The sequence below is a fragment of the Phragmites australis genome, chromosome 6, assembly GCF_958298935.1.
Source record: "Phragmites australis chromosome 6, lpPhrAust1.1, whole genome shotgun sequence".
Taxonomy (NCBI): Eukaryota; Viridiplantae; Streptophyta; class Magnoliopsida; order Poales; family Poaceae; genus Phragmites; species Phragmites australis.
The window spans coordinates 10,023,323-10,091,364 of NC_084926.1; the positions used below are offsets into that span (position 1 = coordinate 10,023,323).

At 41.7% G+C, this 68,042-nt stretch overlaps 2 protein-coding genes across 4 annotated transcripts in view; one reads left to right on the forward strand and one right to left on the reverse strand.

The window, feature by feature from the left end:
* The window catches only part of LOC133921601 (BEACH domain-containing protein C2-like), a 26,839-nt gene extending 18,954 nt beyond the window's left edge, over positions 1-7,885 (forward strand). For 2 of the 3 annotated variants that reach the window (XM_062366542.1, XM_062366543.1), the window contains 19 exons: positions 1-503; positions 587-730; positions 937-1,431; positions 1,861-2,009; positions 2,163-2,232; positions 2,328-2,411; positions 2,492-2,548; positions 2,633-2,701; positions 2,777-2,863; positions 2,970-3,086; positions 3,265-3,414; positions 3,517-3,577; positions 3,650-3,770; positions 4,356-4,452; positions 4,529-4,642; positions 5,132-5,498; positions 5,735-6,540; positions 6,637-6,858; positions 6,941-7,885. The exon at positions 1-503 is cut by the window's left edge and continues 52 nt beyond it. In XM_062366542.1, the coding sequence (XP_062222526.1) occupies positions 1-503; positions 587-730; positions 937-1,431; positions 1,861-2,009; positions 2,163-2,232; positions 2,328-2,411; positions 2,492-2,548; positions 2,633-2,701; positions 2,777-2,863; positions 2,970-3,086; positions 3,265-3,414; positions 3,517-3,577; positions 3,650-3,770; positions 4,356-4,452; positions 4,529-4,642; positions 5,132-5,498; positions 5,735-6,540; positions 6,637-6,783 (3,638 nt within the window). In that variant the 3' untranslated portion in view covers positions 6,784-6,858; positions 6,941-7,885. The remainder of the gene's footprint in view (positions 504-586; positions 731-936; positions 1,432-1,860; positions 2,010-2,162; positions 2,233-2,327; positions 2,412-2,491; positions 2,549-2,632; positions 2,702-2,776; positions 2,864-2,969; positions 3,087-3,264; positions 3,415-3,516; positions 3,578-3,649; positions 3,771-4,355; positions 4,453-4,528; positions 4,643-5,131; positions 5,499-5,734; positions 6,541-6,636; positions 6,859-6,940) is intronic. The other variant, XM_062366544.1, reaches the window with a different exon arrangement.
* Positions 7,886-52,955: 45,070 nt separating this feature from the next.
* Positions 52,956-55,671, reverse strand: LOC133921605 (scarecrow-like protein 27). The gene has a single exon (XM_062366549.1). The coding sequence runs from the start codon at positions 55,450-55,452 to the stop codon at positions 53,320-53,322; it is 2,133 nt and encodes a 710-aa protein (XP_062222533.1). The 5' UTR covers positions 55,453-55,671; the 3' UTR covers positions 52,956-53,319.
* Between the last annotated feature and the right edge of the window lie 12,371 nt (positions 55,672-68,042).

A 68,042-nucleotide genomic window follows, 5' to 3' on the forward strand; every position in this document is an offset into this window, starting at 1 on the left:
CAGTTGCAATGGCATTGGCCATGATTGCTGCTGGTGCCTCTGGGACAGAAACGATAGCACCGCCAACTAATAAGTTGCGCAGGCGCGACACCTCATTGCTTGAGCGTAGATCAGCTAAATTGCACACATTCTCAAGTTTTCAGAAGCCTACTGCTACTGGTACGACACCAAGCCTGCCAACATCTGCATCTCAGGACAAAGCAGCTGCAAAAGCTGCAGCCTTGGCTGCTGCTCGTGACCTTGAGCGCAGTGCTAAGATTGGTTCGAGAAGGGGTCTTAGTGCTGTAGCAATGGCAACTTCAGGACAAAGGAGGGCTGCCGGTGATATTGAACGAGCCCAGAGGTGGAATACATCCGAAGCTATGGGTGCTGCATGGATGGAGTGTCTGCAGTCTGCTGATTCAAAGTCAGTATCAGGAAGAGATTTTTCTGCACTTTCATACAAATATGTTGCGCTTCTTGTTTCCAGTTTTGCCTTGGCACGGAACTTGCAGCGAGTTGAGGTACGTTGTCATGGAATGGAACGCTTCCACTCCAGATATTTGGGAATTGCTATATATCATTGAGTCAACTTTTGGACATGCAGATGGAAAGGCGAACACATATTGAAATATTGAACCGTCGGTGCATGTCTATTGGAGTTCGGGCATGGCGGCATCTTCTTCATTGCTTGATAGAGACAAGTAGACTCTATGGACCTTTTGGAGAACTTCTGTGTACTCCTGATAGTGTACGGTCACAGTTCTGTCTTTTCTTTACACTTCCTGTAATATTGCATTATTATGAAAAACAACTCTCTTTGCTGACCACTTTATGATGGCATGACTAAATTGATCTATTCATTCAGAAAAAAATATTGCATCTTAATGCTAAACGACATATATGATTTTTTTCTTATAGATGTCTTTTTGTGCCTTTCCATTTTTTGTTACACAGATTTTATGGAAGTTAGATTTGACTGAAAGTTCATTAAGAATGAGAAGATTTATGAAAAGGAGCTACAATTGGTTGGATCACTTGGGAGCAGCTGCTAGTCATGAGGAGCAGAAGTTTTTTTGTGATGGTGCAGAATCCAACACATGCCGCACAGAAGATGGAGATTATTCACTTACAAATGTTCTTTCAACAAGTTCTTTGATTGCAGTTGCTGAGGCAATGTCAGTGGATGGAGGACATGGACATACTGTGCAGAAAGAAACTGAGAATATTTGCAGCAGTGCGGATGATCTACTAACAAATTCATTGCCACCTGATCCATCTTTTACAGGATCAGTAGATTCAAGAAGCTCTGACTTTTCTGGTGTTTGCAACTTGGTCCGATCCACAGTAGTTGCACCTGGTTACAAGCCTAGTAAAGATGATGAGAGAATTATTGTTGAACTTCCTTCGTTGATGATTCGGCCATTGAAGGTTGTACGAGGAACCTTCCAAGTAAGTGTGTTCTAATGTACGTACTTTCACTTATATAGTTGTACCTCTTGTATGAGGCTATAAGCTGCTTTCAAATGTCGCCAAAACGAACTTCTGATTGGTGTCATTCCTCCTCGTTCATGATAATGGCATTTAGTATAAACTGAAGTTAAAAGAAACACGAGTAAATGACTACCATGCTTCTCTTCTGCATCACAGTACGGAATTTTTGTCAGTTATCTTTGCCTTGACCGCACTATAATCAATCTCAGTTTCCTGATGGGCTTAACTAGTTAATTTTATCAAATTAGCTAGTTGTGTACTTGTGTTTTTGGTATTACAAGTTCCTTCTCTTGTGTTTTCTGTCCTTTCATGCTACTATTCTGCTTCGTCGCCTAATCCAATATGCTAATGGGCATCTCAAATCCTAGTGTGTAATATTTTTTGCAGGTCACCTCAAAGAGGATTAACTTTATAGTCGATGAGCATATGAGCAACAATTACATGGATGATGTTGCATCTACTAGTGGCCAATATGATCAGCAAGATAAAGATCGTAGCTGGTTCATATCTTTACTACATAAGATTTATAGTAGAAGGTAAATGATTCTTGTATGGTAAAGATTCTGTTAACTGAGGTGTTTTCAGTTTTTCGATCATCTGCGGCCTGATCATATATATATTTGCATGGTAGAGTAACAGTAACCAGCTATCACTTTATGTGTCTCACTGATTTAAATGAACTGCTGCAGATATTTGCTACGTCAAAGTGCTTTGGAATTATTTATGGTAGATAGGTCAAACTTCTTATTTGATTTTGAGGTACATCCTTGATGAGACTCTACTCTGTATTGTTTGAACCTCATGCATTTTACAGCTGAATAACCTTTTTGGAGTTGTATTTGAACTTTATCTAGGATATAGAAGCACGTACACATGCTTATCGGGCCATTGTTCATACCAAGCCTCCTTATTTGAATGACATTTTTCTAGCTACCCAAGTAAGTGTTCAGTGCAGTTCTGCAAACCAGGATGTTTTTATTTCTTTCAGAGCCACTAACTTAATATATTTTTGTTTTAGAGGCCTGAGCAAATCCTTAAGCAGACACAGTTGATGGAGCGCTGGGCTAAATGGGAGGTACATGAATATAATAACTCATTTCTTCAGCAACATAGCTCTATGCGTTAAGGATCAAGATCTGAGTACATATGGCTTGTGCAGATTAGCAATTTCGAGTACTTGATGGAACTGAACACTCTTGCTGGCCGCAGTTACAACGACATTACTCAGGCATTTTTGCTACAGGATTCTCATTTCTGAATGTAATAAGTTCACTCATCTTATGTTCTCTATCTGTTTCTGCAGTATCCTGTTTTTCCATGGGTAATAGCAGATTACCAGTCCAAAACCTTGGATCTGGAAGGTCCTTTGACATACCGAGATCTTTCAAAGGTAAATCCTTTACCCCTTTCCTCACTAATCGGGGCCCCTTTTGTATTAAGTGCCTGTGTTTTTAATTCATTTCACTGGTGATGATAGTTGGTAATTTCGAATGCAGCCAATCGGTGCCCTGAATCCTGCACGGCTGAAGAAATTCGACGAACATTACTCCAGTTTCGAGGATCCAATCATCCCGAAATTTCACTACAGTTCACATTATTCCAGTCCTGGCACGGTATATCTTATTTATATTTGTATGCTTTTGATTTTTGGGACTAAGATATATCTGCATTCACCGCTCTTCAATGATGAGTCCTCCTTTAGTTGATTAGCGTGACCTATATATTTGATTTGCTTTAAGTGTTCCTTAATAGTGGTGATTGTGTTGGACATTAATGTTATATCTATTGCAGGTATTGTATTATCTTGCCAGGATAGAGCCTTTTACTACCCTCTCTGCTCAGCTGCAAGGTGCCAAGTTTGATCATGATGATTGCATGTTCTCTGATGTCACCAGAACATGGAATAGTGTCCTTGAAGGCATGAAGGATGTAAAAGAGCTAGTAAGTTTGGGTGAACATTTTTCCAATGGATACTGTGCATTGGTCGGTGCAGAAGTCTAATCAGAATCTTTGCTGGAATCTAATTATGTAATATTTCTCTAGGTTCCAGAGATGTTTTACCTTCCTGAGGTATTTACTAATGTAAACTCTTGCGGAAGACTAGGTGAGTTTTGTTTCAGTCTATGTGCACAAGGCAGTGAAACCAAAACCCTTAATGTTGGATATTTTTTTGCAGGCTCTGTAGTATTGCCTCCTTGGGCTCAGAGCCCTGTTGATTTTATACATAAACATCGGAAAGCTCTTGAGAGTGATCATGTCTCTGCTCATTTGCATGAATGGATTGATTTGATATTTGGGTATGCTACTCATATGTTATTCTTTTGCCACTTGTAACTGCATTTGTCTTCTTTACTTAATCATTGATCCTATATATGTTTGCAATACCATCAGTAATTCATTATCCTCTCCCTTCTTTAAAGCACTAATTCAATCATCTTGTCTAATGTTTTTACCAGAACTGATCTAGATAATTGTATACTATTTTGTAAGTCTAGCAGCTTTCCAATTAGATATTAAAGTAAGTTCTTGGATGTCAAGGAAATGACCTGTTGGGCATGCCTCATTTGAATGGATGAAATGACTTAAATGAGAGAAGTCTAGTTTTTATTCCTTCAACATAGGACGTGCTCCATCTTTGATGTCTCTCTGTTTACTTTTATGGTAAAAAGATCCTTGGAATATAGTTGCTACATTTAGCAGATGGTATATGTAAAATTTCTTACTGTGGTAATCCATAGATGACAGGAAATATATTCACAGATTTTTTTACATAAATAGGGAAAAAAAATTCATTGACAGTCCTAAGTTGCTGTTAAGAGGATTTTATTGATCTTTTTCTGCATTTCTATGATACACCCTTTGGTCATTGAATACTTTCTCAGATATAAACAAAGAGGTAAAGAGGCAGAGGTAGCCAATAATGTCTTTCCTCATTTTGCATACGAAGGGATGGTGGATATTGATAAAATCACTGATCCAGTAAGTACTGCACATAATTTTTTTAGATTTTGTTGGTAACTATCTACATGTTCATGTTTTACTGAAAATGCTGTAGGTGCAACGGCGAGCTACCCAAAATCAAATATCTTATTTTGGACAGACACCATCTCAATTTCTGACAGTTCCACACATAAGGAGAAGGCCATTGGCAGATATCTTACAGTTGCAGGTATACTTTACATGTACCAGGTCCATGTTTTACAAAAAAGTTCGTCATTAATTGATACACATACGTGTGTGTATTTTTGCTACTATACCAAGTAGATATGAAAAAACTGGATAGTTTAGAATAATCATAGTAAATTGCATACTTGCTGCTTAGTAATATAATAGCTTATTCAAGGGATAGAATAGCACATTATTCAAGAGTTGACTCTCATAGTAGGGTACAGCCATCTCCATGATTGCCTCTAGGACATATCACCAATATGTAATACATGTTCTTTATACTAATTAATTAAACTCGACAAGTTGGCGTTGGCATTACTCCTTGGTCCATGCAATTCCGATATGAATGATGGTTGAACGACAAGGGTGATAACTTAGCCACCACGCACCATTGTGCTTTTGCAATAAATGCAATCAATTGTTTTTTTCGGTAGCATTACGCTATTTCATGACGTGCTAAACATTGTATCTTTCTGTTTTTCCTGTGTAGACAATATTCCGGAACCCAAGTGAAGTTAGATCTTATGCACTTCCAAGTCCAGCTCACTGCAATATTCCTGCTAGTGCGATGCTTGTATCTAATGACTGTATTGTAGTCATAGATGCTAATGTCCCTGCAGTACTTGTGGCGATGCACCATTGGCAACCAAACACTCCAGACGGCCTAGGGGCACCATTCCTCTTTCACTGTGGAAGAAATGCCATAAATTCTAGTGGTGGTGCAATATTTCGCATTTTTAAAGGATCTACGGGTTCTGCAGAAGACAATAATTTCCCAAGGGCTATAGCTTTTGCTGCTTCTGCAATCCAAAATTCATCAGCTGTTGTTGTTACATGTGACAAAGAAGTTATAACTGGTAATTGTTTCATTCCACTTCAATGATACTTGTTGAAAAACTGGTGTTCTTCATTATCTTCTATTCATTTTTTTACCTTTTCTTTTTCTACTGAGCCCTCTTAGTTCTTGTCTAGCGGTAACCAAAAAGTGATGTTGTTAAACAACTAGTTTCCTTATTAGTTCTTGAATAAAATGCTATGATGCTATATAGCTGTTTTAATGCTGTTTCTGATATCCTTTTTTTTTCTACTATAGGCAGGCATGCAGATAACTCCGTGAAGTTGATCTCCCCGGATGGAGCAAGGACCATTGAAACTGCATATGGGCATCTTGCTCCTGTAACCTGCCTTGGACTATCTGCAGATAGCAATTATCTTGTTACAGGGTCTCGTGACACAACAGCTATACTTTGGAGGATACGTCAGGTATGCTCTTCACAACAGAAAAATGCTCCAGAACCTCCACCATCTACGCCGACAACACCAAATAGTCCTCTAGCCACTGGTAGTAGCAGCTGTAATAGTCCAAGCAAAATTCTAGAACCCTCCAGGAGGCGAAAAATTGAAGGTCCTATGCATGTACTAAGAGGTCATCTTGGTGAACTAACTTGCTGTTCTGTTAGTTCTGACTTGGGACTTGTTGCTTCATCTTCGAGTATGTCTGGTGTCCTTCTACATTCCTTGCGGACAGGTCGGCTCATAAGGAAGCTGGATGTGCAGGAGGCACATTCCATATGCTTATCTGCTCAAGGAATTGTATTGATTTGGAATGAATCCGAGAAAAGACTATCCACCTTCACTGTTAACGGAATCCCTGTTGCTACCTCGGTTCTGTCACTTCTCTCTGGACGAGTTGGTTGCATTGAGATTTCTACAGACGGACAGTTTGCCGTGATTGGAACTTGTTCGTCTAGCAATTGTAATCATGATGGCTGTACTTCTACAGATGAAGATTATGAGCTTTACAAGCCCGATGTTGATGAGGATGTACAAGAATCAAATGAGACCAGGCTATCTGTTCACGTGCCCTCTATCTGCATCCTTGATCTATACAAACTTGAGGTGAGCACTGAAAGCGAACTTTTGAACTTTTGTTATGTGTTGTTCCGCTCGATTTCATGTGAGCAGAACTCTCACCAATTAGTTTTATAATGCCAGGTAATCCATACGCTGAAGCTGGGGGAAGGACAGGACGTCACAGCACTTGCTCTAAACAAAGAAAACACTAGTCTTCTGGTTTCAACAGCTGATAAGCAGCTAATAGTCTTCACGAATCCTGCTGGAAGTACCCCAAGTGTGCTATAGATTAACACTAGCTCATCAGGGCCTGATTGGCAAATGTACTAGAGATCACCACTATCTTCACGGCCCGATTGACAGGTTTGCCTCTGCCACGCAGAGTGATCGTGTCTGCTACTAATCTCCAATGTATCTTACCTGATTAGTGTCCTTAATGATGCAGTTGAGCTCGAAGATGGGAGATCAGATATTGCACGAAGCCGATGGGCTTCTCGAGCCGTGAGCATAGGGCCGCTTACTTGCATTACTTAGGAGCTCCAGTGGATTTTGCTGTAAGATAGATGGGGCCTGGGATCAGGGTTCACAAATTCGTCAAAAGCCACTCAAAATTCACGGTTTTCGACGAATTCAGTCTGCACCGCATTCTGCAATCGCATTTCAATTCAAATTCAAATTTAAAAATCGAAAATTTGACACAATTTGTTCAGTTTTTACCGATTTTCACCGAATTCATACCGATATTTGCGAATTTTGGCCAATGCACTGTTCGGTGTCCGCACGAATTCGTGAACCCTTCTTGGAATCGGCCATGAGTGCACAAAAAGGAGAGGAGCTGCAACATAACCCTGTTCTGCGTTCTCGTGCTGGTATAGAAGAAATTCACTTTGGTTATATGGATCTTGCTATCCTCACTGTCGTGAAACCTACCACACTGCAAACAGGATACGACCCGTCTGTGTTGCGGCCAAGAGATTTAGAAGCAACATCCAAATGTAATCCGTAACTGCTGTCTCTGACACGTTTTGTCAGCTGTGTGAATATCGAGCTGGCATGCACTCGTGTCCCTGCATCTGTGTAGAATCTCGTCCAAGAAATCGATCATGCCCCCAATCCTCTGTTCACATGTATATAGCTATGCAGTCATCATCCAGAAAGGGCGATAACATGCTAATGATTGCCCCTGTCGCAACATATAGTATCAGTGGTCACTACGATGTTAACAAAAACGGCTACTTCCATTTGTAAACTGTAAGCCCCCCTTTGGAACAAAGAAAAAACATAGATTTTTTTTTGTAGATTTCCAATTCTATAGGAAAATTTGCTACATGTATTATTTGGAACAAAGGAATGCATCCTATGGCATGCATGAATGAAATCTAAGATGAAGTTGGACCTCATGGAAACTTTATTTTGTGTTTATCTCTCTTTTCGAGTTGCTATGTTTTCTCCATTGAAACTTTTCTACGTTCTGAATTCAGTAGGATTAGTGTCAGACAATATCCTGCATTTTAAGAATCTTGTGTTCCAAAGAGGTCCTACTATATGGTTTTCAGATGAAAACCTGAGGCGGTTACTCATTAGTCATGACACGGAGCAAGTATTCCCAAAAGGTGACAAGGTTCTTTTTCACCCCAAGTTTATACTCTGAGTTATGATGCAGCAGCGAATGTCTTAGTTTTACAAACTTTACATCATCGGTGATACAATACATTCCCAGCATAGCAAAAGTATGTTATTTGTGAATCCTGTCACACCATAGCTGTCTCGACCAGATCTTACTCTGTGTGTTTTAGTGAAATTGTCATTGTTTTAGGATAACAGAAATCAACACGTGTGATGTTGTGTCCATCTGCTAGAACGAATTGTTTCCCTCTAGAAAGGCGATGGTAATTAGTAGGGCTAATTATTTTTTTGCAAGTATGTCGAATGGCAACTTCTCAAATGTATACGGTGCTCTATGGTGGTTGGGCACCTTTTGATTCTAGAGATAGCACTGCATTGCTTGGGATATGGGCTCGTTTGGTTTGGTGCCGACGTTCGCCCCGCCGATCATTGGCGTGCCAAGCAGCATAGGTCATCGTTTGCTTCAGCGCCTAGGATTTGGCTCGCCAACAGCTCCATAGTTCATTTTTCGCCTATGCGTGGGCGCGACGCGGGCGGCGGATTCCTTCACCAATTATTTGGGACGCCTGCGTGTTGGTCAGACCATGCTGGGCACGAACCAAACGGCATGTTCTTCGTTGGCCATATCGGTGATAGAGTGGACCTGAGAATCCTTCTGACTATCGGAATGATAGGAACTGGTTTGTTCATAGTGGCTTTTGGAGCTTGATATTGGCGCTAGCTTCTACTACTTCATGGGCATTCAGTTGATCTCGGGTCTCTTTTAGTCAACCGAGTGGCCATCTGTGGTGGCAATTGTTGGTAATTGGTTTGGGACAAGAAAGAGGGGGGCTAATCATGGGGATTTGGAATGTTCATACGTCTGTAAGGAATATCTCGGGTTCTCTGATAGCAGCTGGGCTGCTGAAATATGGGTGGGGCTGGTCATTTGTTGTTCCTGGTGTTATGATTGCATTGGTTGGGCTTATGGTGTTTCTGTTATTGCCTGCTGGTCCTGATGCTATTGGAACTAAGGATGAACATGTAAAGGAGTCCTGTAAGAATGAAATGGTTACCCCTTTGTTGGAAGGACAGACAGTTGTAGCAGAAAAGGCAGTTGGATTCATTGAGTTGTTGAGAATTCCTGGAGCAGTGCCATTTGCTCTATGCCTGTTTTTTTCTGCAAACTCGTTTATACATTCCTTTATTGGCTTTTCATCTATATTAGCCACATGGATGTAGCGAACATGATTTTATTAGATTATAATTGTGATTTTAATGATTAATGATAATATAGTCATTGAGATTAACACATTTGTCAAGAGTATATGTTAGTATGTCTTATGGATGGAATACATAAAGAAGCTCTGTAATTGGGACAAAGTTTGATTGTATTAGAGAAGTATCAAAGAAATTGTTCTCACCGGATAGTCCGTTGCAGATGAGTTTGCACTCACCAGAGTATTTTGTCTAGAGCCTGTTGAACTCACTAGACGGTCTGGTGATAAAAGTTTTAACAATGCCAGAGTATTATATCAATGGAGTTCAGTGAAGTTGCACTCACCGAAAGGTCCGATGGTACCCTGATGAACACACCGGAGTATTTCTAACAGAGGGTGAGAATCACCTCCTGGATGGTCCGGTGTTACAAGAGTAAGAACACCAAAGCATTTAACAGAACATTGACTTTTTCAAGGGAGTTGAAGATCAACAGACCGGGAGGTTTGACGCTTTGAGTTGAACACACCCGAGTATCTCCTGCAGAGAAAAAAAGAAGTGGCTTGGTTGGCTTAAGACAACTCATTGGGTAGTTCGATGATGGAGTTACAGTTATACTGGAATATCCGGTGTTCATAGTGGTTCTGAGTGAGGTTCTAACAGCTAGTTTTTGAGGGTATACACACCGGATGTTCTGGTGCTTGTACAAACTGTCCACACCGGATCATCCGGTGTTCACAGTAAAGTTGAAACGTTAGAGCAACAACTAGTTGGCAAGTTTGAGACTATAAATATCCACCTACTCAATCATTTGAATGTGCTGGAGTCCAGAGAACCTCAGATACACTTGAGAAAACATCAAAGCTATAAAAGTGCTTAAAGTGTTAATCCAAGGCAATTAAGCACACTATTACAGAGTGATTAGTGCTTATAGGCCTAGAGAGAAGTGTTGCTAGGTACTGCAACATAGAGAGTGTATTAAAAAGTGATCCAACTATATACCAAAAGGTACGCTGATGCCTTGGAGTCTTGTTGACTCATCAGTAACTTGTTGACCCTCCGACTTGGTGTAAAACGATAACAAGAAGACTGTACGGGGATGCGAAGGCATTTGTCTTTGTGACTAAAGCTTCGAAGTGAAGATAACGCACAAGTGATTGAAATAGAGGTTAGTAGTAAGACCCTGCCTTGGTGGTTTGGTGGCTCATCATGCATGAGGTCTTATCTTGGTGACTTGGTAGCTCAAGAGCTGTGACCGGAAGAGACTTGATAACTGAGAGTATATCTTTTGTGGAGCTCTAACGTGGACTAGAGGTGACTTATATGCCACCGATACCACATGATAAAAATCCCTTATGCTGAGTTTGTCTCCCTACCTTATTTACTTTTTCACATTTATATACTTGCAATTTACCTTGCTAGAGTAGGTTGCAATTATCTTAAGCGGTAGAGTAGATACACTAGATAAACCTATAATATATTTAGATAAAAATTAAGATAGATTTATCTTGTGAATGTTTTGGAGCCATTAGTTTTTAAGTGTCATAATCAATCTCCCTCTTAGGACATCACCGTTCCTCACAATTGGTATCAGAGCCTCTCGCTCTTGATAGGTTTAACATCCTAGAGTTATGACATCTGAGGTCGGGATAGATATCCATAGCGTTGCACATTTTGATGGTACTAATTTCTCCCGATGAAAAATTCTAATGACTTTTTATTTGCAAACTAAAGATTTAAATATTTGGAGAGTCATCAAAGAAGGGATAAGACCACGTATCACCAATAAGGAGAGGCAATTAGAGGTATTGACAAAGAGTACCCTTTTATTATCTTTATGTGTTGATGTATTTAATCATGTTTATTCTCTCACCAATGCACATGATATTTAGACTAATGTAATTGAAATACATGAAGTCACAAAGGATATATGTAGTGAGAAATATTATGTGCTAGTCTCCAAGTTTAACTAGATATCAAAATTAAATGAACCTCAACAATTTAAACAGGAATTCATATCAAAATATATTTTTACTAGATAGCACTAATTAAAACATGAATTCTCCAAGTAGTTTCATAATTTTAGGACATGGTATTAATTAACTGTGATTTAATTAACCTGAAATATAATTAATTAATTAATTAACTATAAAAAGTATTTTCTTGATTTCTAAATTTTTATCATGTATTTCATGCTCATACAAAGTTAACACAATTGGTTTCATTATTTTTGGAGTTCATATGAATTAATTATGAAATTTACAAGCTATCAGCAAAGTAAAAAGAAAAATCTAATGAATAGTACAATCCGGATACTCTGGGTTGAACTCGTACCCTCTGGATTCCAGAGTCACCGGGTGATCCTCCAGGTAAGGGTCCTCGGGTATTTTTGGTTAGGATCACCCGGAACCTCCAGATTGAACTCGGACCCTCTAGGTTCTGGAGTCTCCGGGTGAACCTTCGGGTAGGGGTTCTCGGGTATTTTTTGTTAGGATCACCTGGAACCTCTGAGTTGTGACATAGAATCTCTGGGTTCCTACAGAAAATATGTTTTGCGAGGTTTTTTGACAGATTCAACTTGCATGTCAAAAATCTAAGCCACCTAAACATGTAAAGGCACTAAAGCACTAGTTATAAACCTAATTTACTCACTCCAAAAGCATGAACACTAGCTATTGCTCATCCAAACTCTTCTTCTATCAATCTTGCCTCAAGAACGAACATGCATTGCCACTTTCGATTGCAACCCACAAAACTCGAAATCGACCATTCCAAAACATGTATTTCCACCACGGGAACACTAGAGACTTACCCAAGGGTCTTTGCCATGATTAGGGACCGTCGGTGAAGGGAGAAAATCGGAGGGGAAAAGCTTGAGAAGATGAAGAAGGCCTACTGAATTTTCAGAAAAATAAGGTGTGATGAAATTGATTTGCAACTCTCTCAAATCTTCATGCATGTGAGAACGAATTGGATGAAAGGGAAGCTAGAGAGCTAGGGATCGCAGCAGTGTGACATGCATACCACACTTCTTCTTCTTGAGGGAAGATTTGAGGAAGAGAAGAGAGAGCTTGAGAGGTAGAGAGTGAGATCATGTTGTTTTGCTCAGTTGGAGAGAGGGAGAGAGTGAGCGTGAGTGAGAGAGGGAGGGGAGTGAGCTGCTGATCTGTCAAGAGAGAAGGAGGTGAGGTGGTGGAGACAGCCAGCTCAAAAGGACCCATGTGCTAGAGAAACAAGATTTTTAGCTGCAAAAATATTTCCTTCTCCCCTCATTTTCATTCGCTCGTTTATTAACCCAAACGTGGTGCTCTAGTGCTCGAAAAATTCTACAAACTTAGGTGCAAGGATTACAATGCGAGATGAACCCATAATGTATGAATTCACCCGCAACGTCCATACGAGACTTAACTAAAAGAAAACTATAGCGTCAGGTATTATCTTAACACTTCGCAAAAGTTAAGCCACTAAAGGAAATAACTAGCACTCAACAAATGATTCAAAATAAAAAAGATGCTTATGATGCTCTAGATGCATGATCTGATTGCGGATGTGACATATATGGTGCTAGAGAGACTTCAGATCACATTTTCTTTAGATGTTCGATTGCTCACTTTATATGGAGTACTTTGCATAGATTTTGGCTGGGAAGGCCAACCTACATCTGTTTTTTTTATCTTTGTTCAGATTGGCTTCCAAAAAGATTTTGTGTGCATTACCAGCTAGGTCTTTATCTTTTTGCAGGACTTGCAAGGGAAATTTGGAACATGAGGAACAAGATGACTATTTAGAGAGAGTTTCCTAACAATCCCATTGATGTGTTTTTTGTCGGTATTTCACACTTACAGAAATGACGAATCCTTCTAAAGTCGGTCGACAAGATGAAGGTGGAACGAATCTTGATGAGGGTGTTACAGTGGATGAAGACTTTCAAACTCTCTGAAGCGTGCTTATCAGATGTGGTCTTACTCTAAGTTGGCTTTTGCTAGTTAATCCGTTGCTTTTGTGTCCTTTTAATCTAATTTAGCATATGGTGCTAAGACCAACACAACAAGATAATGATGTAGTAAATCTGGGCAAGGGTGCTGAGAGCTTGTGTTCAATATTGGAGACTTCGTCTATCTCAAGATCTCTCCCCTCAGAGGAACGTGACATTTTCAAATAAAAGAAAAGTTGGCACTGTGTTATGTTGGCCCTTTTCCTAATTATTGCCTGATGGGGTGAGGTGGCTTATCAACTAGAGCTACCTCCATCTCTCTTTGCCGTGCACAATGTCTTTCATGTCTCACAATTGAAGAAGTGTCTCCAAGTTTCAACCGAAGTTGTGATGATGGACGACCACGACCTTCAACCCGATCTCTCTTATTGCGAGCATCCAATTCGCATTCTTGATGAAGCCGAACGGAAAAAACGATGCAACACCTTCAAATTTCTCAAAGTGCAATGGAGTAATCACTCCGAAGATGAAGTGACATGGGAACGTGAAGACCGGCTTCATGCTGATTATCCTGAATTTTTCTTCAACATGCGAGTGTTGTTTTAGTTTCCATTTCTCACGGTGCGATATCATGATGTTATCCATGTCATTTCTTTTACCGCTCAATTCATGAAGCTTCTAGATTCACCATACTCTCCCCTAAGCTCACCTGAATTTCGGGACAAGATTCTTTTAAGGAGGGGAGGTTTGCCACATCCTAATTCCGTAATCATATCATTAAGCATGATCATGTATAATGAGCATCATAAGTACCTTGTTTATTTTGAAGCATTTGTTGAGTGCTCATTATTTCCTTTAGTGGCTTAACTTTTGCGAAGTGTTAAGATAATACTCGACGCTAGAGTTTTCTTTTAGTTAAGTCTCGTATGGACGTTGCGGGTGAATTCATTTATTATGGGTTCATCTCACATTGTAATCCTCGCACCTATATTTTTAGAATTTTTTGAGCACTAGAGCACTACGTTTGGGTTAATAAAAGAGTGGATGAAAATGAGGAGAGAAGGAAATGTTTTTGCAACTAAAAATCTTGTTTCGTTTCTCTAGCACGTGGGTCCTTTTGAGCTGGCTGGCCCCATCACCGCTGCACCAGCATATTAAAAATATCCCTAGCCATGAAATAATTAATTAACTTTCTGAGATAAAATAACTAGGTTAAGGCTTCATTAATTCACCGTTAATTCTTTACAAATCCACCCTAGTAGTGTTCTTATGACTGGTTCTAACTTAGAAAAATGTTTTCATGCATTATAAAGCATATTTTATGGTATTTATCATGTGCTTTTCACGATGCATTCTTTTCTTTAGTGATCGTCGAACCGAAGTGTAATAGGTTTTTGTGAAGGGGTTTTACGTTTGATCCTGAATTGAAGAAAAGCAGCAAGGTAATAATCTAAGCATGTTGTACCTTACACTTTGGATCATGTGATGGCTAAATTGATAAATTATGCTCTATGTATGTTATGCATGTTTAATTAGTCAGTGTCGGGAAATCGGGTAGCACCTATTTGTTGCATTTATCCCTATCTTGTATTGATGATCTCAATCCTTGTAGCTGGGGTATAATCATTATAATGTATAACTTAAAAGTTATATAAGATGCTTAGCAATGCATAGGTCCTCAATAGAAGTCGAGTGGTGGAATGTCCCATCGTTCGCGAGTATAGGACTTAATTACTTTCACCATGAAAACAATGATGGGTTGATGAGTGGTGAGAATGATACGAGATGTGGGCGGTGCTAGGGGTAAGTCGGGAGAGGAACTCGGATGCCATAGACCACGTGCATCATTTAAGCACCATCCGTTGGTGTAGTTGGCTTTGGCACTTTTCCATAGTAACCACATATTCGTATATGGGATGGGTGAGCCTAGTAACGTAAGTCACCGTGTTCATTTGACTCATGCGCCAAGATGTGAGTGAGAAGGCTTGTAGAGGCACCTGAGGTTGGGCCGGTAAGTCGTTGTACGCACGGGATCTAGGTGGCCTCCACATGGCTCGGCATAGGAACAAAGGTTCAGGGTGAGTATGTGAACGGTTGTCACGTGAATCATCACTTGCAACAGACAGGTTGTATGGAGGGTGGTCTCGTGTCGTGTGGGTAAAGATATACCCTCCTACATGGTGTAAAAAATTAATTTGAATTATCGCACTCTCGGTCATGAGCATGCTTCTGTCCATTTGCATCAATCGTAGAGTTCCAAATGTGGTTGTGAGGGTATGATGGGAAGTGGATGGAGATGGTGGTTGATGAGTTGAGATGTTCCAAGTTACAGACATGTTATGTTGATGATCTCAGTATAGGAAGGTACAATTGCTAGGTTGTAGTTGTTCACACTTGAGTTGAAATCGCTTTTGCATTACAAATCCATTTAACCTTTATGGCCGATTCCTTGCTACGCATTCACAAATGTATTCTCCTTGGAGTTAGGTTATTATATGTATCTATTATGGATTAAGTCTTGCGAGTATCTTCACACTCATGCTATTTTTTTTCTTTCCAGGTGAAGATGGGTGTCGGCTACTTGAATCCCATCAAGAGCGGTGTGGTGTAAAGTAGTCGCTATACTACTACTAACCCCGGTTGGTTGCTTTGTGGGCAAATGGCGCCACTGACCTTCATTTTATTTCTAGATGTTTTTCTTCCACTGTGATTTATGTATATATGTTTACACTAGAAAACACTTGTCCTTGTTATTTCGTTTAGCTTGTAATCACTTGTAATTTTGTTTAACTTGATGTTGTGATATTCATGTTGTAAATGTATGCTGGATAATAGCTCTCTTGGAAGTTACCAGAGCACCATACCGGGGCTGCCAGAGTTAGATTTGCTTTAATCATTCATAGCTACGATCATTATGGTGAGATATGGGTTAGCACGTGGCGCGTTGAGAGACGGACGCAAGCTAGCTCTCATCTTATTAAAATTATCATCCTAATAATTAACACGAATTTAATTTAGACGGGTCCCCACACAATGATGGCTGGGATATGGACGATTACACTATTTTTTCTTGGATCTATGGATCCATCTTGGACGAAGTGCTTGGCATCATTTTGAAGCCTAGCACTGTGACACCACTATCTGGATATCCATCTAGGACCTCTACCGTGACAACACGTCCTGTCATGCCCTGCAGATGGAGTCTGAACTTCGGAGCCTCGTCCAAGGTGATCTTTTGGTCATGTCTTACTGCCAAAAGATCAAAGCACTTGCCTATGGTCTCGCCGACATTAGGCGGCCGATGAACGATGTGACTCTCATCCGCACTCATCTTCATAGCCTCAGCTCACGTTTTGGTGTCATCCAAACGTACATCTCTAACCAAGTGCCCCTCCCATCCTTCTTGGACGTGCTTTTGGAGGAATCCAACCTCGCTGATACTGGCCAGCAGGCTGCCACCATGGTGCTCCTCTCCACTAAGCCATCATACAACTCGCCCAGTGGTGGTTGTGTCTCCAACGGCAGTAAGGGTGGTAAAACTGGTGGCAAGAATGGCCGCAAGGGCGGACGTGGCCACAACTGGGGCTCTGCATCTCTGGACTGGCAATTTTCAAGTGTGGCCCAAGCAGCCTCCTTTTGTGTCGTGCCATCCGCCAGCTCCCTTGAAGGTTCATCTAGCCCCTATGTGTGGTTTTGGTAATTAATGGCAATACCTATTGACTAACAACTATATTGAGAATTATTAGTAGGTTGTTCCATAGGTGATGCATGAAGGATTAAGTATGGATTTATTAAGGAATGTCATGTGATAAAAAATACATCGAGCTATAGGTGATGCTCATGTAATGAAGAAGAAGCTAGAGTAGAAGAGATCTCGGAGGTTGAGGATGGTCTCAATAAGATTGACAATAAGTGTGAAGACTAAGTTACTTGTGGTGATCAAGTAACTAAAGGTATAAGATTGTCAATTGAGTTTTATGGACTAAGCCATGTGCTATGTGCTTAAGAGTGAGTGGGGTTATGTTCCATATGAAGATTGATAATAAGAGTGAAGGGGCATAAAGTTGTCAATTTGGTTTTACGGACTAACCATGTACTTGTGCTTGAGAGTGAGTTGAGTTAGGTTCCATAAGAATGCATGAGTTGAATTGAAATATGTCAAATTAGAAGAGTAAGATCAAGACAAGCTTAGTGGACAACTTGTGTATTTGATGCTTGCGGTTCATGCTTTAGCAATGAACCAAATGAGGATAATACGAAGAGTGAAGTCTCCTATGCTTGATGCATAGGAAGCCATCAAGAGAACTTCATTAAGCTTCTGGAGATCGATTGAAGATCAATATGAAAGCGAGGATGATCATCATTATCAAGAGAAGAAGAGTTGATGACAAGCCTTGAAGAGTTATGAGAAGCGTCGGGGCTTGGATAATGTGTTCGTTAAGTCTGATGGGATTTCTCAAGGCAAAGTTATAACTAGAATATGTTTTCTTGTTTTGACGGTCTCAAAGAGTTTGGTGGGAGACCAGTCTCAAAGCATTACATGATTGTTATGTTGAGTGTTCAATCCATATGCTTAGTGCAGGATTGGTTTGTGTTGAAAGTTCGTGGTATCTAAAAGGTGTTTTAGATTTAACCCTTTGTGTTGTCAGCTTTAGTGGCAAAAAGTGGTTATAGCCAAGCCTTAGTGGTGTTTGACATATTCCATGTGGTACATCGTTTAATCTTGAGAGAAAGCTTTGTAAAAAGGGTGGAAGTGTCCAAATCATCTTTTAGAGTGTTCCTAGTTTTTATCCAACGTGTTTGAGATTATGAATTCAGTAGGGATGTGTAGCCCTTTGAATAAGCTTTCCATAGAGTCTAAATCATTGAAATCGGACATCGGGATCAAACGTATCGCCGTTTTTTAGAGTGTGAGCTGTGCTAAAATCGGAAGTCCCGATGACTGGAAGTTCTGATGTGCAGATCAGAAGTTCCTATATGTTGGAACATCTGATGTTCAGAAGAAGTCGGGGTTCTCAATTTGGAGTTTTTTTTTTAATCGAAAGCTCCAATCTTGGGATCGAAAGTTCTGATGTCAGTCAGAAAGTCCAATTTTTAGAAATCTGGTGATCTCAGGTTCGGAAGGTTTTTACGAAAGTTCCAATCTAGGGATTGAAAGTTTTGATGTGTGGTTTTTAGTAGATCTGGGAGTGAGCTTCGCCCAAATTCGACCATTGGGATACTTGGGATCAGAAGTCTCGATCTGTGTAATCCGAGTCCCCTTTGCCTTCTTGCGTGGGGCCAAGCTTTTGAGGTTGTTTGGCTGCCTTTGTGGTGCTTGTGAGAGGTGTTAGAACTTTGTGTTACACCTTTGAGTGCTATACTCCTCTCTCTATCAAGAATTTGTGAAAATCAAGTATTTGTGGCTTAGTGAGGATAGAGTGAGGTGTGTGGAGCTTGGGTTGCTCACACGTGTCGCATTAGTTATGTGTGTTTGAGCACTCGGTGTTTATCGTGCGCGAGTTTGAGAGTTTGTTACACTTGGAGATCATCATCTGCTAGACGACTCGATGGTGGATTGCCGATAATCTCCTCAAATGAAGATTGTGAGGAGGCTCGAAAGTGGTTGCAGAACTCACCATGTCCGGAGTAGAGTAAGAGTTGGCCATAGTGGAAGTGAGGAGTGCATATGTGCAACCTTGTGAGGAAAATGGTTGAAAAAGATCGAGTTCAAGTGTGATCGAGCTTACTCAATGGAGACATATGATATCGATGAATATCCGAACTTCGGCAACAAATCGTTTATCTCTATATTTCCTTACTCTTATACATTACCTTAATATCCATACTTGTATGCTTATTTGTATGTGCATTGAGTTAGTTTCGTGGTATTTAAATCTGATATTTTTGCACTGATCGGTAGTTCTGATGAATAGTACCAAAACAGATGATGAACAGTAAAATCAGAACATCTGATGGACAGTAGTAGAACATCTGATGAACAGTAATTTCAGAACATCCAATTAGAATTTCTTGCATATCTTACTAGATTTAGATAATTTTTATCACACCCTAGGATTGTAACACTCATGTTTGTTTATGGTGATTATGCACTACTTGAGCCTAACATATTTATGTTTGTCACTTGTGAAAAATCATTTAGTTTATTCCACTGCAAGTTTAGATCAAATATAAAAAAAATTATAATCTTATATTGAAATACCTATTGATCTCCTCTAAACGACGTCATTATCCCTTTATCCCCAAGCTAGTTCTAGTCGTCTTGCCGCTCGACCAACTTGTGTTGGTTATGACAAACACAACTTACAATCCACATTGGTGGAAACTGCTACTCTATGTAGTTAACAGTCAATAGCTGTCCTACAGGTACTGATGGCTAGCTTTTGGCATGCATCTTATACAACATTTTCTGAGCTATCTGACACTCCTTTGGTCATTCTTCAAATTCTTTGGCCTCCATTAGTTTATGTTCTAGAACATATTGATATAGCTAGGAAAAAATTCTTCTGATAGGGAGAAGACAGTAAGAAAAAATATCATCTTGTTCTTGGGATAAAATCTGTAAACCCAAGAAAAAAGATGGCCTGAGTAAATACCATCTTTTTTATAGATCTTGTTGCTAGGAGGAAATTCTTCTGGTAGGGAGGAGGTACTAAGAAAAAAAATAACATCTTGTTGCTTGGGATAAAATATGTAAACTCAAGAAAAAGGGCGGCTTGGCTATTTAAAACCTGACTAAAATGGATTATGCTCTGATGTGTAAATGGTGGAGGCTTGAAAAGACTGATGGACTATGGTAGGATATTGTTAGAAAGAAATACCTCAATAATACATTCATTGCTCTAGTCAAACATAAGTTTGATGACTCGTTGTTAGGCTGATCGTTTGAAGATCAAACCTCTATATCTTCTTAGTAGAAAATGTATTGTTGGTAATGGTTTTAATACTAGATTTTGAGAGGATGTATGGATCTAAGACAAACCTTTATCTATCCTTTTCCCTACTCTGTATAGTATTTTCTTGAATAAAAACTCCTCAGTCTATGAGGTTATCATGAATCAATGGCATATCTCTTTTAGGAGATGGTTAACTTGCGATCTACATGACCAGTGGGACTCCTAAGATCAGATATCAAATGATGAGGATATAGTGATCTAGAATTTTAATTCTAGTGGTAAATTCACGATCAAATCTATGTACAATTGGTTGATGAGAGATACTCTCAACCAGCCTTACAAACATATTTGCAAGGCCAAAATCCTTGAAAAGATAAAAATATTTCTCTAATTCCTTGAACAAGATGTTATTCTAAGTAAAGATAACATGATTAAGAGGAGATAGACTAGTGATGGTACATGTTATTTTTGTACTCAACCTGCAGACATATTTTCTTTTTTTTTTCCCCTATTGCTAAGGCAATCTAGGGTTTAGTGACTAATTGGTTATGAGCTAGAACTATTCCTAGCTTTATGTCTCAGTACCATATCTGGATTGAATCTTTGGTGAACATTGATAAAACCTTTTACACAGTGAATTTTGTAGCCATATGTTGGGATATTTGGAAAGCTAGGAATAGTACATGCATTGAGAAAAAAACTAATTCGTCACCCTAGTAAAATCATCTTTTGTGCTTGCTCCTCACTAACTCTTTGGGCAGATTTCCTCAAAGATATGAGTAAGGAGGATTTGATCTGTGGTGCCCACAGCCTGCTGCAATCTATGTCCCAAGTATTGGCTCAACATCAATCGCCCCGAGCTCCCCCTGGTGGTCACCTACTGCTTCTTTAGGACGAAGATCAGTTCGACAACGACCAAGAGAATGAGGAAGAGGAGTGACCGGGTGTTTTTGTGGTTTATGTGGTTATATGGTTACTTTGGTTATGCTCTGATCTGTTAGTGATGTTCTAAAGCTTGGTATGCATGTTTCTATATCACGTTGTTGCCTTAAATTCCTTTGTTCTGGATGATCTTTTAACCTCTTGTTTTGTATCTAAATTGTAAACTCTGTACAGTGGATGATTCCGTTACTCAATTAATGGAAATGGGGTTCCCCGATTTTGGGAAAAAAAATCTTACACAAGCACAGTTCCAACGTAACAGTAACTCATAAGCATCTTTTTTTATCTTGTATTTTGACGTGGAGTTAGCATGTTGACTGTGATCCAAGCATTGAGCATATGTACCTGTTGTATCCGTGATCGCGCGAGTGAATCTCACAGAACAACAACGGCATTGCTGCAATGCCGCAAGCTGGTCCGGTCTTTGCCGCCCCGGCGGAGACGTGGAGTGGTTGGGCCGTTTGCGCCAGCGGGATGGGAGACGGGCAGGCAGAAAGGCCTTGCAGACTTGGGATTGTTGGGTGAGCCGTTTGCACCAGCAGCACGGGAGATGGGCCGAGTGGCTTGATGATTTGCTACTGAAATGATTGACTATTTGATTATGATGTTACTTATGCTAATAAAATATAAGATCATCTAGGTCAATAACTATGTATTAGAGTGGTAAATAAACGAAGGGGAACAAAATCTCTCATCAGGTATGGTTGACGTGACTACAAAAGGACCACTCTGCAGCAGAAGGGAATTGACAAAGAGTATCAGATTGGATCTCTTCAACAGGTAGCAATCTCGTTATTAAATAGAAAATATTCCTTTCAAAAAACATTAAAAAAAATGAATAGTCAATGTTCTTAGCCATATCTTTCATGTAGAGTTCGTTCTTGGCTTTGTTTTCCCAGTCTCAATTGTCAGAAAAATAGCTCTTCAGTAGACGCGTTTCGTTTAAGCACAGTACCGCAGCATACTAGCAATAATTACTCAACTTGTGTAAAAAACTGAAGATGTGATTCTACGAAGTAACGACCGAGGAGTCTTCAATCCGAAGGAAACGAAGAATATATTCCATGTATCATGTATAAAAGATGCATCTTATAAAGCAGTATTGTATATTCCCGGTGGAAACGCCCCAGCAAAAACTTTGCTACGTGAGAGTTCCTGGAATTCTTTGCTTTGTTGGAGCATATACAAAAGTGATCACTTCCCTACACGCGTATTCCCTCCTTAAAAAACGACGAAACCGCGCGCATATACAGTGACAGCTACTCCTGCATGATCATCGGTACACAGCACAGTTTCACAAACAAGCAGCTACCGAAATTTACACGTCAATTTCACCTCCCTTCCTGACCACGCCAGCGAGTGCTACGAGCTCGTGATGAAGACCTAGCTGCTCCACGGACAGACAGATCAACCAACGCCAACGTCGTACACTAGCCGCTCTTATCCCAAACCTACGCATACCGCACATCGGAAAAGCTAGGAAATGAACGATGGGATGGATGGATGGTGACGGGTGAAAAATTGAGGGACCGAAAACGACGCGCAGCTAAACAGGGATCATGCACACTCCAGCAATCAAATTTACATGACATCAGGAGAGAATGAGAGAAAAATGTCTCATCTCCCGATGTAACTAAGCTTGGAAACTAACCATCGGCCGGCAGCTCTGACCTGAGAAAGCAAATCAAACGAAAACCGTGACGGGAACGTCTAGGTAGCGAGGGAGAAGGACAGGCACTCACTCGCCAATCTTTGATTTGTTTTGTTGTTGATGTTTGGTGCCGCGGTAATTCTGCGGAAGGCGCTATCGCGCGTGGGCCGTGAAAGCTACGAGTTCTTTTGGGATCGATATATATATTGCATGTATTGCTTGGAGTTGACCGACCGGCCTCTCGTTAAATCTCTTTGCACAATGCGTGCGTTCGTGTTTCATCACCTGGAGTTCCCAAGGGTTCATCTGGAGCTCCCACCTTTAACTAGAAGATATCTTAAAAACATTTGTCGCGGATGTAGAAGAAAACCCAACGTTATTCAAATCTGTCTTCGATCTATTATTGGTGCGATGTGAACGTACTTCTAGTTCTATTCTAGATGGATGGATAGTTGAAAAATGGTTGATTTGATGAGTTTTAGAGCTTCCTTTCTGTGTTTTTCTAGCTGTTTGGACACAAGTTGAGCAAGGTAGAGTAGTCCAAGCTCGAAAGACGCACAAGAAAGATTGAGGAGAAGAGGACCACACGAAACGAGTGACCGAAGTGGATATCGCAGAGGCGTCTTCTTGCACAGGTGTAGAGAGAATCAGGGAGGAGATTGAGCATGAACACAAATTGGGCCCCCTCCATCCCTCTCAAGGCACACAGCTTTTTTACGAGCATGATGAGTGCGTTCTTTTGGCACGGCAGTTCGTGAAAAGATTTTGTGGAAAGGTGAGGAAGCGTTTGCCCTACGCGCGCATGCAATCACTGAAGAAAAGATGTGCTAGCCGATATATGTATGGCCATATTTGGCCATCTTTCTAACTTTCTTGACCATGTAACTAATTCACCAAAAGGTTCAATAAACTACTCTTTGTCTCTTCCGCCCTCACTTTCTCACTGATTGACGATCTAGAGATGCTAATGGTTGGTAGTAGCATTGCCATACCCATGCTCAATGCTGACTTTACTAGCATTTCCTCAAGAGTGAGTTTTTTTGACCTTTTTAAGCTGGGGAATAATAGCCACGCTTGTCTGCATTGCGTGTGGAGACGATGCATCGACCTTGGGGGGTTTAAACTTTGAAGCCTATGTCATCGAGCCCCCTACCTTATGCACGAAGAGTAATATTCTCCCTGGTTATAAATACTTTTGATTAAGATCCGGTTAAATTATTAAAATTTTAACCGTCAATAGCTTTAAAAATATTTAATTTAGAAAAATAAAAATTACACGTGTAGATTTATTTAAAAAAATATTTTCATAATATTATATTTTTATTAGATATTATAGCTATATTTTAATAAAAATAATGATCAAAATTGCACGCTAAAAACTATGAAAAATTAAAAGCCATAAGTATTTATAAACGTAGGGAGGGAGTATCATAAACCTTACATGTCCTTATCCCATGTACACATTATCTGATCACTTCCTCTTTCTCTCCCTCTCTTTTCCTCTCCCTTTCCCAACCGGAAAGTCCCTGCATTGTTCCAGCACTTTGCGAGCGCTGGAGGACGTAGGAGACGAGGAGAGATCGATCCACATGCTCTAATAACCGTATACACACACGGACCCATATGCGTCGTGGTGCAATACAGACTGTTAATCGACAGCCTTTTTCTCCATCAAAGTCTGCAAACGCAACGGCACTTGATCATTGCCGCAGTTGGTCCTTTGCCGCTGCCCCGGGCCCCGGCCGCTTTACTCCTCCATCTTTTCCTTGGGATGAGACGAGCGAAAGAAAGCTTGCAGCCTTGGTTGATAAGGACGAGGGAACTCTTTTTCTCGTTGCTACAGCTTTGTTGCGTTGTGTCTTTGTGTGTGTGCTTTGCTTCCTCATGCATGACTCTGACGTCGCCGAATGGGCTTTCTTCTTGGCTCCCAGCTTTCCATCGCAGGACAACAACTCGGCGTATATGAGGAAGGCCTGATCGCGTGTTCTTCGCGTTGTTTTGATTCCCTCCCTCGCCTTTGCAGAATGAATCCAGGATCTTCCATTGACAATGTGCCGAGTGAAGTCTTAGTTGATGAGCTTGCTCCATGTTTTAATAGTAGTATATATACTAGTTCCTAAGTGTAGAGCTCGTTTCGAAAAATAAGTGTAGAGATCTTCCACACTGTTTTTCATCATCTAGTAAGTGCAATCATACACGCTACATAGTATATACTTGATACGACACTGTTGGTAAGAGTATATCAAAAGACTTTTGACATAATAACAACTACAAAACAGTAGTAGTTATTTTTTGAGACACCTAAGTTTTTTTTTCACATACGGTTCATATCACAAATCACATGAGTAGCAGACTGAGGTCCCGTGCGGTTTCGGGTCACCTCTGAAAACTAATATTCAGAGACGGTTTCTTATGTGAACCATCTCTAGAAATAGCTCAATTATCACAAACGATTCACATAAGGAACCACCTATGATAATTACTGTTTTCATATACAGTTTATTATGTGAACCATCTGTGATAATAGAGTTCTTTCCAGATACGATTTCTTATATCAACCGCATGTGATAATCTATAAAACAGTACCTGTCCGCGGTGGGTTCTATTCATACCGAGCTCTCTGTGTCCGAATAGAGGAGCTCAAAGACGGCCGCGAGATTTGAAAACAAAAGGGGAGGTTTTGTTTTTGAATTCCTTGGAGGAGCTATCTAAGTTAAGAGTATCACATCCCTAACTAGTATTTTTTTGAAGTCTAGATTTAGATTTAAGGCTTAATTAGGGTTTGAATGTGATCTAGAGATGTTCATGGTTCTAGCCATTTAGATCCTTGAATTAGCTAAAATTTGCGGCCAATATTGATTCAATTGTGTAGATTCACATTATTCTAGCATTATATTTAAAAAATGTAGCTTCAATTTGATGTTTTTAAGGCTCTAGGAGGTTTTTATCATGAATCGGGATTTTTTAGATATATCTAGATCTAGATCTAGATGTAGAGAGAGTAATGAATTCACATTGTTTTGAGTTATAAATTTGCGTCAATGTAGATTCAATTGCATAGACATATTATAGTTATAACATGCCTAATTTTTCTCTTTTTTAAAAAATATTTTTATTATGATTTTCTTATTAATTAATTTATGGATCTAATTTTGTGGTTGATAGACAAACTATGGATGTACGATATGTCAAGACATGGAGAAATATACATCAAATGACTCTCTACTTTTATTGAAGCCGCCGAGAAGGACGCTTTGATTAAGAAGACAAAGAAAATACATTGTCCATGCTCTTAATGTAAGAACCAGAAATTGTGAGACAAATCAAGCGTAACCAAATCACACTTGATCTTAAGAGGTTTTATCGAGGATTACAATTGTTGGTCCAATCACAACAGAAAACGTGCATGCGATTAAACGATGACACCACTGCTGATCAAGTGAATGATGATGATGAGGGAGTCGAAGGTGACACTGATGTTATAATAGATGATGATGATGATTTCGATCTAAAGGAAATATTGCACCACACAAAATCATAGGTTTTAAGGGAGATAAAAGGTTTAGATAATTTCGAGACGTTATAAAAGGCATCGAAGAAAATTTTGTATGAGAGATCGAAGAGTTGTGATAAGGAGTTTACGATGTTGCATTCGGTGCTTAAACTTCTAAGGTTGAAGGCCAGCAATGGAACGTCTGATAAGAGTTTCTGGATCTGTTGAGTCTCTTAGTAAACATGCTTTCAAAGCCTAACTCTTTGCCCATCACCACTTATCAAGCGAAGAAGTTTATCTGTCCGTTGTCATTTGTCACACCTTGATTATCGATTTTTACAAATTTCTAAAATTTTCCAAGATTAGATTATAGATTAAATAATTAGAATAGGAAAATGCCTATTTTCTAAATTCAAATTCAAATATGTAAGGTTATAATTGTTTGTATGCATTCATGTGAATAATAGGAATCTAGGATTTTATTGTGAGTTATTGATTTTCTCTGGATTTTATTTGGGCTTATTTGGAGTTTACTTGAATTTATTTGAGCTAAATTTAATTTTCAAAATATCAACATGTTTTCATAAATTCACAGTATTTTATTTGGCTTCTATATGTTTTCAAAAGCTTATCAAAATTTTCTAGAAATTTTATGATTTATTTGTTATTTTATTTGGATTTTATTTGCCATTCTTCTTTTCTAGAAATTCCGAAATAAAAATAAAACTCAACCCAATCCTCTCTGGGAAGGTTGAAGCCCACCAGCCCACCGGCCTACTCCTCTCTCTCTCCCTCTCCTCCACCCGCTCTCCGCCTTGGGCTGAGCCCAGCGTGCCAGCCGCCCACTCATGCTTGCCTTTCCGCCCTCCGTTGCTAGAAGTGCCCCGCGACGCTCTCGCCTACTCTTCGTGTGAGACCACCAGGTGGGTCCTACTGGTCGGATCCATCCCCGACTCGGAGATCTCCGCTCCGCCGGGAGTCTGAGTCGAACTCGATGTGTCGCCACACGACTCAAGGACGAGCTCGAGTGACGTCGCCCTAGCGTGACCCCAAGTCGAGCCGTCCTTATAAATATAGGCTAAGATGCCCTATTTTTCTTGCATCCCAACACAAACCATAGTCGCCGTTGTCGCAATTGCCACGTCTTGGGTGAGCTCAACAATCCGCCGCCCTAGCACCGCTTTGTTTCCGTAGACCCACCTGCAAGCTCCATCGTTGCCTCTTGAGCACGCCCGTGCTTTTGCCCTCACCTACCGGCCATCGAAGTGTCGCTGTCGATGAGCTTCGAGAGCTCTATCCGCACCTCACCTTGTCGCGCCATTGTGGACCGTCCTGTCGTTGATGTGTGCTCTAGGTAAGCTCTCTCCAACAGTTATTCAGTCTTTTGCATTGGCACCTCTCTCTCTCTCTCTCTCTCTCTCTCTCTCTCTCTCTCTCTCTCTCTCTCTCTCTCTCTCTCTCTCTCTCTCTCTCTCTCTCTCGCGCACGCTTTCCACTTTACTCTCAAGTTCTTCCACTCAAATCTCCATCTCCTGTGTTTTGGAGGCAAAATTTTCAGAGTCTCCGCATCTGCACCAAGACCAGCCCTTTGAGTGCGGATTCTCCGTGAAGCTCAGCGAATCAACCTCAAGTTCACCTCCTTTCTCTCTCTCGAGGTACAAAACAAGTTTTTGCCCGATCTCTTCATTGATTGCCCTAGAGTGATATTTCTTTGATAGATATCCTCAGTAGGTGTCTTTTATTCCATACCTCTTGTGGCATTTGAATCCATTGGCAAAACTTTCAAAATCACGATTTAGGGTTTGGTCTATGATCTGTGGACAGTCCGCATATTTGCGGAGACTCTACACATTTGCGAAGATTCCACAAATTTTTGTTGAGACTCCGCAGTTTGCAGAACAAGGTCTAAGCCATGATTTCCTTCTTGAATCTTGTTCTAATCTCTTCCATATCTTATGCACCTCTTTTATATTTTAGTTGTGATGGAACATCCAGACCCAAGGATCCGGTAACTCAATCTCGTACTGAACACCGCCATGACCCTCAAGCTCAAGGCTATGGGCCTCCTCCCTTTGATAAGCCGTATCAAGCTGATATCACTTTTAGGGTAGGAGAACAACTAGATGAAGGCGGCGATTCTCACATGACTAGGGTAGGTGGTGGTCGTCTTAAGATTGCTGCAAAGAAGCAAGCACCCAAGCGAGGTGAAAGGAGTGGCAGCCAGGGCATTCGCATTGAGGAACCTCGTGTTGGTGGTGATGTTGCTACTGCTACTAGAAGCGCTAGGGGTCACAAGACCCAAGCGAAAAGAGATGAAGAACGGTTGGGCAAGCGGATTGATCCAAGGGCATGTTCTAACACTCCTCCACATATTGATCTCAACTTTGGAAGGGATCAAGTGACATACAATGAGTTTCCAAAGATGCATTCTCCTCAAGTCAATCAACTCTATGATCCTCGACTACCAAAGAAAGACAAGAATCAGGGATTAGTGGTCAAGAAAGAGAGGAAAAATGACCTCTACTTGTGGCCTAAAGATGAGTCTTTGGATGGACAGTTTTGGTGCCAATTTCATTTTGACTTCTGTCTATCAGTCATCTACCAAAGAAAAATCACGCCCATTGTCCCTATGCAATACATAGATTAGATATACATGGAAGAAGCAAATGATCCCATCTTTGATAAAATCATTGATGCTTGCACGGAGGAAAGAATGAATGATGTCATGGGATTCAAGTATAATTAGAATGAAGAAATCATTGCTTAATTCCATACCTATTTCTTTTTCAACACCCGCAAGAATGAGGTTCATTGAACAACACTTAGAATTCACTATTGCATAGACTACATGACTTTTTCACGTCTTCTTGCTCTCGATTCAAAGGATCATGAACACGATACCATACATGTTGAGAACAAGATCAAGGAGTATGACTTGGGGGAGATGTATGAGGACCCAAGAATGGCCGATGGCACCACTCATGGTTTGAATCCGTTTTATCACTATCGCAAGAAAGAGGTTCATTGGACAACACTTAGAATTCACTATTGCATAGACTACATGACTTTTTCACGTCTTCTTGCTCTCAATTCAAAGGATCATGAACACGATACCATACATGTTGAGAACAAGATCAAGGAGTATGACTTGGGTGAGATGTATGAGGACCCAAGAATGGCCGATGGCGCCACTCATGGTTTGAAATCTTCTGTTTCGCTAGACCGTATATCCAAAGAAAGGATATGGGACTAAGATTCATGGCATATCAAGGAACATTCTTCTTAGAATGAGACTTGGTGGAAGACCCTTCAGTGTTGGTGATTTTATTTGGGTCGAGCTTCATGATGCCATGGATGATGCAAGGAAAAGTCTTCCATATGCTCTGTATATTATGTATATAATTAAGAAGGTTACAAAGATCTCCTTCCCAAAGGAGTGTATTCACGAGCCCTACCGTGTGAAGAAGAAGGCATCCTCTAGGCCATCTCATGATTCAAGCTCATTCCGTGCAGCCCCACCTCTATCTCGTGCACCCTCTTCTTCGCAATCTCATGGCGGTGGCTCTCGTGGTCGTGGAAAGTATATCAAGAGTGTGCTTCGCTAAATCTTCAATATATGCAAGTACAATGCCACATAAGTAAATGAGCTACAAAGAGAAGTAAAAGAAATCAAAGGGCATTTAGCGCTTCCCACCTCCCCTCGTCGAGAGGTGCCCGATTTTGGTGATCCGTTCGCTGAGTGGGAGGCAACGGATCGAGAAGAAGAAGAGGTTCCTCCTCCCGCTCCCCGCTCTTGCCATTCTCTCTCTACTCATGGTGAGATAGAAGAAGAAGAAGAAAGCAAACAAGAAGGCGATTATCAAGAAGATGATGATGATGACGAGGACGAGGCCGAGGCCGAGAATGAGGATGATGACGAGTAGATGTTGATCTTCATAGTCTTTCCTTTTCTCCCTTTTTGGCGCTTGATGCCAAAGGGGGAGTGAAAGCTTATCTATCTATTCGTGTACTCATTTTGTAATAACTCTTTATATCATTTGTGTGTGGTGGTGGACATGAACTTGTGTGATTGTGGTGTGCTACTAAGTCTTATTGTGCTAGTGTGAGCTCATATATTCTTGTGCTGTTATATGTTTAGATTAGAATCTGTCAAGTGCAGAGAGTCCGCAAAACTATCCGCAGTATCCGCATTTTTGCGGAGAGTTCACACATTTCTGTGGAGCCTCCACACATTGACAGAAATTTCAGTTACTGTTATGCATATCACGTTATACATCACATTTATTTATGTTCTTACACACTTGTTGTTGTTGCACCTCACGGGTGCTATGATTATAGGAGGAGTCTCCACACTATCCTAAAATTATGCAATTGGCATTTAAGGCCAAAATTTTTGAAGTTCATTCATATGCACATTTTTAAGGGGAGTTTCTATATCATAAGGATTCAAAAGCTTTAATTATATACATCTTTTATTAGCTTTAATTGGATTGTCATCAATCACAAAAAATGGGAGATTGAAAGTGCATCTAGGCCTCTAAGTGATTTTTGGTGATAATATCAAAACAATTAAAGAACTAATGAGTTTTATAAAGTATGGACATGTGTAATTCAATCAAGTGAGAATTTGATGCATGGTGATCCCCTCAAAAAGGAAAAAGAAAAGCGACTCATGGATCGTATAGTTTTAAATTCATTTATATTTTGAAATTGATTTTAGGATATTGTACTATTAAGGGGGATACGAAATTTACTTGTTTGCATAGAAACAGTGCTCAAAAGATCTAACAACCTATGAGAGACACCTCGAACACTACACTTGTCTCTAGATTAGCCCTTAATAGTACAATATTAAGGGCTAGATGTGCAAGTGCTAGAGAGAACAACTCTAATCTTTCAGCACTCATTTCTTCGTCAAGCCGGTGATTTCGTGTTTGTTACTCTTGGTGGTTCGTCCACCTAGATGGCTAGGCGTTGCTCGTCGAGCTTCCAATCTTATGGTAAGCCCCGGGACATTTGTTTACCACTACAGATTGAGTAAATAACCCTAGCTTGATGTTTGTGATCGCTTGGGTGAGGAAAGGGTTGGAAGAGACCCGGCTATTTGTGAGCTCCTCAACGGAGACGTAGGCACTTCTTTGTGGAGTGGCTAAACTTTGGTGAACAAATTCTTGTGTCTCATTTATAAATCTCTTGTGATTTGTTACATAATCTTGTATATGTTGATTCTTAAGGCTTCAACCCGATCTATCTCTTTGTAAGGTTTGAGCTGCAGGTCTCTAGAGAAAAAGGTTGGAACACATCCTCCGGTGCTTGGTAACTCATGGACTTGATTCACGTTGTTGTTACATAGGCACATTTTTTAGTTCTCCTAGAAATATCTGGAGTATCCGCATATTTCTGCGGAACCTCCGCATATTTGCGGAGAGTCTATATTTTGCTGATCTGCTGCATTTTAGTTTGTAAAATTTTTAGGATTCGCATATTCACCGCCCCCCCCCCTCTAGGCGACATCAGATTATTTTCAATACCCCAATAGTCGGATCTTCTTTCAATGGTCAAATTAGATCCAAGCCATATCCCTTCGCTGGCCAATCACAAATTGCCACGTGTCGTACATAATCCCAATCACCCAGCCTTGCCACATCATCCAGCCACCTTAGCGTATTTGCTGACTTGTCATCTTAGTCAGCTAGCCACGTCATCGATGTCACCCTAGTCAATATTTCTAGGTTTTCCATTACAAAAATAATTCCAGTATTTGCATGTTTTGCAATTAGATCCCTAAAACTTCAAAATCGCATATCTTCTTCGTTTTAGCTTCGATTTGAGTGATTCTTGAGCTCAAATTTTTCTAGAAACATGATTTATCCAACAATGTTAGTTTTAGATAACAATTATCACATATCAGCTTCCGCACCTTGTCCGCCGCCTCCTCGTTCATAAGACGGGACTCCGGCAGCACGCTGTCGGGAGTCTTGTCGCGGCGGCTTCCTCCTGCTCTCGACATCTTGTTAGGGTGGGCGATGACCTAGACAGTGGGGGAAGAGGGGTGCTCTGATCGCCTAAGAAAAGTCTAGGGCTCAGGAGCGCAAGAAAGATGAAAGCTTGATCGCAAGATGGCGTAAAGAGGGGGCGGTTCACTCCTCCTCCTTTTATACCCCAAGGAAATTCAAACGTCGCTTGCCACGGAGCGCTCGGCGGGACGGTTTCCTCAGCCAGTGCAACCGCCGGGCGAATCTCCCTCGGGCCGCGCGGGTGTCAGCAGTTGCCAGGCGTATTTTCCTCGATTTGCGCGGTTGCCACGCGTGCCACCTGCCTCGTTATCACGCGCCGCCCGTCCCGTTAGCACACGCCTCGGGAGTCGGTTGGACGCGTGTCCGTTCGGCTCCCCGTTGGGTCGTACCAGAAGCCCGGACTGAAAGGGCCACTATCTAAGAGCGCGTTGCGTGGTGTCAGTACTGACTTCGGCCTCGTTGACGACGAAGGGCCCATCCGCAGTCTCTGGGCCATCGCCTGCCAATGGGCCTGGGGGCTGCTGTCGGTGAATCAGGAACCGGAGGTCCCCGAATCCCGAGGCCAGGCCAGCAATCCGCCACGTGGCGCCATCTCGCGGAGTTTCCTCCGCGAGGTAAAAAAGATTAAGTCCCGTGAGAAGGCGCTCGGGGCCACAGTCAGTGGTCCCCGAGCACCCAAGTTCCCCGATGATCTGCGAAGTCTAAGTACCGGGAAGAAAGTGCTCAGGGAGGTATGCGGTGGCCTCCGAGCACCCGAGTCCCCCGACGATCAGGAAAGCTAAGTACCGGGAGAAATATGCCCGGGGCCGCGAGCGGTGGCCCCCTGGGCACCCAAGTATCCCGAGGATCCACTGAAGGAAGTTCCAGGAGAGAGTGCTCGGGGCTGCGTGCAGCAGCTCTCGAGCACTCGGTCCCCCGAGGATCCGTACAAGCGTGCCCGGGAGGGAGTGCTTGGGGAGGTGAACAGTACCCCCGAGCACTCGGTTCCCCGAGGATCAAGAAAGGGCATTCTCGGGAGAGAGTGCTCGGGGAGGTGAACAGTGACCCCCGAGCACTCCGTTCCCCGACGACTCAGAGAGCCCCCTGACAGTGGCCCCCGAGGGGCCCACTGATGAGGTGTCAGCCAGTTAAAGGCCCAAGGCCGCATTTAAAGAGCGCGCGTGGCCTGTCACCTCCAACTGCTTCCGCCACGCTCGGTGTCAGTTTCTGCCACATTCTGGCAGAAGGGTGTGGGGTCATTAAATGCACGGGTCCCATCCCGTGCCATCCGGCCCATCTCGGGATAACGTCGTAAGGGCCGAGGCGTTCCGTCTGCCACGCTGCTGTGGCAGGAGAACAAGACAGGGCGAGCACGCCGGGCCGCTCTGCGGCTGCCCGGTGGGCCCTCTCCACGGCGCCCGTTGCCAGTGCATTTATGGTGACGGATGACCGGACGTGGGATGCATTTTTCACCCCCGGTCACTTCGCATAGAGGCTATGATGACGCCCTTTCCATTTATGGTGTCATGGAACTCGTGCCCCCCTCCCGTTCGGGGCATGCTACTGTCGACGGGTATTTAAAGCAGCCGGCAGCATGGACAAAGACAAGTTTTTTGAAGCTTTGAAATCTCTGAGCAAGCTCGACAAGTTAGACAATCTCTGAGAAGTTTTTGAGGTAGCGAAGAGAAGAGAAGATCGAGAGCACCCAAGGCCAGCAGATACACGCAGACCGAAGAACAAGGAGCCCCAGGCTCTAAGATAGATAAACATTCTTGTAACCAGCAACATCCTGGAGGGATATTCTCAAGGTATTTATAGTATCCATACAGGAGTAGGGTGTTACACCTCCGTGCGGCCCGAACCTGTCTAAACACCAGCGCATTTACTCCGTTCCGCACTAGATCATTCCACCCCATCGGCCATCGCATTCATACCCATTTATTTCTCTGAAGAACATATTCAGGATCATCCCCCCGGCTGAATCTCTAAAAAGGTGTCCCTTAGGATCCCTGCGACAGGAGTTAACCCTCCGACAAGCTGTCACATCCACCCGTGCTCTCACGTCCATCATGCGCTCTCGCTTCCATCCCGCGCGCTGTTCTCGTGTCCACCCGCGCGCCAACTTCTTCTTCCTCTGGTCCATCTCCTCCTCCATGATTCTCAACTCCATCTCCTACACCACGCATACCTTCAGCACGAAACAAAACAAAAAATTAGAAATAAGAACCTAATGTATACCTTCATCCCACTCAAGATCGTAGTTGAGATCAATAACAAGTCCATCAAACTCTTCAATCTGCTCCCAATTGATTGGCTAGTTGAGGTCAAAATTTTCCGTACTCAAATCATTCTAATGGACGAGAGAAGAAGAGGAGAGAAAAGAAGTGAAGATGCTCATGGAGAAGATATGGCCGAGCTATTTATGGGAAGACATGACCATGATTTTGGCGCATATTGTCTTGCAAATTCTAGCGGCAAAACTCAAATCAGATTTTGATATTTCCTGCATGTGCTTTTGAGTTTTTTTTAGTGCTATTTGCATGCGTTTAGGTGAATGAGGGAAGAAACGAGGGAGTGGTCACGTGGGCTCTTCCTCCATGACAACGTCCAATATAATATAGACAGCCTGTCATTCCAACGGTTCACATGCAGGCATGCATTAGCAGCTTTGATTACTGAAACAGATGCATTATGTGCTTCATGCTTAATACGCCCTCTAATTTGGGAAGAAGTTGAAAAAATTATGCACCCTCTAATTTAGGAAAAAGAGAGTATTAATTTGTATGTCATATATGTTAATACTTCAAATAGTTTTTTCTATTATTTCATGTGAAACACTAGTTCCTCTCATTATCCTTCCTCGAGTGAAGTTCTATTAATTTTGTTCTCCTTGTTCAGCCCAATTAAAGATCCTAGTCTATCATTCTATTCCTATTATTTTTGCAATTTAGAGTTTATTTGGTGTTTATTCGATGTTGCTTTTGTTTGTCTATAGAATCTATTATTAGTCGATAACACTTTGGATTTGTTCGAGAACTTCAAGATCAAGGTTTTGACAACACTGAGCAGCGCATTGGGTAAAAGGCAAGTGTACTTCTTGATTATATTGCCTCCATATTTTAAACTTTTTTGTTTTACAAAATTACATGCAATGTCTATTAATTTGATGTGTAGTCACCTATGTTAGGATTTATCTAGTCATTCCTTTACATTCCTTGAAGCCTTATAGGATTAGTGTACATATACAATGATGATGGTGAACTTGATATAGTAACATGGAACCCTAGGACTTGGGTAAAGAATGGTAGGATGATGATGGTAAGTGTGGTGGGTTTGTGTTTACGTTCTAAGTAAAAATGATAGGTTAACATCTGCTAGTTATTACCCTATTGAGTAGTCTTTGCCCAAGTAAAACAAGTGTAACATGAATTAAGGACCGGTTGATGGAGCGATAATCCAAGAAATACCGTACCAACCACAAGACCAATATGGGTAAGGCTTAGCATATTGATTAGACACCTGGCTCATATTCGTTGGGGTACTAGGACCTAATTGATGGACCAAGCTTCATAGTGATCTCCTGGCGAGATACCATATGCGTGTGTTAAGTGTTTAGCTAACACGGCAACATGAAAATCACGACTCATGGGTAAAGTTGGATAACCTCTGCAGAGTGTAAAACTGTTATAACAGTCGTGCCCGTGGTTATGAGAGACTTAGATCCTCACATAATTAGTTGGTTGTGATTATGGTTGTAGTTATGGTTTTGGTCATGGTATTGGTGGTACTAGATGGTTATGGTTTGCATGGTGTTAAATCTCGGATACTAGTTGTTGGGTAGTTTGGGTTACATTCACTTAACAACTAATTAATATTTTTTGATAGATTAATGTTTCTTTACTCATATTTACGCAAATATACCATGTGTCAACCTATCCTTGTTATAAGTCTGCATATCATTATTATCATGTACACTTGTTGAGCGTGTCATGTTCTCACACTTGCTATTTTTTCTATAGCATGCGATATGTGTGGTGCTGCTCAGTGAGTGAAGATGTTGAAGACTATCAAAACAAGGATATGACGTTCTAGGCGCATGTCTCTCAGTCGATTATTTGCGGTGTTGTTGGGCACCAATGCTACAGTTTCACTATGGATAGAAGACAATACATGTCAATTGCTGTAAGATTTAAATATTTATTCTATAAAAGTATTATTTTTGTTATTTCACATGTGACGTCCTTATATGTGTTAAATATCCTAGGCACACATAAACCGCGTCTGGTTTTATCCGGCTAAACCTGGTGTGGCATCATTGGATGTGCAAAAAATACACACATGTCTGAACCACTGTATCATCTATCGTACAGAGTGCGAAGCCTTGGATAGATGCCTAGTGTGCAATACAAGTCGATACAAGAGGAATGATGATTGTAAGGACAAAGATGCTTCCGCCAATGGGAAGAAGAAGAGTGCTACTGGTCGTGACAAAGAAGACACTTCTTCCAATGCGGAGAAAAAGAGAAGAAGTCCTTCATGGTGATGTGGTATCTGCCAGTGATCTCCCGCTTGTAGCGTTTGTACTCGAACCTTAGAGACTCTGAAATGATGTGTTGGCATTTTGATAAGCACAAGAATGATAGAACTAAACTTCGACACCCCGCAGATGCTAGCCAATGGAGAAAGTTCAATGTCATGTATCCAGATTTCACTCTAAAGAACCAAAGAATGTAAGGTTCGTGTTGAGTACCGATGGAATGAATCCTTTCGGTGACATAATCACCTCACATAGCACTTGGCCAGTGGTCTTGACCATCTACAATCTTTCTCCATGGCTATGTATGAAGCGGAAGTAGCTTATGATGTTCATTCTCATCCAAGGACTGAAACAACCTGGCAGTGATAGATGTGTTTCTAGAACCATTGATGAAAGATATGGTGAAACTATGCAATGATGGGGTCGATGAGTTCGAACGACAATACTTCGCACTGAAAGCCATGATTTTTGTTACCATTAGTGATTATCCCTCCCTTTTTGCCTATCGGGATATGTTAAAGGGAAGCAAGGATATGTAGTATGCTTGGATGCAACCACGTCTGTGTACCTTCCGTACTCACAGAAGGTAGTGTACACGTGACACCAATGGTTCTTACTCAAAACTCACAAATACCGCAAGATGAAGAAATATTTTGATAATCCAATTGAGCAAGGTACTGGTCCAAAACCTCACAATGGGGCACTAGTATTTGAAATAGTCAAGAACATCAAGGTTGTTTTTGGGAAGCCACCGAAGGGTATAAAGAGGAAGAAAAGTGAGACACCGACATGCATGTTGTGGAAGAAGATGCTAATTTTCTTTAAGTATTTGCCCTATTGGAAGGACATGGACGTTCGGCACAGCATCGATGTCATGCACGTTGAGAAGAATGTGTGTGATAGTATCCTTGGCCTCTTATGGGACATACCGGGCAAGACAAAGGATGTAATCAAGTCACGTAAGGACTTGGTACATTTTAAAATCAGACCAGAGATATATCGTGAACACAGACCAAATGGGAAACATTACCTTCCCTCGACTAGCTACTCTCTGGAGGAGAAAAAGTCATTGTGCAAGTGCTTATGTGGGGTGAGAGTCCCGATTGACTACTCATCCAACATTAATAAACTAGTCTCGATGAAATATTTGAAACTAATCAGTATGAAGTCTCACCATTGTCATGTGATGATGACACATATCCTACCTATTGCAATTAGGGGTATCAAGCAAGATAAATAAAGGTGGTCATCACATGGTTGTGTCACTTCTTCAACGCAATTGCATAGAAGGTGATCGATACTAAAAAACTATGTGCTCGACATAGTTAATTGGTAGACTCTGTGCCAACTTGAGATGTGCTTCCCTCCATTATTTTTTGATGTCATGGTATACCTCTTAGTTCACATCGTGAATGAGATAATTGCACTGGACCCCGTATTCTTACATCAGATGTATGCGTTTGAGCGGTACATGGGCATTCTCAAGGGCTATGTATGGAATCGTGCTCACTCAGAGGGTTCCATGATAGAGGGCTACAATACCAAGAAAGTTGTTGAGTGTTGCAATGATTACATAAAAGATGTGAAACTAATTGGTGTATCTGTATCTCGATATTAGGGGAGGTTGTCATGGAGAGTGACCAAAGGAAGGAAAAGATTAATCAATGAGGATTACAAAAGCAGTGGAAGAAGCACATTTCACCATCTTACAACAGATCAAGATAGTAGAATCGTACGTCGAGCAACACCTGAATGAGCCTCACACAAAATATTAAGGTTGTTCAAATGATTGGATCTTGAAAGAGCACAAGCGTCGCTTCACCACATGGTTCAAGAACCAAAACCTACCAGATGATGAATCCATAGATAAAAAAATGCTGAAAATGTTGGTTTGTGGCCCATCAAGTTTATTTATGTTATGGAAAGCGTATGACATTTATGGGTACACATTTTATACCAAAGCAAAGGACAAGAAGAGCAGAACCCAAAACAGCAGCATTCGGATAGAAGCTTATAACACAACAGAGGAAAAGAGCACCTACTATAGGTTCATAGATGAAATCTAGGAACTCAGCTATGGAGTGAATATGCAGATCCATGTCTTTTGGTGCAAATGGGTCAAACACCCAAATAGCGTGGCGGTGAACAACTACAGGTTCACAATTGTCGACCTCACCATTGCAGGCCACAAAGATGACTTATGGGTACTCACTGATCATGCCGCACATGTTTTCTGTATAATCGACCCCATGAATGAAAAGAAGCACATAGTTGTTGCCGAAAAACAAAGAATTGTCGGGGTTAAGAATTTAGAGGATGAGGAAGAATACAATAAGTTCGACGGCGTGCCACTTTTCAAAGATCCAGAAAAGATCAAACTTGTAGAAGCAACCCTCTATAGATCTGTGATGCCCTACATACGCCTTGATGTTGTAGGGAAAATAGTTTAAGGCAAATAGTGTCATGTTACGTAACTTAGTTTCTAATGTGATTTTGATATTGTGAAACTTATTTTCTAATGTGACATTCATGTTATGTAGCTTAATTTCCAATGTGATTATTGATTTCCAAAAGTGACAAAAAATGATAATGTTTAATAGACCTATCAAAAACATTTTATTTAAAACGATTTCCACAGGCGGGTGGTATAGTCTATCGCCTGTGGAAATTAATTTACACTGGCGGTTTATTAAGTAAATGAATTTTCACAGGCGGTTTCTTAAGTCCATCGCCTATGGAAATCCTTTTCTATATAAAGCTGGTGCAAGGCCCCGAAAGCTTAGCCATTGAAGAACTAAGACAGCGTTGTTAGGCTACCCTAGCTGCGCACTGACATCACCCAGATCCCGTAGCCCCGACACCATCGGCCTCCCGAAGTCAGAGGGCCTACGCAGTCCATCACCACAGAAACCTAAGATCCTCCTCCCGGTGCCCCCCTCCGGTCTCCCTCATTCGCACGCCGCCAGCGACCGAGGCCCTCCTCCCAGTGCCCTCCACCGCCAACGCTGACACTGACACCGTCCCGGAGTCCGAGCGCCGACGTCGTCCTCCACGACACCATCCGCCCTAACGTCACCCGAATCCTACCCCCGACACAGTTTGCTATCGCCCATTTTTCCTCTCTAGCCTCCCTCCAACACCCAAGGGACCTCCTCTGATCCGCGCATCTACCGACGCACCGTCCACCTTGCCGCCGACAAACTGGAGTGGTGAGTAGCCATCTATATCCTCTCTCTCTCTCTCTCTCTCTCTCTCTCTCTCTCTCTATTTATACCTGGCTAAGCTGTCGTAGCTGGTGCTCTGGCTGAGTCGTGGTCCTTTCTTCTGCTCTGTGTGATACCCAACAATCGTGCTGTCGTGCTTTGTGTGATGCCCGGCCATTGTGCCACTAAGGGGAAACTGGTGACTTGTATAGGTCTGAGAATATTTTGGTTTTGTGCATATGTATGGACTATTTTGGAACCCTGAATCCTTCTAGCTCTATTGTGAATGCTGAAACAAATATCCAGCGTGTTCACTATTGTTTATGCGGTGCTCTTCTAGAATTACATGGTTAGGCTGAGGAGACTGCATGATGAGTAGATAACCAGTATGGTGTAAGCTTCCTATAAGTAGAAATGCAATAATTTGATCAAGCCTATCATTATTGGGCAAATAAACTCAAATTTACCATAATATGGTTGCGTGATCAATAAGCCTACATGATGAGTAGATAACCAGTATGGTGTAACTCGAATTTACAGCAGCTCATGGTTGCTTTGTGCTCTTTGCCTAACATGGCATTTTGTTAATGTGGATTGCACAATATTTATCCATCTGGCATAATCTATTTATAGCATGTAATGCCATAAACTAAGCTTTGAGTGTGTCTGTTTTCTCCTCAGTTATTGATCATGCAAGTTTTCTCGTCAGTTATTTACCGAGGCACTATAGCATGTAATGCCATAAACTGAGCTTTGAATGTTAGCTAAAAAAGTTTTTAAGGCTATTCATCCCTTGCAGTCACTATGCCATGTAGCCTCAGCTAAAAAAGTTTTTAAGGCCACATCTAGTTTCCAAGCTTGACCGAAGCAACAAGACTTATTTGCATATCTTGTTCACATTTTGTGAAACAACTGTGATTTGACCTATGGGCACCTTCACCTTTGCTGGTGTTTAAATACATTAAAAGTTTAAAACACATACATTGACTCCTTTTCTTTTCTCTATTGAGAACAGAATATACTACACTTGATCCTAACTTCTCTCCTCTTTAATTTGTTGCATAGTCCTTTGCATGAGTTGATCTTTATTGTATCTAGCCAGAGGAGCCAAGCAATTTGATATTTATTGCATCTTGCTTCACAAAATGGCATATTGGAATGAGAAATTTCATTGATGAACCATTGCATACTTGTCAATTTTTTCTAGGCAAACAATAATTTAGTGCTCGATTAAGTACCATGGGGAAGAAGAGGACAACAACCGTCAAGAAACTAGAAGCACAAAGGATGCTCACACTAGAGGGCGTCCTGGCACAAGATGTAGCGGATGCAAGCAGGAGGTTGGATAGGAACCCAATTCCACACATGTCGTCCTCCTCTGATAGCAATGAAAGTGAGCGCTCGTGACACAACCTGAGCCCTGTTCTGTGCGAGTGGGAGAGCCGATGTTGGGCAAGTAGCCCTGACTACGATCATGCCAAAGAGTTATTGAGATGATTCAATGCATTTATACTTCTTAAATGGAGGAATATTTTCTTCCCCTATTTTCTCTTTAGAGGGTGCAAAGATCTTCGCGTCGATCATCTGCGCCACAACCTTCCGCTCCCTCTATGCTCGAAACTTTGAGTCCCCCTGGGGGTACGATGAAACAAAAATGGGGCAAGCAAAGCAGAAACAAGTTGTCATCTGGCACTTATATAATAACACAAGTTAGTGTTGAAGGGGAGCCTGTTGCACCTCGTGAGGCATGTGACAAATTCCACAACAATTGCAGATTTCTTGTCAAGGAGTACATCTCAATCACAATAAATGATTGGTTGTTGGTGCCGGATAAGACAAAAGAATTCATGTGAGCAACATTGCAGAGAACCATCTGACTCCCCTTACAGAGGAAGCGGTCAAACAGAATGCGTTAAAAACTATGGGAAAGAGTTTCCGAAGCTAAAAGAGTGAGCTGAATAAGAACTTCGTTAAGAAGAACATGGTACCCTTCAATAAATACGGAAAAATTACGCCAGACCAATGGAAGGAGTGTGTTCAGCAGAAGACCACATCTGATGCTATAAAATTGAGTGCATCGTTCAAGAACCTTGAGAAGAAGAACAAGTACCACCATCACCTAAGCAGCGCTAGGTACGCCCCCAAAATTACTGAATGGAGGAGGCAAGAAGAAGAGGTTGTCCGGGCTGGGAAATCTAACCCATTGGAAAATTATGATGAGCGAAACAGGAACTAGGACTATGCTTGGTTAGAAAAAAATCGGGGATGGAGACTTAGCCTTCAAAAGCCTCGAGACCATAGAAGTGACCCAAACCATTCAAGAGATTGCTAATGAAGGGTCTTTAAAGTTCGACAGGGAGAATGACCTACTTACCAAGGCTCTAGGGAACAAGGAACATGTAGGTTGCACTCGAGGCATTGTATCAAAAGTGGGATGGAAGCATAGGTTCCTAGATGCTGTGGGCTAGTACAAGACCTGTAATAGATATAAGAAGACCCCAGCATAAGAGGTGCAAGAACAAGTTAAGGTCTAATTTATGAAAATGTGTAATGAAAAGGAGAAGAAAAGGGTGGTATTAATGCTGACAGAGCAACCAACCAGCCTAGGCTTTCGGAGTAGCATCGGGTCCACACAAGTCAATAACCAAAATATCATGTGGATGATATCATAGATGCTACATGTTTCGGTCGGTAGGGGAGACTTCCCTATCAAGGTTGCCACGGGTTAGGCCATTCAAAGCCGTGTGTTTCACAATCAAGACATTTCGGCTGGTTACACCAAGGTACAAGTGGACTATGTACAAACACTTTTCATGAAGTACAAGGTAGACATCAGCATACCTGAGGGTATCGAGATTCTCGATGAGGTTGTTTGCAATTTCATTCTGTGGGCCAGATGAGACATCATCTTTAACTGTCAGTAGTCAAAATCGTCAATGTCACGGTCGCCCCCGCGCCCAGCCTCTCCACCTTTGGCACCTTCATCCCCACGCCCAGCATCATCTCCACATGTGGCACCTTTGCCTGAGCATCCAGCACCTTTTCTTACTCAGGCATCTTCGTCTCGTGCTTCACCAAATGCGACTCCCTCACCTCCGCCTCCAGCGTCTACGCCTCTGGCACTTCCGCCTCCAGCGTATGCGACTCCGACACCTCCGCCTCCAGCATCTGCACCTCTGGCACCTTCACTTGAGCATTGGAAAGAGTCCCTATCATGGTTACCCCATATGAAAAGACTCTAACATCTCCGGTAAAGAGATCGCTTTTGTCCTCCAAAGCAAATGCATCATCCACTCAGGAATCTCCAGTGAATGGCGATGTCATAAAAGAGACTAGCAAAACAATGAGTACCCTCAGTTGGATTTTTTGTCTACACCAGATGTTCCTGAGACTTATAAGAATGGCAAGCCATTTCTAACCTTGTTTCAACTCCAAGATGGTTCAAGGGGATGAGGAGATTCTACGAATGGTACATGAGGGCATCTCACGCATGGTTCTCGATAATCACTGCTAATGTCCCTACTAACGTTTTTCTAAGCGGAGACTCGTATCTCATAGTGGATTTTAAGGACATGAACGTTTTGTTCCACCGCGACAAACTCAACAACAATATTATAAGCGTGCGGTGCCTGTAAGTGCCTATAACCTACCCATATATTCATATATCTACCAGTATATGCTATAGAAGCTAATGACTAGTGACTTATTATGTAGAATGCAACTTAATGATGCAGAAAAGATGAATTTACTGGTTGGATTCCTTAATCCACAATGAATTTACTAGCCCAACTTGGTCGTGAAGTTGAGGAAGGATGCCCTAAAGATTAAGGGGAAGAGTAACAAGAAGAAAGCAAGAGTCATAAAAGAAATGATTAAATCACATAGGCTTGATCTATTGACTTACATAGGAAGATCTATGCTAGAAAGTCAAGACAGGGACTGCATCCTTACCCCTACAATTTTAAGTAAGTTTGATACGTCAATTACACCTAACTTAATTGGTCAGTCAAGAACCTAATATAAGTTTTTATGTAGATATCACTTTATTTGTATAATGCTTATGCCAAAATGTAGCAGACTCATGATCCTTGACTCAGCCGATCTCTCCCTATCATCATACCAAGATCTCATCGAGGTTATACAGATATAAAGAAAATCCTCATATATAAAATCCTTATAAATCATTTATGAATTGATAATTACTTCTTGACATTCGAATAGGGCCCACAAGTGGTATGTACTAAAAGCTGCGAGACATGATACGGCCAAGCCGGATGAGATGGCGGTCCGTACACACTTTTCGGTAATAACACACCTCTAATGCTTGTATCTCACTATTTATGATGAATAGTACTATTGAACTAACGAATATATTGCATTATTATTTGAAGTATCACAAACAAGATTTCGATACTATTCTTTGTGGATACTATATTTGCCACGGAGGATCGAATGTACTAACACCTCACTCACCGACGAAGGTATCCAAAACGTCTGACATGACATATGCCAATTCATCATGCACGAAATCATCCACAAGAATGGCAAATTCTTTGACTATGGAGGTGACTTGGCTAGTCATACGAGGCTCTGTGAGTGAGAGAGAAAATAATACTTATGTTGAATATTATCTTGTGATGTAAAAATATTGTACTTGTGTTAAATATTGAACTTGTGTTAAATATTGAAATGCTGTTAAAATATATGATGTAAAAATCTATTTTGAAAATGTGTTAAAATTTGGAGGAAATAAAATATATACTTAGTAATAATTTTAAATGAAATACATACCACGGGTAAGACGATTTCTTAAATGAACTGTCTAAACAAATATAAGTAAACCGTTCATGGTATAGATTTTTATAGATGGTTTCTTTTACGTATGTGAAAATGGTCTTCAATCATAGCCCCAGATCCTGATGTAATGTCAGGCACAAGTTAGTTTGCCATGTGATCAGCTTTGTTAAGCCTAACAGGGTGCAGGTTACGCTGCACTTACGAGTACTTTGTAGTTTGGATCAGACAACAAGTGCACGGTGCAAGCATCCGTTGCTTTCCAGCAGGAGCTAACCGCTGTGCTGTCGATCAGGGGCTCAACTTTTGCGTCTTAATTTTCTCCTAACAAGCGTCCTGCTTTTCAGAATCTGCTGCCCCCCCCCCCCCCCCATCACTCTTATCGACAGTACTGTGTAGCAGATCGTTAACTAGATCTTCACTATTCCCATTTTTGTGTAAAGCGAGGCGATAGTACTGCCGGGAAATGTGTGTTGTGAACAAAAGCAACCGTGTGTCGACCAATGGTAAAGCCACCTACATGATCCAGTTCAGCTTGCTTCTTCCTTTTTGGCTTAGGCTTTATCGTTTCAGACTTTCAGTCAGTGTGATATCAATTCACTCAGAGACAGTATACGCTCCAAGGAGTTCACTTTCAGGAGATGCTAGCAGAAAGAGAAGACCGGATCATTTGCAGCCAGATTGCCAAGTCTCCGGCGGTAATAGCCTTACGGCTGGGAACAGGAGATGAGGAGTAGAGAAATAGAGATGAGATAATGGATTGTACTGATATTGTTTGCCCCTTACAATTGCGCTAGTCGGTTGAAAAGTATTAATTATGAAAGGTTACAAAACTGACTCCAATACTAATAAGAGTACTAATTATAGAAGGTTGCAAAACTGACTCCAGTACTTATAAGACTTGGCTTTTATTCTCCCCCAACTTAATTACTCTGAATAGGTTTTGATTTACTTCCTTTCGAGGCGTCTCCTTGATAAGTAATTCCGTACAAAACACCAGCAGGCAGTTTTCCTTCGCGAAAAAGAAAGGCGACAGGAATTTTTCAGATGTCAATTGAGACAAGACACACAGTGGCATGAGACAAGGACAAGGGTTTCAAAATTTGATGGTTACCAAGCGAATATTATGGTTACTGACCCTACCGTTCCGGCTTGATTTTAAAATACAAACTGTTATCGAATTTGAATTAAAAAATCAAATTGGATTTAAAAAAATATAAAAAAATCCATAAAAACTAGAGACAACTCTAAGACTATCTGTGAAAACAAATTTCAAAAAAAAATAACGTTTGCATCGAGAAATATGTGCTCAAGTATTGTAACATTGGAAAAGGCCAAAAAAAAAAAAAAAGACCGTGCAAACGGCCGTTTCAGCCCAACTCAATGGGATAAGACCCCTGGCTCCACCGTGAGCTCATCCCCGTGTTCATCGGTTCAGCCACAGCAAAAACTTCACCTCCGTCGTGAGCTCCACCAGATCCGTCGAGTGGCCGAAGCAATCCGGAGGAGAAAGCTCAGAAATTGGTCAGGAGATGGCGGTAACCGAGCGCATTTGAGCGGTAACTGAGCGCATCACAGGGAGCTTCTTGCGTCTGGTGACCGAGCGCATCGCAACTGTAACCGAGCCTATGCAGTCGGTAAGTCACTAATCCAAGCGATTTATTGCTTAAATAGGTCGGTTACCGATACTAGGAGCTCGGCAGTGCGATTCGGTGTTGATGCGATCGATTTTTTGTGTGATTCGCTCGGTTATTGGCAGAATTCCCTCGGTTACCGAGCTTGGTTAGGGTTAGTTCAAAGTGGTTTGTGTCGGTTAGCGTTGGTTAGCGCCTAGTACTTAGTTTAGCTCCATATTTACTAAACATTAGATCACTTTACCTGCTCTATGTTTGGTTCATCTGCACCTACACTAACGATGCTTGCTAGGTGACTAGTGTCTCAGTGCGCTTCATCTAGTGGGTGTGAGAGAAACTAGAGTACATTTGCATTTATCCACACAAAAATTTGCAACCGGTTAAGCTACAAGAAGCTTCATAAGTTGTTATATGTAAACTACAACCTGAGAATATAGAATAATTTGGATGCAGGCATTATGTCGATTGTTGATAATGATCCATTTCAGCGACTTATGGAGCTCACATTGAATGAGGAGAAAAATCCGCTCAAGGACTGGATGAAGACCGATAGATCAAATGCTACCCCAAAGCTTGAAGAGGAGGACACAGACAGTGACATAATCCTGCCAACTCACATGATGACAGACACAGTGAACCCACATGATTTGTAATGGTAGACTGGGGAACATACACTATCACAATAGGCTGCTAAAATGGTAGGTGACACACACATGAGAAAGAGGAAGAAGCAATTTGCGTATCCAAAGAAGAGCAAGAAGATTAAAGATAAGGGCAAAAGATAAGTGCAAAGTGATGAGAGCACGGATAGTGCCTTAAAGAGCCCAACTTACCAAGAGTCTAATGACAGCAGCTCAAAGATAGATAGTGGTGAGATGATGTTCATGAAGGCGGTGCTCCTCCACGCCCATCCTCTGTCGTTGCTCCCGTGCAATTCACTGGTGAAAATCAGTTTACACATACCACACAGGACAAGGATCACGGTGCCCCCATCCTCACAAAGGCATGTCATACATGGTGGCTATGATGGAGCACAAGATAGTGTGAGCTATTCCAGCAACTATGGCATGGAGAGTAGTTTTAGATCATATCCGTACGACTATCATATCCCCGATGCTCAATCGGAGCCTCCTATTCAGTGGGTTTATGAGTGGCAAGACCTTGAGTTTCATACTTTATTGCAAGAATAATGGTCAACCACTTCTGTATGGATGGGGCAGAGTTTAAGATAGAGCTACTATCTACACGACGGATAATGTTCATATCCACCGAGGAGTACAATACAGCTAAATTTAATCGTCCCCTGTTAGAAGCTGGTGATACTGAAGGTGATGCTAATTTACTTTCTGCAACTACTTTATCTACATATCATGATATTGTACTAATTTTTTCCATCTCATAGGTTGCATGTGGTATGGATACTATACAAACTACATTTGGTAAGTATTGATGTATGTCATGTGATTGTGTTTTTAGTTTTTGTATGGACAAATCGACAAATTTATTAATTTGAGGTGCTACTTACGCAATATATGCATATATTCGATGAAACAATTATATAGTCATGCTCGTATTCCTATTAGTATTTATTTATTTTCTTAGAAATATCCAAAATATAGCAAATGTCGTGCCAAAAATTTTCCTCATTTCTTACAATTTTTTTCCCATATGTATGATATATGCAAAATATTTGCTTCTATTTTTGCTTCTATTTTTACTGAATTTTTTATTATTTTTTATGATTTTTTTATTTCCCTAGAACTTCTTAAAAATTTGAATAATTCATTCAATAGCCACCAAAATTCGATCGGTTATCGTCCAAAATCGCTTGAATTTTGACTAGTTCAGTTATCGTAAAAATAAATAAATCGTATAAACCGATTGGTTACCGGTCCAAGTCGCTCGGTAACCAACAGTCCAATTCGATCGGGTTTTGGCACCGATTTGCAAATTAGACCCATTAAATTTGTACGAATTTTCGTTGAATTTCAAGTAATTATCGTGATAACCGTGATTTTTCGGTAACCGCTTGGCCTCGGTTTTCGTACGTCAAACGAATTTGTAAACCTTTTTGGTTTTTCTAACCGATCAGGACAGGATGCAACAGAAGGTTGCAGTTTCTCTGGCTCTGTTTTGTAGAAACACAGGCACCAGTATTACCATTTCCGGGCACCCAAATGAGCTCTCGTCGCGGTCGATGCGATTCGGAAACCTCTTGCTACCTGGCGGCATGTCATTAAGAGCTACGCTACACCGGCGCAGCTGTGCGAGTCGCTGTCGTCGAACAAAAGACGAAGCAGCGTAACTGCGCAAGAGGCGAATCACCATCCAGAGGTCAACTCTGGGAAGTCGATTATTTATTTTGTTCCGTTCTTCAGGCACATTTGTTTGTAGCTACTTATTGACTTACTTTGAACATGTGACGATCGAGATGTACTTTGTGATCCTTTAACAGCCGTCAATGTAAAATCTGTGTGGCTTGGAACTGGAAGACATCTGTGTTGACAGTTTGCCTGATAAATGGCATCAACGTCTGAACTTGAGTACCACGCACGCCTAGCAGAAGATCATCGCATATCCACACGTCCGCAGCAAGATTTGGCCGATGTAACCCACCAACAACGCAACGCGTCAACGTGGGCGCGCGGTCGGCACCTTCCTTCCCTTGCCTACAAGGAAACGATCTCGTGCGCTTGTCCATAATCGCACTCCTCCGGGGGCGGAGCGGCACACAACATTGCCCGCAAGCCAGGAAACGCACAATCCTGCTGGACTGGTAGCCAATAGACACACACACACCCTGTCACACCGTGGACAAGAAAACAAACATAGGGAATGCCACGGCTTCGCAAAATATTGTTAGACCCAACACGCGTCGCGGTAAAATCTTACGCATCACTCGACGCAGCGCGAGCTCATCCGCCTTTGTTTCCCCAGAAGATTTGATCTCGCCGTCCGTCCTTTTGGAGCGTCCATTCAAAGGCGAAAAGCAAAGGCCGACTCTTTTGCGAAAAGCCAGCCGGCACAGGTCCCCCATCCTGGAGAGCAACCCCACACTACCGAGGCGAAAGCCCCTCGCTTTTCGCTCGGTTCATTGCGTCACTCGCGCGCGCGCCCATTATCTGCCCGCGTGCCGAGGCGGCCAGCGAGCCAGCGAGCGAGATAACAAGGCGGTCGGCGTCCGTCTCTCGCTGTTGCCGTCGCTGCCGCTTTGCTGCCCGGGCCGCCGGTTCCGTCCAATCCAACTGTTTTGCAGCAGAGGACAAGCCCGGAATCCCGTGAGAGGGAGGGACGGGTGGAGAGATCACATCGTGCCATGCCGTGCGCGCTGCTTCGGTGCACGGTGGGCGCACGCGATGCATAGTGCGGTCCTGGTAGCCGGGGGCAGGGGGCGCCCACGCCTTGGGGTTGCAGTGCAAGACTGCAAGGGGCTTGCTGGTCCGGTTCTGTTGCTGTGTTTACGTGTGCGTGTGCATCGGTCTCTTCTTGCGCTCCACTGTACGTTGGGTTGGCGGATCCGTGCATATCTGTAGATGCGGACCGCATGCATCCATGCCTCGCTTGGATGGAGTTAGGACTCTGGACGCTTTACCTTGCAAGTGGTCTCTCTCTATGACGATGACTCGTCAGTCCAATTGAAGCTTCACGAGGCCGTGTCCTCAAGTGGCGCGGCGCGCCATAGATGTTGTCGGCACATAGCCTCCGATCACGAACTGCTGGAACTGCCGGTTAGGAAATACGTACAAGAACGCTGCAGGAAAACAGAACCACTCATCCAGAATTACTCCTACTTTGCAAATATGTTTTCCCCCAAACATGAGTTGATGTGTCAGCTAGGTTAGGTACATCGTTTGCGTTCGGTCGGACCTTGCAATTGATTTGGACCTCCTACTACAAAATCAGACTAGGACCCTCAAAAATTCAGCTGCCCTTAGGGAATCAATAGCCAGTACTTATAATATGCACATATCTTACTTGCATCTTTCTCTTTTGTGAGTATGAGAAATTGTAAACAGCGATATTTATATAAATTTTGAGAAGTATACTCTTTCATATAAAAGTTAGCATTCTCTAACTATTGGAGATACCTTTGAGCAGCTGAATTTGACAAGAGCTAGTATTTATAGTATAGTAAGATACCACCTCAGCATCTATCTTTTTTATAAAATATGAAAAATTGTAAACGATGAGGTTCATATAAATTTTAAAAAATATATTTTCATCTAAGGATTAACACTATCTATTAGAGATGTTGGTGCTCAACTCGAGACCGCCTTTTCCTACCATACACTGTTGAGAGGAGATGGACAGGTTGTCTCTACAAGACGAAGAAACCAACGCATGTTGGATGAAAGTATCAAGTCATAGCAAAAGTAGTACTAGTACATTAGCTTGAAAAGAATGGATCGTCACTGCTAAGCTCCTTGGATTAAGAAAAAGGACGCACCAGCTTTAGCCCCTGGCCTCTCCAGTCTCCAGAGTGGGATGAGCAAAGGTAGGAGCCTAGGAGGCAATAGGGGTACATGGCGACATAAACAAATGTGTAGATTGTCATCGCCTCTCGAGTTTAAGAAATGGAGCTGTCAGCTTCATGATCAAGAGCATGCTCTCATGTAGGACACTGCGGGTAGTCTCCAGATACTCTGCAATCTGCATTGTGTAGCAAACGACTGGGTGGCGTGCTACATGCCTACATCCATTGCTAACACAGCTACCAAATTAACCAAAAGCGATCACTACAATAAATTGCTTCAAATGTGATTCTACATTTCATGGGAAATAGTATAATTCTCCTAAGATTCAGATCCAACTATTCGATATTGGATCTTAAAATACTTTTTTATATGTTCATGTGAAATTTCTGCGTTCTGACCGGTACCGCTTACCCCCATGAACTTTCCCTAAAGCAAAGGATCCCGCCATAGAAAAGAAAATGTGAGCTGACCACGCATTTCGCTGCCTGTAACATGGGGTTTTCAAGCTTTTCAAATCCTATATTTGTTCTCACGCTTCAAGAGAAACCAGCTTCTCACTAGTAGAATTCGTACAGATAAGAAGTTTTTACACAGTAAGTTCATGGATGCCAATGCGATACAGGGGCAGGCGATCATGAACGCAAGAATGTGAAACCTGGGGGGGGGGGGGGGGGCAAGGGGGACCCAGCCATGTGAGAGATGAGCAGGAGATGAAGTAAGCCATACAAATAATCATGCCGGTTTTCTTGTCCGGATCTTTCAGATTTTTGTATTTATAATCAACTGGTTGCAGTTAAAATAGTTGCCAAATAATTTCTTATCAGAGGTAGGACATATCACATGATGGCACACGTATAAATAGTAACATGCAAGCAGTAGATGAGAATAGAAAATAAAAGAGACGTCTCTACTTTGACTGAGATAACTGATAAGAACTCAGAAGTCACAAAAATACAAGTTAAAAAGGCCTAGCCATGCACTAACCTGTTCTTTTTTCAACTAAGTGCAAGAGCATTGTCATTTCACTTAAGAAGTTAGGAAAACGAGGCCAATCCGTACCACCCTCGGTTAATTAGGAAAAACAGGCTAAAAAATAGCACAGTGGACAAACAATCTAGTTAAACTAGACCCAGGTTTGACCTAATCCGCGGCACTAACTTGTTCTAATAACTGTGACTTGGTTCAACAGCAGTCATGTTTCGATATCGGAAGTACAACTCCCGGGTTCAGGTTCAAGAGCAGTCATAACATTCCACAACCAAATGGTTACATACAACCAATCTGTATTGGGAGGAAATGCCAAAAGTCAACAAGGCACATCACTGAGAAAACATTCTGATAATGCTACGCTGTTTATAAGATGACAATTGAAATCTTGCTCTCTTTATTAGCTTGCCCATGAATACATACCTCACCACAGCACATACTCTGAAAGATACAATAAACTTATGTAGTTTTATGCTTGCCATGCTCTACTGACATTAAGTGTGAATTGCTAATTTTGCTTGCTCTCTATGTTTGGCACATTAGTAAAACAAGCACCAATTTACATTCTTGTAGATGATTCATTTCCTTTTGTTTCCTATTGAAGGAATATCTTGAATAACATTCTTGCTTAGCTTCTTTAAAATCATGCCACATGGTCAGAAGACTCCAGAACTCAATTTGACAAGTGTGGTGTTACAATTCACATGAAACCCAACTAGGTCCTGCACATTAAGTTTGCTCTAACTATAAATGAACTAAATTTCGAGGTAATTTCAACATTAAGTCCATAACCAATGGTCAGATATACCCTCTAAATTCCAAATTCTGAATTGAGAGGCTGCATGATTACTAAGTACAACTTGAATAAAAATGAACTGCACGAAATTTAAAATAAGCTTTAATTCTCTTCCCAAAAACTTTAACCTTAGTTCTATTATTTCTAATACACTCCTTGGTCTAAGGACAGCCAGTCCCCATTTTGGTATTAAGATGATGGATGGTGTCAACAATGTGAAATAAATTACAGATAAGATAATATGATCCATTAAAGTTTGATGCATAACAACTGAACAGCACAATGAAAACACCACAGGATAAGAATAAATATAAAGAAACAGGAAAACAGATACTAATACTGTACCACAGAAACATTTGATAGGTTAATTATCCTCTCTACTCACAAGCAGTGTTTCAAATGACATGATAATGGTTGAGCGAGCAGAGAGCAAGCGCGGTAAGAACCTAGAGCAACATCATTACACTAGAGACATTGCCACCAACATTGCTAACTCCACTAGACCTAGCTAATAAGCTGCAAAGGGGAGCAACATGAAATGTTCAACACCAATACATTAGTTTCCTTTGCAACATTAATTGCAACACAAAATACACATTACTGGAGTTGAAAATGCCGGCAAATGGTGGTGGTACGTTGGCGGGCACAGGCCGAGATGGCTGATCAGCACCGCCATGCTGATATGGTGACAAGCTCGCCGTGCTGCCAATAGAGCGTGAGCCCAACCCCACATTTCTCCACATGGAAGCCGCGGACCTGCACCCGCTTCAGAAGGCAGTCAGCCTGTGCCTCCGCCAAGTTGCTGGGCGACACAGGCGCAAACCCTGCAGCTGCAAACGCACTCCTCCATGCCATTGGATTGTCCACCTTGCACCGCCCAAGCACCGCATCTTCAATTCTTGGCTGAATCAGAAACTTCTCAATTTTGCAGGCAGAATCAGCATCAATGCCGGCAGCATCAAGAGAATCAAGGAGGAACATGCAAGACTGAAAGCAATTCAAGAAGTGCTGCGAAAACGGAAGGTCGGCATGATCACCTCCATGGTCTATAGCAACCACAATCTTAGGACCAAGCTGTTTCACCAATAGAAGGATTGCCGGCAGTGGTGGTGCACGAGCAGAGCAACCGACTGGGAGGCTAACTGCTACAACTTCATCGCCAGTGGGAGAAATGAGCTCCGCAGGATTGAACGTGTCAATACTGACAGCATTGAACTTAAAACGAATTCCCAGGTCCTCAGCAAACTGTGAGATGTTATCCCTGGTAAGACGCAGCTCCAGTGGATGGTGCGAAGCAGCTGATACAAAGGCAGTGAGCTTAACGAAAGGCAGAGCTGCGCCGCCAGTGCTGCGGCGATGAGCGAGCTCCTGCAAGAAGGAAGCCCACTGGCCGCCGATGCCAAGATCAAAGTCAATGACATGGATGCACGAAGCTGCGCTGCCGGTAATTTCGTCGAGAAGTGCCTGCGTTGCGGTGAAGTTGGTGAACTGGAGCACGGGCGAGAGGTCAGAGAAAGACTTGTAAGCCGCGAGCTTGAGGGCGACGTCGAGCGGCGAGGTGAGGTGGGAGGCACCGTGGTGGCCTTCGGCGAGCGCGAGGAGGAGGGCCTCCTTGAGGTAGGAGGCGGAGCGGAGGAAGGGCTTCCCGAGCGGGGAAAGCTGGTGATTGAGCCGCGCCAATATCTCTCGCGCGCCAGTGGAATTGCCGGCTTCGGCCGCCTTTGCCGCCGCCGCCAGCCCATCGAGCAACTGCTGCTGGGCCGCCTCCGCAGCCGTCGTCTTCATCGCCCCACAAAGTGGTGGCGACGAAGGCTGGAGCTGGAATGGAGCAGGGCCATGCAATGGTGGAAAGGCCAGACCTTGCGCCGCCGCTGCCGGCGGTAGCAGGGTACGGGAGAGGTAGAGATCGTCGGACATGGATTGATGGCGTTTGGGCGGTGGTTGGAGAAGTGGGGACTGCTGGTTGTGATCAGGGAAGGACGGGAGGGGCATGAAGAAAGTTGAGGCGGGAGGCGGCGGGTGTTGCTGGTACTGGTGGAGGAGGCCGGGCGGCTGCGCAGCAAGAAGAGAGGGCTTTGTGTCGATACCTTCGTGGAGCAACATCGGAGGCGGAGGCGGCTGGAGGGAGGCAGACTCCGGCGAGAAGAGGCCGAAGGCTAACGACCCCTTGCTGCCACCGCCGCTGTTGGTAGTGTGCGACACCGCACCAGGGGACGACAGGTCGGAGGCGACGCCACCGAGGTGGGGGTCGAGCGAGAAGCCCAAGGGGTCCGTGGCCGAGAACCCGAACCCCGCATTGTCAAGAAGCGGCTGCTGATGCACCGGAAGCGGCGGCCCAGGCTGATCCAGGTCCCCGGCGGCCCCAATGATCCAGTTCAAGAACGTCTGGTCCTGCCCCGCCGCGGCGGCGTTACCGAGTACGGCATCCCAGCTCTCACCGCCGACGAGCCCCATGTCCAGGCCGCCAGGGATAGGCGGCAGCTCACAGCCACCGGCCCACTCCTCCTTTCCGTCGCCGCCGTGCTCGCCAGGGGCTCCCCATTTGGTGGCTTCGGCGGCGGCGACGGTGCTATTGTCCGAAACTGCCGCCACGCCGATTGAATCCGCGGCGCCGCCGCCCAGGGACGACGACAGCGTCGATGTGGAGTTGTTTGGGCTCGGGCTCCGCGTGCAGTCCAGCACGGACCTCGGCTCCACTAGCGCCTTCGCCTTCCCCTCCGGCCAAAACAGCGCCTTTCCGCCGCCGACGAGGTCTGCTGCCCCGTTCCGCTCAGCACCGAACAGCGCCGCCCTCATCTACCTAATCCCACATAATCTCGAGGCGAGATCTGGGGCAACCCGGGATGGCTATGAGTTCTTGGCTTGGGCGTGCGAGAGTATAGAACAGGGAGGAGGTGGGGGCAAGCAGGAGCACCGCGTGCCCTTGCCTGCCTTGTGCCTCTGGTCTGTTCTCTTCCAGTCCCACGCTCTCTCTCTCTCTCTCTCCTCCACCTATGGTCTCTCTCTACTGCCATCGTCCCTGGATGCGTGCAACATAAAAAAGGTTAAAAAAAAAGTGTCCCTCTCTCTTCTCTCTCCATCGTTTTCAATCCGCTCCTAGCATTTTTTTCCCCTACCTACGTTTTACATGACCTGGGTTTGTTTTACCAACGTATTTCTTGTGTGGACTGTGGAGAGCAAAATTATTGTAGCGAGAGTAGCAAGTCAATGCAAATGCAACGAAATCTCTGCAACTTCTTTTCGGCGGGGCAAAATGTTTGCAACTTTGACGCCTGTTTTGTTCGGTAACAGGACATACGAGACTCCACTCATATGACGTCTACACGGCGGACTAGCATGACAGCATGGTACTGTATGTCTAAAACCATCTTGACCACATGTTTACCACTCACCTTAGGCGCGCCCTCACCTTATATATTTGGTTGATGTCTTGAAGCCTTTGTCCTCAAGTGTAGCCAGCCAAGTAGCTGTCCCAAGGTAGTAATAAAGAATAGACCTATTTTTCCCCAACACATCGGGATTTTTCTGAAATTCATGCAATGGTTTTTTGCAAGATTAATGTATTACAGACAAACGCTTAGCGTATGACATGCGGATGAGTTGCTAAGAAGCTGTGGCAAAAGACAAGGAGCCCGAAACATATCAAAACGATGCCAACTTACGCATTAATAAAAGAAGAGTTAATTTCACGAAACTATAATTATTTATATTTAATTATCATAAAACTATAACTTTTAAATTAATTTTATATAACTACGACCATTTAAGCTCTAGTAACACAAAACTATAACTTTATAGGATGAAAAATAGAAAATTTATTTGTAGTTTTGTAAAAAAATTATATTTTTTGTTACTTAGAGGCATAAATAGTTATAGCTCTCTAAAATTAGTCTCACTAGTTATAATTTTGTGATAGTTATAGTTTTATGAAATTAACTCTACAAAGAAACTTGAAATGGTGTATGGCTTTACTCCAATAAGAACATGATATAAAAATAACGGCATCATGTAATTACTCCATCCAGTTTCGCGATAATTGTTCTGATCCGGTATCTTGATGGCATATTCTTTCAATAAAATTTGTAAAATTTATCAATTTTTAGCCATTGGATAGATCAGAAAAGGACAAGAATTATCCGATTCTATTAAATATTACTTGGCTTTTATGCCACCTAGGTACGTGCGGACAATTATTTGTGAAATGGAGAGGTAGTACAAAATTATAATGCAATTGTTTTAACATACGAATATACGATTGAACCAAGTTGGGCCAAAACAAGGTCGACAGATGAAGCACAGCAAGTCTAATCAATTTCAAGAATTTTTTTAGTTCAAATTGTCGAAGATTATGTTCGTAATTGAACTAGGGTGTTTTTGAAATCACGGATTGAGTGGGAAATAAGATACACAATATTTATAGGTTCGGACTTTAGAGATGGAGTAATACACTACACATGTATGGATGATGTTATATATAGATTGTCTCGAGTATTAGTAAAGTGACTAAACCTAATACAATGGAGTAGATCGGATCTAAACTAATTTAAAGTTGAAGTCGTTGTGTATCTCCAAGGCTAGGTCTTTATGCTTGTGTTGAGTTGTGTAGACGTTGATCTGTTGTTTGTTGTCCCTCTGGGGTCATGTTCCTCACCTTATAAATGAGTTCTAGTGCTGCTTGAGTTCTAGTCGTAATCGATAGGAAATTATTCATCTTGTCGGTCTAAGGTAAGGCAGTTGAATTCAGTTTGGATACTAGTCGTATTTAAGTAGGTTAACTCGATGAAGATTTTTTTTTAGTCTAGGTATTCGTGATCTTCGAGTATATTAGGTCTTACAGATTCGGATACGTAATATTCAGAGTTATCTATCAGGTGTATGATGTACCATATCCGTATATAATATACTTTTTATGCACATATACCCTATATAGTTACATATTCGACATAAATATCATGAGTTATTTATGCTAGTTTTCTTAGAGTATGTATACCTCGAATTTCCGATTGAGAACAGCGATGTAAGAACATTTAAAATATATAAAATTACAACACTTTTCACTTGAAAAAACATTTTAGTATGTCATTGTTCTTTCTTAGGCTATCTCCAACTATTTTCTCTTCATTTTATTCTTTTTATTTCTCTCTCTATTCCTATTCTTTTTATTTTTTTCTCATCTCAGCAACTTCCGCTCGAAGGGATTCGCGAAATGATCTTAAGAATCTATTTTTTGTGAAGAAAATCGTTTAAATATTTAAAAAATATAAATCCTTTTGTGACTAAAATATAACTCGCGAAGGGAATAGTTGCAAATGATATTAGAGTATTGATTGCAACATTTTGAAACACAGCACCGGCACGGTCTGGCACCGTTTGAGCTGCAGGGGCAGAGCAGAGAATCCTGTGCCATTTTTCTAACCTCGTCGGTCGCCTTGCTCACTTTTTACAGTCTTTTAAACAGTGACTGGCCTGACTGTGACTAGAGGCTCGAGACCAGAGACAGGACCGGGGCGGGGCCGAGGCCGAGGGCAGGTCCAAAAGGAAATAATACTCCAACAGTTGAAAAATAGCAGATATTTTTTTTTAAAAAGTTAAATTTTATGTATTTTAATTAATATTTAATTAAATTATAATAATATCTAATCTATAAAAATTATATAACTAGATCTACAATTTAAAATAATTTTACACTATATAGGTTTGTAGCTATAAATGATATATTTTGTAAAAAATAATCAAAATTTAACTTCAAAAAATAAATTAAAAAATATATCTACTATTTAACCAGAGACGCCAAAAAGAAAGAAAGGGATAGCGGGAAAAAGAAAGAATTTTTAAAGTCATTGGTCCCAAAAATACTGCCAATCATTGTTAGTACTACTTTCCTCTGACCAAAATGCCCCTGTAGGGATGACTTCCTTGCCAAAATGCTGTGCTATACGATCACCAAATAAATCGTCAGATGCTTTTACTGATAACCGATGCTTTTGTGTTTGTATACTAAGGGACGTTCTAACGAACAGCCCACTGAAGGAACGATTGTGCATCACACGGATGATATTCCTTCTTCTTCTTCTCTCTCATCGTGCATTGTTCTCTCGCTCTGTGTGGACAAAGTCACTTGCTCTCATGTCCTACCTCGCCTTTACTTGTCTTTAGTGGCTGTACTGTCACAAAAACCTTCGTTGCGCTAACCCGGTTTTGCGAGCCTTTTTCTTACCATCCCGCCATCCGTGCCATTCATTAACTGTCCTCTGCCACTCGTGACCAGTGGCGTCCCACCTACCTTTATCGATGCCTATAGGTTGATCTACTCCCAAGTCAATCCCCTTTAAGGCTAGGAACAGCCAAAACCCTAAGCCCTAACCCACCTTCCGAACACGAACCTGGTTCTAGCATTATGCAAATCCATCTATTGTAAGGAGCTCCATTCAAATGTAGTAATAAAGGAAAAGTGTTTTACTAATCAACATTTATATTATGTGTCTTTTGTATTTATTTTAAATATAGTGCTTCTAGTCCAACGATTTCATCAGGATTAATCCTAACCAACATAGAGTTGCAGCTCGTGCGGCTATATGACCTTTCGTAGTTGACGATATTTTTATAAGAATTGTTGGGACACGAAAACGTACCTCGGATAGAGTACGACGAGAGCCCCTCCCTACAGGGAGGCTCAAGCTTGGAGAAAAGCAGAGCTAAGAGGAGGGAGAGAGAGAAGTGTTGTAATGGGTGGAGAACTTCTAGTTCTCCTCCTCTACCTTGTGAGGGCATATTTTGATAAGGGCATTGCTACGTCAGATACACACAAGGTGAATTTATTCCTTATTATTTATATTTTCTTTGTAAAGAATAAAATACTACTAAGTTTTTATATTGATTTATTATTTAGGAACCAGGGAGAAGAACCACAATCTCACCTGGACGTCATCACTCGAAGGCTAAGTCTATTCGGAGTTAAAGTCGAGTCCTAGTCGAACTCCAAAGTTTACTCGGAGTCTCTAGACAACACATCAGTAAAATAAATATAACTCTCGCCTACGAATTCCGATCGAGGCGGTCTTGAACTTGTTGGAAAGCTTATGATGAGATCTTTCTAATGAATCTAGTCTCGACCAAATATTCCTTATAATTTAGTCAGGGTCAAAAGAATAAGGTGACGCGTCATTGTTTTGGACCTTGTTGGGTCATCTAATCATGTCGGGGTCGGAGTCCAGATTATGTACACCTCTTCTTTGGTACACACAACCCTAGAGCGACCTCTTCATGTCCCTCTATATATACATAGTAGTCATCGTAGCTTTGACTTGGGTTTTACTTAGATTATTATATTTTAGATAGTTTTGCCGTTTATCAGTTTATAAAACCCCAAATTCGAGCACTTCATTGGTAATCAGGAATATTCAGATTGCATCTACCTATTCTCGCTTGTCAATTCGTTTGCAGGAAAAGCCTTCTTGGCGAGGTCAACTGCATCTTGATCAGTTGATAACCACGAAATAGTAGTGTAGTGGTTGTGAGGATTCTTAATTTGTTATGGTCGAAGCCTTTAGATCATCTATGTCAAAATTCCACCAAATCGACTTATCATATTACCTTCGGAAGATCGGGCAAGATCGTATCAATTGGTATCGTCGTGTTCCATTACCTAGAGATTAGAAAATTACCCCACAAAAAGAGTTAGATCTTAGTTTTTCCACTATCCAAACCACTTTGTGTCTTTTATAATTTTATTTTCAGTTTTCACGTTGTTGAGTTTGAGTCCATCATCGATATCTTTGTTGCTGGTCAAGTCATCGTGTTCTAGTTTCTAGCATCAAGTCTTTGCTATTTTAGTCGTCGAGTATCTCGGGCTGCCCTTGTCTGCTATAGCCGATATCGTGTCTCTAGTCGAGTCGATCATCTACTCGGGTTCGACCACTAGTCGCTTCAACCATCTACTCGGGATCAAACACTATCTGAGTCAACCATCTACTCGGGTTCGACCATTAGTCTTTTCAACCATCTAATCAGGTCCGATCACTAGTCGTTTCGACCATCCTTTCGGTTTTGACCACCTAGTCAGATACGACTATCCACTCGATTTTGCCTCCACAACTTAGTCAGAGTCTATTTGTTTCTGCCTGCTCTCAGACACCCCCACGCACCCTTCATGTCGAGCATTGTTCGACAAAGTTCAAGTAGTAACTCGTTAGCCAAAACAAATCAAGCTAAAGTTCAGAGAGAGAGAGAGTATCTTTTATTACCTTTATACCCCTACTCTTCGAAAAAAGTTTGTGACCCATATACCTCACTGGTCCTAGAAAGGATAGTAAAGAAGTTTTGAGTTTGTGTCACATTAAAAAAAATAAAAAAAGAAAGCAAGAAGAAAAGAGAGTACAAAAAAGGGAGAGAGAAAATTCAAGTTTTCATTACGAATTTTGTTTCATTGTGCTTGTGTTTGTTATAGTCTTTAGTTTACTTGGGCTAGTTCTAGGAACGCGTTTGGGCTAGCAACTGTGATTAGTATTGTGGATTTTTATTTAGCTTTGCTAATCTAATTTTATTAATTGTTATTTCTTGCTACTAAATATTGTCTGTCTAAGCTCCACCTTCTCTCGATCAGAACAGTTCTTCTCTTGCAACTGCCTTACTCACACCCGATAAGGTATCATGAATCAGCCACCGGTTGTACCACATGTTATAATTGGTAAGAACAATTGCAAGAGCGTGGTAAGACGCTTTAGAGTGTGCGATTTCACTTCAATCGTCACCACCTAGTAGTCAATAGAGATAATATATTTTTATTGTCTCTTGTTTGCTACTAACCTTGGTAGGACAAGCCTCAGATGCGAAAGAGTGTGATTTGAGGGAGGAACTCACAATAGTGTTGGGTGATCATCGACAATCTATTAATGACGACATTGATAAGAAGCTTGCGGAAACAAATACTGCATTGCAACAACTCGGTAATAGTATTGCAATGCTCAATACATGTTTTGATCAATTGGTCAGTCAAACATCGATCAATGGCCGTATGGACCCTCATGTTGAAGCCCATGAACATGACAAGTCCGTCGCCGATGATGAAATTTTGAGGCAGGAACAAGACACATTTGATGCACGACAACGGGATCAATTAAACTTCAACCGTCAAGGTATGAGAGGTAATAATTTTCAGTAACATAACCTACGTGTTAATGATGATCCATTTGCTAAGGTCAAGTTTACTATACCATCTTTTACAGGTGCTTATAATTCTGAAAAGTATTTAGCTTGGGAGATGACGGGTGAACAGAAGTTTAACGCTCATTTAGTTCTTGAAGTGCATAGAGTTAGGCAAGCCACTAGTGAATTTAAAGATTTTGCAATTATCTGGTGGAATAGAGTATGTATCGATGGACTAGCGCCTGCTACATAGGATGTCTTAAAGGTTGCTATGCGTAACATGTTTGTTCCACCCTCTTTTAAACATGACTTGTATAAGAAATTACAGCATTTAAATCAAGGCAATAGATCCTTAGAAGAATATTGTCAGGAGAACAAGGACAATAAACCATTGTTGTGAATAGGAAGAAAGAAGTACTTCATATTTATTCAAAGCTGAGGAGGACTTTGCTTCAAGGGGGATATAATGATATAATCATCAAGTCATCATTTAATTCTGTTTGCCCATCTAAAAATTAGCAAGGTTGTGTTATGCTTGCTACTAAATTTGATATTGTTGAAATTTATGATAATGAGCTGCCATGCTAAGCTTTGAAATGCATAAATGCCTTAGTTTCAACTGAAGATATATCTAGCTCTTTGTCTCATGTTGTTGCTAACTTTTTGCAGGATAAGAAAATCAACCAAGTAATGGATGAAAAGGAGAAGAAGTTACTTGAGAGCCACATCATCATTGCTACATCTTGTCTCATAGGTCGTAATACCCTGTCATCCTTTCTTTCTTATAATGGATTTGGTGCCAATGAATACATTGATTGGGAAACAATAATAGATAATTTTTTTGCATAATGTCGAATTTGTGAAAACTGAAAGATTAGAAATGTCACTATTGTTTTAACTAATTATGAATTAATTTGGTGGAATAATTTGTGTGCATCTAATGAGGTTCCCCAAACTTGGAAAGAAATGAAATTTCTTATGAGAGAAAGATTTATTTCTCAATCTCATACATCTATTTGTAAAGAAGTAGTGCATCTTTCGGAGAAACAACCCCTTGATGCACCTCTATCTGTGCCTAACATTTTGTAAGAAAATGCAAATAAACAAAAAAAAAGAAAACGAGAAGAAAAACAAGGAGAATGAAACATCTGCTGCACTATGCATGTTAAAAAAGGTACAAATACTAAAGTACCTATATCACATGAGGAATAGAACAAAGGTAATGAAAAAGTTGCTACACTCACACAAGGTGATGACTACTTTGATGTGCTGAAATTGTCCACTACCCATGCTATTATATAGCAACCATTAATGGACTATATAACTGATATACCTTTGTCACATGATGATTTGCTTGTTGTTCCTTGTGATAAAGAAGAATTGTGTGATAATGCTTCATTTATATCACAACCACAACTTGTGAATGAACATGTTAATTCTGTTTTACAAATGAATACTTGTTCTGAAATTAAACATGCTCAATGCATTGCTAGTGAGCAGGAAGAGCTGAAATTGCTATCTTCTCTAAATACTTTAGGTTATATTAAATTTGATGTTCTTTGTTATCTGAATAGTTTAGAGCAGAAATTAAAACTTAATTATAACTTTCCATGCTTGTCACAGATACATTTTATGTTATTAGCAAATACAATGATAAATTAGAGTATATGGTGCATCGGGTTTCTTTTTGTTCAGATCTGAAATCTTCTATTATTGTGCCCCCAAAGTGATCATTTAGAGGACTACAATAGCAATATTAATGTCATGTCAAGTTTTTCTAGTTCTATTTGCAACTCACTAAATAGTTTGCAAGAATGAGAGCGATGTTGGCTGCTACCATACCCCACAACCATCGCTTTAACTTTCTTTGTACAGAAGATACAAATTATACCAGGTTACGATGCAATATCACTTCTTTTAAATAAGGAAAGCAAGAAGTGGCATGCGCATACATTTTACCAATGATGTCTACTATGGCCAATTATGATCAGGTAAGGAAATTAAGAAGTGACATGCGCATACATTGTACCAATGATGTCTACTATGGCTAATTATGATCAGGTACAATCGTTTTTCAAAGAGAAATACAATTGTTTCATAAAGAATTTATGATATTACAGAACAAGAGTTCCTTACGTATTTTGCTTCGTATAGAAATTTATGGACAAGACAATGCTATACGCAAGCTGAGGATGATTTGTTGTAAAGAAGAGGAGGATGATAAGGGCATAGCTCCCTTGGATACACACAAGGTGAATTCATTTCTCATTGTTCATATTTTCTTCGAAAAGAATAGAATACTACTATGTTTTTATGTTGATTTGTTACTTTGGAACCTAGGAGAAGCACCACAACATCACTTGAACGCCATCACTCAAAGGTCAGGTCTACTCAGAGTCAAAGTCGAGTACTAGTCGAACTCCAAAGTCTACTCGGAGTCCCTGGACAACATGTCAGTAAAATTGATATAACTCTCGCATACGAAGTTTGATTGAGACGTTCTTGGACTTGTTGGAAAGCTTATGATGAGATCTTTCCAATGTTTCTAGCATCTACCAAATATTCCTTATAGCTTAGTAAAAATTGAAGGAATAAGGTATTGTGTCACCATTTTGAACCTTGTTGGGTCATGTAATGTTGGGATCAGAGCCCAAATTATGTATGCCTCTTCTTAGGTCCACACAACCCTAGGGCGACCTCTTCATGTCCCTCTATATATACATAGTAGACGTGGTACTTTAGGTTTGGGTTTTGCTTTGAATATTTTGTTTTAGATAGTTTTGTTGTTTATCAGTTTGTAGAATCCTAAACTCGAGCACTTCATTGGTAATAAGCAATATTCAGATTGCATCTACCTGTTCTTGCTTGTGTTATTGATTCTCTTACACGAAAAGCCTTCTTGGCGAGGTCAACAATGTCTTGGCATGGTTGATAATCACGGAGTAGTGATGTAGTGGTTGCAATTGTTCTCAATTTGTTCTGGTAGGAGCCTTTGGATCATCAACGTCGAAACTCCACCAAATCAACTTATTATACTAACTTTGGCAGATCGGGAAAGATCGCATCATATTTTATAGAGAGAATGGGCATGGAAAGTTATCACCTTGCCCTTAAGATATTATGTACAATCATGTGCATAGGAGGGTTTTATGAACATTTCACCCTTTTACATGCCACGTGGTAACGGGGATGTTCTGATCGCTATAGTAATGCCATAGTACACCATCTAAATATCTTAGGCTGCAGTGTTTCCCCTAATAGTACCCCCTCATCCGTTGGTTCTGAGGTTTTGAGGGACGAGCGAATACACAATGAATTAGCTTCATCCCTTTCAAAGGCAGAATACCTTGGATGGCCTTCCATCGATGCAGTGCGGACATCTTGAGTCAGGAGTGATGGTAGCAAAATTTGCAGGTGGCGCAGACGAGGCTTGATGGACGCACCATTGCATGGAGTGGTACGATGTGAGCCAGACGCAGAGTAGATGAGGAGGAAGCTCGACCAGGGTGACGTCGTAGGGGTTACGGAGACCGTGTAGTCCAGAGCCCTATGACTGTGGTCAAAGGCGTAGTCGGCGGCGTTGCTGAGGGAGGAAGTCTGCAACCCCCTCATCACTAGCCACGGTGAGGCTCGACGAAGACAATATCGAAGATGAAGTTGACGGTGAGGTTAAGGGAGGAAGTTGCCACCCCCTCAATGGTATACGTAGTGAGGCTCGACGAAGGCAGTGCCACCTGGAGCCTTGCGGCGTGTGAGAAACCTTCCTAACAATATTCTAATTAATCATCAGGAGGATCATTATTCATATTCACAACCTCAATGATTAACCAAAATACCATCCCGGTAGTCCCGGCACGTGTTTTATGCCCAAGATTGGAACACATGTCTTTCCAACATATACATCACAACATAGCTTAAGAAAGAGCGAGAAATTAAAGTTATATTACAATTCTTAAGCATGCAATCATTTACAACAGTTTACACAAAGAGAAACTACATAGTGGAAGATTAAAACCTTAGCAACAACAAAAGTAGAGTGGAGTCATATGCCCTTAAGCTCCACCCCAAAAGCTACGTCTCACTAGAGTAGGATGCATTACTCTTGCCCACCACCTGCATCGGTAGGCACGAAGTAGCCAAACACCGCCTCACCCTCACCAACAGAACCTGAAAGCGCAGGCATGAGTACAAAGGTACTCGGAAGACTTAAACTATATAGAGCACATATACATAGCTCGACTCCAAGGATTATGCATTGAGTTGTTAGTAAGAGTAGGCCACAAGGTTAGATAAAACATATGCGGTAAGCAAGCTAGACATGTATGTGTGAGCACCTACACTTAACCAACATGAACATAGAGTAAAAAAATCCAACATAAACATATGCGAAACGAACCATCTCATCAACAATATCCACCAACCATTTCCATCATACCATAACCTTGTCGCACATTCGTAAACTCTACGACCGATACAAATGAAACACTAGCATGCTCATGACCAAGAGCGCGACATTTTGAAATATTTTTACACCCTGCAGGAGGGTACAACTTTGCTCACACGACTCGAGGACCATTCGGCTTGTGCTACTCGCAAAAGTACACACAAGGGGGTACTCGTGTCAAACTTTCTTATACCCGAAATCACCTACTTGCAATGCCCCTATGGCACCGGGGTTACCGCAAGCGTGTCCCGGACACCTCTGGCTCCCCGCCACCTTGCTTCTCCTTTTCTTTTTCTCTTGCACGTTATAGAGCCGCAAGGTAAGTGTCGGCACGGCATATGATAATCGGCTTACCTTACCATTAGATCTGCATGTGGTGAGCACGGAAAGTGCTAGAGCCAACTGTACCGACGGGTGGCCTTAAACGATGCAAGCAGTCTATGGCATCTAGGCTCCTCTCCTGAACTACCCAGATGACTCCTCCTGGGAAGAAGATACCCCTAACACCACCCACATCTTGCCTCAATCTCACATCTCAACCATCCATCTCAACCTCATCTTTGTATATGTAAACAATGATTAAGTCATAGTCTCGCGAACAATGGCAGTACCATCGCTCGGCTTATACCGAGGACCTAAGCATTGCTAAGCATTTTGAATAATCCTTGAAGCTAGATACCAACTATATCATCAAGGCTACAAGGATACGGATTCATCAATAAGTCAAGTTAGAGATAATACATCAACATAAGTTCTACCCATATCAACCCGACACTGGACTCAACACATGCAAACATACATAAAGAAAAATTTATCAATTTAGACTCCATTTAATTTGAACAAAGGGTGCAGTATGCTTAGATGCTTGCCTTGCTAATCCGAGTTTGCCCGATACTTCCCGCACAGAACTCACATAAATACGGAAGGTTGGCATTGTCTTCGATCGTGCTCGCGTCACGCTCCGTCCCTTCGTTCACAAATGAAGAACGCATGCAATGATGAGCATGAATGACATACAATGACGGATGTTGCACAGCATATGTCAACAGTGCAATGCATCATGCCATGAGTTTAAAGCCTCAAGGTTTCTTAAACTCAATTATTGTTAATTATCTAACAATTTATGGATTCATTAATCTTAACACCAAGCTTAACCGTAAATAGAAAGGTCACTATTTTTAACATGAGTGTGTGCATTTTTACTGAATAGGGCATAAATTAACTAGATTAACAAAATTGATTTCATCAATTTTTGAAGTTACCAATATTTAGTTATGAATTAATGAAGCTTAAACATATTTCATTCAACCAATATATCTCGGCACATAGTTCATGACTACTAGTATTTTTAACATATAGAGCATGATAAAACAAACCGAACAAAATTGGTTTCACAATTTTTGGAGCAATATTTATTTTTCTACACATTAAACAATGTTTCAACCGATTTATCAATTGAAGAACAAATCTATTTCACAATTTTTTAATTAACCGGATTATTAAATGGCCAAAAACCCTTTTGCACTCAGGGCCTGCTAATCACAGTGGCTGACAGCGGGCCCGGTGGGTTTGACCCAGGTAAAAACCGAGCCGCGCCATGGCCGGCCATGGCAGGTGGCGTTGTACGGTCTGCCAACGGCGAATGGCAGCGAACTCCGGTTGGCCGAGGGTAGCACGAGCATCAATGCACCAAGGGAAATCCACCGGTGGCACATGTGGTCAACCGCAAGGTCCGGTGGGTTGTGAGCGGCGGTGCACGGCGGAAATAACACGGCGGCGGGTTGGTTTGGCTCACCGG

Excerpts from the sequence above, each read along its gene's own strand:
- LOC133921605 (XM_062366549.1), bottom strand. The coding sequence starts at position 55,452 with ATGAGGGCGGCGCTGTTCGGTGCTGAGCGGAACGGGGCAGCAGACCTC.